The following is a 72,089-nucleotide window of genomic DNA, read 5'->3' on the forward strand; positions in this document are numbered from 1 at the left end:
AGCCTTTAAATTCACCCTAGCAGGCCTCAAAATATTTAACCCTTAGGCACTTAAAAGCAGCAGTATCTGCACCAGCGCTCCGATGTCCCTCTTTAACATGGCAGCATTTGTTGAGAAAGGAAGGGAGAGAGCGAGAAAGGAAGGAACAAGAAAGAGAGAAGAAAGAGAGGAAACAGAGAGAAGAAAGAGAAGCAATCCACATAGACAACTACCAATATTAAAGTGCCAGTACACATGAGCATTTATGCTAAAAAAAAAAGCGTGTGGAAACAGAGCACAATATCAGAAGTGCAGTAATAACAAAACCAAAATGGAAAATGGTGGCCTCGCAAGCAGGGCATGTACATGTGTAAAGGAGGTGCATAAAAGATCTTGTCTGGGGTGGTGGTGTGAGGGTCTGAGGGCTGGGGAGGTTTTATCTGTGGTGGTGTCGGCGGTATAAGGGAGAATGTGTCATAACATGCGGACAGTGGGCTGTTGTGCACTGCACTGCAAATCCATGCTCTCCAGTCGCCTGCTTGGCTGTGGAGAGGCATGAGATATTGACCTTCAATTCAGCCAGCATTCAGACCTGATGAAAGGAGATAAGCAATCTCCAATCTGGTCTTCCGTCTCAGGCTCCCCTTTATTGACTAACTGACACATACTTATTTTAGTGCTGGGAAGCAGGCGCTGTGGCATTAGAAGCAGAGTGCGCCAAAGAAGAAACCTAATAGATGTTTACTTGAAAGGGGGCTAATATGAAAATTGCCAGCAAAGACGTACAAATCAATTTTCCAAGGCGAAAAACATAATTGGGATGTGGAGGGGTACTTTGGTAAATGTGTCGTGGCGCAGGTCTCTATGCCTAACAGAGAGGAACTATCATCGTCTTTTCTGTTTTTTTTATCCTCCCTTGCCTCATCCATCCTCTCGTTTGTAGCGCTAGGTATGACATGTCATTAAGACTCACTCTCTCTCTCTCTCTCTCTCTCTTTCTCACACCCTATATCTCTCAATTTCCTCTCTCCCCTTCCTCTCTCTCGCACACTCTTCATAGATTTACTGCTTTAGCTGCTTACCATCCACACGTACAGAACATTTAAATAGTCAATGAGGAGGTGCCACCTTGAAGTATGGGTCCCTGGATGAGGGTTGAATGGGTCATGTCCTCCTTCTGCTGTGCAAAGCAGCATAAACCAGTGTTTGGCAGCCAGGCATTTGGATTTAGGGATTTGGTAGCTTGATGAGGAGCTACAGAGAGATTCTGTGGGAGGATTCGGTGCTGAGCGAAACTGCGGCAACTACAGATAGACGTTTCTGGGTCTGCTGGTAAAATGGGATCCTGTACATGGCATGGCATAGACACACACGTGTTTGCATGCGTGTGGACACACTCACAGGCACACATACACCACACACACACACACACACACACTGAGCCATCCATATCAGAGGGCCATTCAGTCATTTTCATATTTATATTTACATGTATATGAGAGCCCACATCCACGGAAATACAGCTGAGAATATTTAAATTCTGACCGAATCCGTAAATACCCACCCAGTGAGGAGTGAGGAGCGGCTATATTTATTTGAGTGACATTGTCTAAATTGAAGTTTGACACTCTTCACCACTCTAACCTTTATGCAAATGCAAAACCATCTAAATGTGATGGACAGAATTCAATTAACTGAGATGACAGAAAATAATCTACTGAACTGAATACATCAGGCAGTTGAAAGGTAACATAATCATGCTGCTGTGGTGGTGCTGGGGGTGGGGGGGTGTTGTGGGTAGTGTAGACTGGCTGGTGGAGGGAAGAGCTGGCGAGTGCAGGGGAGGGGGAGGGAGGGAAGAGGAGTTGGGGCTGGAGATGGGGCCCATTTTCACCCGTCTCATCTAATGGCGCAAGCTCTATTTCTCCAAAGCGGAGTCTTCAGTCCGGTAAACTCTTGATCTCAAATGAGAGGCCTGGAACACTGTTGCTAAGCAATTAGGGGGCGGGGGGGGGGCTTTATTGAGCAGCTGATTCCCAGTACACAGTGTCCATCATTACCCCACCTAATAGACTTCCATACTGATGAACAGAATGGCAGCGAGCTGAAGAAAATGGCTATGTAGGAAGAAAGAGAGTGAAAGAAACGGCCCGCACCGGTCAGCGCCTTCCAGACCTAGGCTCCAACAGAGCCTGCCCAAAACAACTGTTGCACTCTGAAGGCGGTTTTCAGCACCTCCTGATCTTCAAGTGTGTGGCTGGGTGGGGGTTGCTGCAATGTGTGCATGAATGTGTGCTCCAAAAAAGGGAGCGTTTTGTTTTCTAGACCAAGGATTGTATGTGTGTGTGTGTGTGTGTGTGTTTGTGTGTGTGTGTGTGTGTGTGTGTGTGTGTGTGTATGTGTGTGTATGTGTGTGTGTGTGTGTGTGTGTGTGTGCGCATGTGTGTGTGTGTGTGCGTGCGCGTGTGTGTGTGTCCATCAGCCCATTAAATAACTGTAATGTAATACATATGCACTTAGATAACATGTTTCATTTTATATATTTTATATTGCTTTAATAATGTATATTTTGTCAGAATTCAATTCACTAGATATATTTTTAAATGGGAAGGGGCTTGGAATTACGCGGGCAAATACTGGCTTCAGGCTTTGAGAACACCTCTCTCTCTCTCTCCAGACCCTGCTACATGTCTACACTCTGGCCAGTAGGGGGCACTCTACATCAAGTTTTGAGGCAGGCTGCATCTGTATGCTTATGGATGTGGCTGAAGCGTCTGACAGAAATACAATAGTTTATCAACAGCTAAGAATTAACGTTGTGGGAGTAATCAACAGACCACAGAATCAGACATTAGCTTACAATCACATTACATTCATCACCAGTGGACGGCCTTGTCTGTTGAAATATATAATTCACAGTAGTTACCAGAACACCCCCCCCCCCCCCCCCCCATCTCTATATTTTTCAGTTGACATCATTTATTTGTGATGTCCTCCAATGCTCTTTTATCAGGAGCCCTGGGATGGGCATTGTCTCTGAATTAGTCCATCCCTGATCCTGTCACCATGGTGGATCTTCTGGGCCAGCGACTTATGGCAGCAAATTTGGTGTTGAAGAGTGAGAACAGGCACATAGTTTTGCAGATGCTTCAGATGAAGATGGTGCGCTGTTTGACTGGTGAGAGACCAGTGTAGGACTCATCAGCTTACTCACTCACATTCTGTCTGAGGTCTCTCGCTCTTGCTCTCTCTCTCTCTCTCTCTCTCTCTCTCGTGTGGTATCGACGCTAGGTGGCTCTGTTGAGATGTTTAAAGGATATCCACCCACCATGCCACAGTGTGTCTTTAGTGTACCTTCCTGTTCTTTCTATTATCCCAGGCAGGGTGCATCATGATCTAAAAACTAGTTGCTAGAAAATAACAAAACAACAAAATGCGATGTATTTGTAATTGCTTATTGATAGGAATGTCATTGTTAGCATTGGTTGCTGCAGTGGAGAAGAAATGTTCACTATGTTTACCAATGGAACTGGCAAAAAACCCTGCATGGATTTTTCAGGCCGACAGTATTTTGTGGGTGTGTTATAAACATTCTTTCATTAATTCTTTCACAGGTACTGTGTCTCTTTGTCACACACAAACACACACACACACACACACAAACACACACACACACACACACACACACACACACACACACACACACACACACACACACACACACACACACACACACACACACACACACACACTCACACACACACACACACACACACATTCACTCATGTAGGATTTTGTATCACATTTATTCATTCTTTTTGAAACCATGATAATTACATTAGCTCATAATTCAATCATGCTTTTTAACAGACTGTTTTAGATTTCTAATGAACCCACAAGAAAATTGCAGAAAGTGAAAATCTGTCCATTAGAAATAGTTAAGTGATTCCAGCTATATCTGTTACAGATAATACACCTTCCATTAGCCTCAAACTGGTCTACTACAGTATGCCATTTAATTAAATATAGCCTTTCAAAGAAACCTAGTGCAAGCAATTAAAAGAGCAGTGCATTTGAAGCTTGCGTGAGGTTACTAGTGCTTTTAACCACTGCTAAGAGTGCATAGGCTGTCAATTAACATATTTAGAATTAAGTAGATTTGCCATGCACTAATCAGTCTCTAATTCACCATAACTATACCCTTTCAAACACTGGACAGCAGTCACAACAGCATGGACCGAGATGTTACATAATCTCTAATTATCTTTCATATAGTGAATAAATAAAAGATCAGTTTGAGCTCATCAATACGGTTGGTTAATGGCCTTTGTGTTCCTCCATCATGGCTTTAGAGCCTGAGGGCTAACCAAGAGCAGCAATGGGTCTGTGAGGGCAGAGGGCTGGGACATGAAGACATGCAATAACTCACAACTATGCACAACTGCGCGCACACACACACACACACACACACACACACACACACACACACACACACACACACACACACACACACACACACACACACACACACACACACACACACACAAACACAGAGAGACTCAAACATGGGCCATTTCAGATAACATATATTATTCGCTTCCCACTGAAAACACACAAGATGTATGATGCATGATCCTTCCATTGTCATCTTCAGTTGAACAATTCCCATTGGAGGACCCCAGGTGCCAGAGAGACAGATACAATAGTGTCCAGAATATCATAATGACATGGGCTAATAGGTTATGGCTCCCAGACAGGATTTTTTAGCACAGTCTTGAAATTTAGTGAACAGTTTAAGACTCATTTTGAGTAAAGAAATAACAGTTATGGGTGGTGCTGCTAAATGGCATTCAAAAAGCATAACAAAAGGGGTTGAGAAAATCTGGTGGCAAGTACAGGCAACCAATGCTGCATGTTGGTGGCCACATTGTAGCATTTTGTGGCTAAGGGCAATTGGCCCATGGCTAACGTCCCACCCTGTGGAGAGTGGTTGCTTTCTCAGAGAGGACCAGCGAGGGAAAAAGAGAAAGACAGAGAGAGAGAGGGAGCAAGAGAGAATAAGTGGGTGAGAGAGAGGGGGAGGGGGGGTGAGGAGCGAGTGCATGAGTGAGTTAGAGAGAGACGCCTAATCCTGAGAATCCAGCTTGCGCGGACTCCAGGTGGCTCCCCTTGGACAAGTGTGGAATGGCCCTGTTCTTTTGGAGAGCGGAGGCCACCGTCTGCCCATTCATAGCCCATTGAGAGGGCCTCATCCTGGGCTTTCTTCTGCCCCTGCCCCTGCCTGCACAGATGGGAGCTCCAAGGACCCACACAGAGTGGCCTCGCTGACACCACTTTTATGTGGTCGCGCCACACACACAGACTCACACGCATGCCCACACACATGCACACAGTGATACCATACACTCTCTTGTGAAAGCATCTACGCACTCCAGGTTTTTTTGTCAAAGGCCAAACAGAAAAAAAGCCTTTTTGTTTGGGGGGTTTAATATTTTTGACTTGCTCTATGTAAACATATCAACATAACATATATGGTCGTATCATATTGATGTCCTGTCATATCATACCACCATCTGTTGCAATGGTTGAACAATATACATTTATTCATTGATATGAATTGATATGTTTTTGTATTTCTCAATGTCAAATAATGTTGAAAGGACTGTTGAAAGGTCTGAAACACACAGCACACACTCACCTTGACTATATGAACTCCTCACTTAAACCTCATCAAGTTAAAAATGATGGTTAATCATCCTTTTATTCAGTGAATATCTGATACAACAACCCCCAGAAATAGTGGGGATCCATTTCACGCTCTGTGGAAAGTGTCAGGGACACATGATGAATACAGAAAGCTCAGTGGGAGAGCTACTGATTGCTGACCACACAGACATCCCTATCTGCTCAGAGACAGGCCTTTGATGCCACCACCTCCTCCTCAACACACACACACACAAACACTCTCTCACACACACACACACACACACACACACACACACACACACACACACACAACCACACACACACACACACACACACACACACACACACACACACACGCACACACACACACACACAAACAACCACACACACACACACACACACACACACACACACCTTTGATTCTTACTCTAATTGGCCGAGATGAACTACACAGGCAAAGGCATTCGCCACATCAAGCGCTTGTGTGGAGTTCATAGACCAGTGTCACGCTCACAGTAATGATGAGATTGAAAACAACCACTGAAAAGAAATATCTCAGGCAGAATGCTTTCACTAACACACATTACTGTGAGTTTACCTGAACGGCTGAACACGGCACCCACCTTGTGCGTGCTTATGATAGGCAGACCCATCAAGATTTTTTACACATTTCTACAAATTTCATACGACACCTTGGTGTAAACATTTCAGGTGTGCTGCTGTCTCTTCTTCAAGTTTATTGTATCACACCAACGTTGTCAGGACACTGATAGCAGTTTAGCCTCTGTGCCATCATCAGCCTGCTCTTCTTCCTGCCCCGTGAGCTCTGAGGGCTCGTCTGTGTGTGTGTGTGTGTGTGTGTGTGTGAGCCTGGGTGGGAACCCCGGCCCAGTTGCGTCTGGTGCCGGTCACTGCGGGTTTGTTTTCGCACTCCTCCACTTCGCGGCACCTCCGCCCATCCGGGGCCGGTCGGTGCGGTGGAGAGCCTCCGGAGCACAAGTGGGACTTTGTTTGACTACCTCTCAGCTGCCGAGAGACACCAGCGGGGCCTGATAATGAGTCTGCAAACAGGACTCCCAAGGAAATGCCTGGGCTACTCACGGCTAATTGCAATGAGACACGCCAGGTGAGAGGGAGGGGGAAGCATGGGAGCAATGTCAGGTGACATCAGACCATTGGGGAAGGTCACAGAGGTCATAAGGATTTTTTATTTTATTTTGAGAAAGCCCTTTGTCATTTTTCACTATGTTGCAGGCACATAGCACACCCTGTACTTACATGTGATATGGCATTGGAGCATAGAGGCTAACAGCAGTAACCACAGTGTCACTCACTGAGCCACGCTAACTGGTACATGTGCCACGGCAGCAGTGGAACCGTTTAAGGGCACAATTGGCTGTCATGGTTTGTAAGCACAAAGGGCGGCTAACATGGTGAGGCAAAGTGACCAAATGGGGAAGACCCCATGATTTATTTCCCTGCTGAAGGGGAACAAATACAAACGCCTGATTTCCCCCCTATGCTTGTGTGGACATGTGGCAGAAACACACTGATTTTTGGGGAAATTACAGGCCCAGAATGAGCAGTCCAAAATCTCCCCACCCCAATCCTCAATGGAATGGAGACAGATATTGTTCTACCCGAGGACCATAAAAAAACAGTCTGGTGTATGTGTGTGGCTGCGCGCGCGCGCGTGTGTGTGTGTGTGTGTGTGTGTGTGTGTGTGTGTGTGTGTGTGTGTGTGTGTGTGTGTGTGGATGGAAGAAGGGGGGTGGGGTGAATTAGCCACACAGGAAGCTCTAAAGCCCCTGTTTTATTCATGAGCATGAAGACTATCTGAGCCGAAGAAAACCCCCGCGGTCTCCGCCACATCAAGGTTGCTCACGCACATCAATCACGGTGCACGGATGAGGTTGTGTCTTTGACACGCCACATTAAGAAGCGGCAAGGATTAGCGTGCCTCAGAGTCAATTTACAGATTGATAAACAGGTCGTTCACTGTTACGCGCTCGCCCAGCGACCCACCCTGTGTACACGGATCCCCTCCGACTCAGGGGCCTTTTGAGAAAAACACGGAGGAAGGTGAACTGTGCATTATGGTCATAGGTTTGGGTGAGGAGGCTGTAGGAGAGGGGAACTGTGGGACTGCTTGTGGGTTTGATGGGAAGGGGGTGCTGGCGTTGTTGGTAGTGATGTTGCTGGAGGGGCTAGGAGGTGGGGGGGGGAGTGGATGGTGAGGGAAAGTTTGCACATCTGCTGAAATGCATTGTTGTCGATAATCCCCAGGAAATTGAAAGAGGGAGAGCGAGATGCAGGCGCCTGATGGGAGGGTGCTGCGGTGGACACAGGCGGCTTACCGCCACCGGCTCCCGCGGCTAGCAAGCTGGTTTGATCATAGCCGCGGGGGGTCCCTGAGCAGAGGTCCGTGTGGGAATGAGGCTAAGAGGCCACAGCTCTGGAAATAGCTTCGGCATATTTGCCACAGAGTGAGTTTCAAAGTTCCACTACTCGTAGCGCCATGGTAGAGGAAAAATACATACATAGAGGAAAAATATATACATAGAGGAAAAGTACATTCATAGAAGAAAAATATATACATAGAGGAAAGTGAAACCACCATATGTGTAACTTGGCAACACAGGCACCAGTCAGTGAGAACAGGGCTGCTGTTTGATAATTGCATCAATTTGAGACATTAATTATGATCCTGAAATGTGTGCAATGTTACATAACAGGTGTAAACAATAAGCGTGGAAACATGCTGGCACCCTGAATAACAACCCCCTCTTTACCAAGGCCTGACATACACACACACACACACACACACACACACACACACACACACACACACACACACACACACACACACACACACACACACACACACAGACACACACAAATACACACACACAGATACACCCACACAAGCATACACACTCACATGAAGATGTTCAAGCAAGCCTGACACTTAATAAGCACAGAAACAAACACAAATGAGTCACTTTTCCAACGAGAGGAGAAATAATTGCTGTACTTCCCATTATGCTAATAAACAAGCAATAAAAACAAACAAAGTCGCACTACTGAAGAATTTCTCAGCAGGCGACCATTTTACTGCATCTTTTCTATAATTTTTTCCACCCTCCCATTCAAAGCAATTAGATGTATCTCACAATGTCAGACAATGGGGCAACATAAAGAATTTATGTGGGCATCAGGCTGCATTCGCGCTCGAGCCTCCATTTTGTTGAGGACGTTCTTCCCTAATTGCCCTCTCTGAATTTAGCATCCCGGGCTCCCTGTCATTACGGTGGCATTGAAGTCCTAATGAGTGGAATTGTCATCTAAAAAGACGGTCCCCTTTTCTCCCTGCTGCGACGCCACATTAGATCCAGACAGCTCATTTCCATTCCCCTGTCATCTCTCCGGCGGTGACGCGCAGTGCTTGAAACTGTTTATTTCCAAATTCAGACCTCCTCCGCGGCAGCCATCGGCTTCAATTACCAGTTTTCCTGAGCGCAGCCATCAGGCAGTCTGACACCGAGGTCCAACCTAATTCCCACCTTCTCCAAAGTCAAGAGCATAATGTGCAGATAAAAAAGGTGGAAAATAGCCCACGAGTCATTAGCATGCTGGGCCTGTCTGTTCATTTGCGCCGCTGCGAATGAAAGTTCTGACACTCGGGCGCCTTCCGCAATATGAGCCCGGTGCTCTTCAGACGGCGCTGTGTCCTCGTGCCGTGGGCGAGGTCGGCGGGGGAGGCACACGACGGTGACCCCGCTGCCCCGCTGGTAGTCACGCGGGCTGTGGAGGTGGCAGCGGTTGAGGGAGGGTGCGAGGGTATTGATTCTGGGGACCCTCTCATTACCTGCTGAATCAACATATTACCTCCATGTTGGGGACGGTGTGAACAGGCTGAATTGTTTACGAGTGTCTTTAGCGCAGGCCAAAAGCCAGCGCCGCTGGGGCCGCGACCGCACTCATCAGGCCGAGACCCTGCCGATTAGATGTTATCTGATACGGCGCTATCTGCAGCGGCGGCATGACCAGGGCACTGGCCTGCATTGGCCCAGGCCCATTATCGCCCTCTCTCTCTCCCTTCCTCCCACCCTTGCTCCCCCGCTCCCTTTCTCCTCCACCCTCTCTCTCTCTCTCTCCCTCTCTCAGCGTCTCTCTCTTCCCCCTCCTCCCCAGTCCCTATGAATGTATCCATTAGCCCGCCGATGTGTAAATTGTTTTCACCTGCACCGCGGGCAGATGGGAGGAAATGCAGCCGCTGCATGATTTTCTATGCATGAGCTTTCTAATCAGCCTCAGAGAAACATGAATCCTCTGTTCCTCATGGAAATAAAAACTAAGCATCAAGCCTCCCCCCTCTCTTTCTCTCTCAATCTCTCTTTCTCTCACTCCACCTCTCTCTCTCTCTCTCTTTCTACCTCTCACCAGCACACATACACACACCAGCGCACACAATTTGCAATCAATATGCATGCAAAGTTATAAGGATATTGGATCAGGGGTTGGCGGTGACAGAGTTCATCATATGAGCTTGCCTTATATAACTGTGTTGGCTTAATACAGATGGAAGCGGGACCTTGGACAGATCCCAGCTGTCGTAGATGGAGTTTGAATAGTGACAGGTGAATTGGAGGATAATTGACCTGGGAGACAAAGCTCCCATAAGCGCAATTTCCAGGGCTGGCATCAGCAGGGCCTGACCTTACGTGAGGGAGAATGTAAACGCGTCCCTTACACACACCGTGCAACACAAATAAGTATCTCCTGCTGCCGACCTGATGAGCTGCATGACCCGTGCCCTTTTAAAGGTGAGGTCATGAAGTCAAAAGGGCCATCCAGAAACAAACCATTTGACCTTCACAGAGACTGAGGTGGAGGGAGAAAACTGGCTGACAGTTTACTGGGTAAATGGATAGGTGCAAGAACATATAAGTGTTATTGTCAAATCAGGTTGTTTAAAGCACAGTTGAGATTGTCAGCATCTCAGTGATTGTATAGAAAATATCTAATGCCTGTCAACAAATCAACATAATAATACCTGGCAACATATCAACATACTTATACTTGGCAACATATCAACATATTAATAAATGGCAACATATCCACAGCACATGCATCTGAGTCGACAGCATCTGTGTTCTCCTCCCTTTCTCCTGACTGGCATGCAGGACCTAAAGGTTGATCTTCTCATTTGACAGCCACTATGTGACTGAACCCTGGGCTTTCCTGCCCTCATGCCCCAGGTCAGTAACACCACACCTCAATTTTCTCATGCTGACACCACTATCAGCTGTCACTCATTCAGGCACTATGTGTGTCTGTGTGTGTGTGTGTGTGTGTGTGTGTGTGTGTGTGTGTGTGTGTGTGTGTGTGTGTGTGTTAGTGTGTGTGTGTGTGTGTGTGTGTGTGTGTGTGTGTTAGTGTCCTAGTGTGTGTGTTTGTGTCTTAGTGTGTGTGTGTGTGTGTGTGTGTGTTTCTGCATCCGAGTGCACATGTATGTACAGTGTGTGTCTGCCTCTCCACAGAGGCCTAATCCCACTCCTGCTCTTGTATAAACAGATTGATCCAGAATGCAACCACTTGCTTTGGTGTGATGAATCACGAATCTGCCTCATGAGCCCAAGAAGCACCAAAACAAAAAGCCACTGTACACTTGTGCCTCTTTGTGCTGCAGATACACACTGCACACGATTGTCTGCCCAGACAGCACTCAAGACTGAACCGTGAGAGTGTGTGTCTGTGTGTGGGAGGGGGGAGAGAGAAGAGAGAGAGAGAGAGAGAGGGAGGGAGAGCGAGAGAGATGGAAAAAACACCAGCCCAAAAGAGAACATCGTCTGAATGCCGTGATTCAGCAATGCAAGCTCTAAAGGGGGAAGCACTACAGCGCCATGCTGATCACTTGTAGAGTGCAGTTGAGTTGAGCTTTTTGTTTGTGTTTAAAGGAGAAAAAGGTGCTAAAGTTCTGTGGATGATATCTGTAGTGCAGAACAGTGAACTACCATGGAACACTATGCAGAGTTTCTGTTGATGCTGGATCAGACTAGGTGTGTTAGGACTGAAGCAAACCTTTTGCTGGATCAATTTCAATGGTGCGGCCACTAACATAAAAGCCTGATATTAATGGACAGTTGTTTTGTAGTGTTGCTATCTAATTAATATTACAAGGTTGTTATCATGTTACAACATGGCAGTAAGTCCAATAAGCGGGGTAAGTATTAGTGTCACAATAGCACCTATTGGTACATTAGAAACTTTAGTATTTTGGTCCTGTTTTTCACTTACATCAATGAGTGAAATGTCCTCTATGCAACTAAAATGGGGTAAAGGAAAACTCTGAAAGCAAGCTAAGAGCTCTGTTATACCAGTGTCATGATGATGCGTAAAATTTCTCAATCATAGATTTTTTTTTATGCTAATAAATAGGGTATTTTCATTCATTTTTTCACAAAAACATTGCCATCCATTTTGTAAAGAGATAATAAAAGAGAGCCTATTCCGTCTATTCCGTCTATTTCAGGCTTGGATTAAAAATTCAACCAAGTATCTCTTATATTTAATTTTGTTTATAATGCACACATCACAACACTTGTTTTTCTTACAGTTTCTTTAGAGCTGAATTGTGTCATTGTGTATACTATGTACAGTATAACTGCCAACTGTGCTTAGGTAATGCCCAAAAATCTCAAATACATTTTTAGGGATTTATTTCAAATTTCAGGGATTTAAATGCAGTAAAAGTAAGTTAAACAAGTATACAATAAATGAAGGCAAGGTGTTCATTAATACATTCTTTGATGTTTTTTTAATAATTGTTAAAATGTCTACTGTACATTGTAGATTAACCTCAAAATATCAAATAGGATACCACATAACACCACCCCACACATACACCTATAGCGTGTTCTGTATGTGAAATATACTGTTACAGTGTTGACATTTAAATCACACTCAGGTTTGTTTTTCTTCCTTACATTTGTATTTCTTTACAAATAGGTACAATAGACAATGAGCAATATCCATTGGTTAGAGAGATAATGACTTATACACAGTAACCTGTAAATTGGACAAAAAGAGAATGGTTGTTTAATGTGTTGAGCTCTTCCTAAAACTTTCACCAAGATACAATGTTCTATTTGGGTTACAAAAACAGTGAAGAATGGCTAAGGCTATAAACTTAATTGATGCACTAATTGCTTGATTTATTCACCCCATTAAAAAATGAACTCCAAAGGTAAGCAAAATCACTGAATGAAAAGATTAAATCAATATCCTATTTAGGCACAACAATATCGTTTATTGTTTGGAAAAAATATCTTTTCTTTTCATCATTTTTCCCTTTCACTAATAATGGGCGGCTTTCACACCCTAGTGTTTGCAGACAGATTTCAAAAACAGGTTACCTGACTGTGACACCGCATGCTTTTAACAGAGTACTTTCAATTCAGATCAATTAAGTTCAATTAAACTGCTTTACATTCACTGGAGCATGCTGTCCAGAGGCATTAGGAATGATCTTTTATAATTACCTCCAATGAGATGGCCATCCTACAGGATGCCTTGTTTTGAAATGAGATGCCTGCCACACCAATTCAAAGTGTATGAGCGGCTCTCTACATAGCAGTCAACTTTGAATCGTCTTTATGAAGTAGAACAATTACTGTCACTGGCAGAGGTGACAGCGTCTTGACATTTGTTTCTGAGACAGGCTGTGTCCAATTCCCCCCTTAATCTTGGGCTCTGAAGAAAAGCTTTCAGAAACTCACACTCATCAAGCCCCACTCCATGTTACTTTATTAACTTTCCTTGCCTCAAATTTAAAAAAAGAGAGGATTGTGCACCTTTTTATCCACTTGACAGCACTTAACTAATTGCGTCCTCTGACACACACACACTATTTCACACATACTACTCAACCTCCATCCAAACACACCCACACACACACTCACTCACACACAGACACACACACACACACACACAGACACACACACACACACACACACACACACACACACACACACATTTAGTCTTAAGAGAAACTATGTAAGACTTCAATGAGTGCCCCTGGCTCCTGCCTCTCAGTCAGGTTCAAGGACTTCCTTTAAATCAAACTGAAATGTGAAAAACATGCAGCAACATCCAGTAAATTCTGCACATCATCCAGATTTTTTGGTTCATAATTGCAATTTATAAAATGTGTACATGCGTGCACGTGCCTGTTTGTGGAATGCTCTGTAAAACAAAATCTGCTGATATATATGACAATCATAACAGCTGACCACTACAGACCAATGCTGTAGTGTATCCTACCCTACACTCACAGAGCATGAGCATTCCTTTTTTAATTTCCATTTAGATTTCAATGAAAACAACTTCATTGCTTTATGAAGCAGTGTATTGTACAGGAAGAAAAGTAATATTAAAAACATTTAGCGTGCATTATGTCTCCTTTTACTCACAGTCAGCCCTCATATGATCATTTGAGCTGAATTATTTTTTTTATATACATGTGTGTGTCTTAATGAATCCTCAATGATGATAACTACAAGTAGCCATTTGTTGAAATGATGATAAAAGCTTGGTTAAATTCACGTTCCTGATGGCATAAGCCAATTATATGAACAAGTGACCGTTGAATTAACACAGGGAACTTGAAAGCTTTTATATGATGTAGAATAAATTCAGAGTAAAAATTAATTAATCTAATTTGCAATTTCAGTGGGACTCTCTTGAGCCCAGAGCAAACAATGTACTCAGACAGATATTCTTATTGACCATTGGAACATGATTCCTCCTGGATCCATTATTGAGGATGTCCCTTCATTTCCAATATTTATTGTGTATTAGACTGTCCTTGTATAGATTACAATATCTATGTGAATTATAAACTACAATACTGAATAGCCTCTATTGTGTATTTACCACAATGGGAGACCTAAAATATTTCTTTCTAGACTTGTTTTCAGGTCAACCAAGGTTTCGAATTAACCCAGAAATATTGCAGCTTTGTAAAATGTAAATGCTCACAAGGAGACCACATAAGTAAGAAGCAGCCATGAAACCAAGAACTAGCATTTACCAGCAAAAGAAAAAACAAGATAAAAAAACTGTTTTTGCCTTTACTACAAAGCCTCAGTATTTCAAGCTGTTCTAAGGAGTTTCCATGAGGATAATTTGGAGGCTATCTCTATAAGCTGTTTATAAATGATTGAAGACACAGATGTTTCTGACTGGATTCCAGCTGAACCGTAACCCTGGCAGGCACAGGAACAAATGTCTAAAGGAATCATTTGCGATGTGCCCAGAATATCAATTTAATTTACTGCTGTTAATTCATATGCAAATTATGACCTCTGTTAAGCCATATCAATTACCCTACAATATCTAAAGGACAAATGGCTGTCTGAAGGAAAAGAACATAACAAAATATGTACCGTATGAATTAATGCTCACACAAAAGCAGGGGAGTGGAGAAACCTTTCTATGCATATATAATGATATTTCAATACATTAACATTATGCTATTTTGAACTCCCTTCCAGATTTATGCTCTATTGCATGTTCAGTTTGTTTGTTGCATATATATCTTTTCTCTGTCGAGTAAAAAAATACACATTTTAAGTAGCATCCCAGATCAATCAATACTGAAAATAAAAATATGACATAAATGTGACAACTTATTGTGATGACTATGAAAATGATGTTGTTTTGTCCTTGTGAGAGAAACACTGTTTTGAAGCTATCCTACTCATTCCATACATTAGGTAGAATTATCATTGCCTTTTTTGTGTGAAATCAAACCAACAAATGTTTATAATTCAACATTCCATGACCCACTGTCTACATGTTCTGGGGATTGATCATTTTCTCTGTGTTCAGGTTGAACTGCATTTAGAGAACTCCACTGTGGCTATCGCTATCCTCATCGCCCCAGAAGCACTGCCTTCCAGCTCTCTGCAGAGCAAACAAAGACCCCTGCAACAATATCAATTATACATGCAGGAGGCAAACAAGGGGATTTATTCCCCAACAAACAGCCTCACAGAGGGACCCTGAATGGAGCAAATTAGCATGTGAAAAAGACAGCAAAACTCTGTGGTTCAACAGCTAAAGAGCAATTTGATGGGGCTGGAATTGGGGAAATTGCTTGATTAGGGTCTGAATTTGGAGGGTTGACAATTACAGCATCTCGGCTTGGAATACACACCACACAGCAGCACCAGTCAGAACACAACACAACGCAAAAAGCAAGGTGAAATGTATGCCCAAGGTTGCTATTACAAGATGTTAACAATACAAAATCAGTTGTCATGTCTGACTGATACAGTAGTATATCAGTACACCCCTGTGCAATATCACTTAAATGATTCAACATTGTATCACCTCTAAATAATTGCATTATTAGTAGAGTAGTTCCTCTTATGAACAATCTAAACGAATACTTTAGAAAGACAAATTGAAAATACAGGCCTCGATGTAGAAACTTACTTACTTTACTTATCCTCTTCGTCCCGGTTGGGGCATAAGGCTGCAATCATTCCCTGCCACTGAACCCTCTTTCTTTTTCCGACTGGGGTCCATCTGGGGGACATATCCAAGCTGCCTGTCTTCTTGTAAAGTTCCTCATTTGAGATTTTGTTTGGCCAAAAGATGTTGCAGATTTTACGTAGGCAGCTATTATGGAAGACGTCAACCTTTCTCATATCCTGTTTTGTTACCCTCCAGCACTCAGAGCCATACAGCAGGACAGCCTTGACATTGCTGTTGTAGAGCCTGATCTTAGTTTTAAGGCTATATTGTTTGGACTTCCAGATGTTTCGAAGTTGGCTGAAGGCACCTCTTGCTTTGTTGAGACGCGTCTTGATGTCTTTTTGCGTTCCACTTTCACTGCTTATAATGCTTCCAAGTAAAATCTTCAACACATTCCAACGTCTCTCCATCAATGGTGATTGGAGGTGCTGTTGGAGTATTGATGCACATCACCTGGGTCTTTTTCTGGTTGATACAGACCAGTTTGCTTTGCATAATTGCTTAGCCGGAGGTGGCTAAACTTGTATCTCCTGGCAGTGGATGACATGACTGCCAGGTCGTCTGCAAAGTCAAGGTCTTCCATAAAGGAGAACAGGGTCCATTGGATTCCACGGGGACGGTCTGATGTTGTTTGACGCATCACCCAGTCGATGGTAATTAGGAACAGGATAGGGGAGAGGATGCAGCCTTGTCTTACTCCAGATTTAACAGGAAATTACTTTGTCAGGGTGTTATCAAGGATGACACTGCATTCAAAGTGTTCATAGAATTTCCCAATGATGTTGACCATTTTGGGAGGTATTCCATATGCCCTTAGGATCTTCCATAGGCTCTCGCGGTGAACACTGTCAAATGCCTTCTTGAAATCAATGAAGTTGACATACAAGGGGGCATTCCACTCAATACACTGTTCGATGATGTTACGCAAGGTAAAGATCTGATCGATACAGCCTCGACCTTTGCGAAATCCTGCCTGTTCCTCTCTTAGCTTGACATCTATGGCACTAGTAAGTCTGTTGAGAAGAATTCTACAAAAGACTTTACTAGGGACGGACAAAAGTGTTATGCCTCGCCAATTGTCACAGTTTTTCAGGTCCCCTTTCTTTGGAAGCTTGCATATGAGGCCCTTGCTCCAGGGAGGGTCGATGTTAAGTTCAATGTCATCCGAAGGTTCTGGGTCTGCAGGCTCTTCTGGCTCTGATCCATTGAGCACTTCTTTGAAGTGTTGGGCCCATCTTTCAGCTTGTTCCCTTTCAGTTGTTATCAGTTTACCTTGTTTGTCCTTGACTCTTTTAGTGTAGTTGTTTTTCTGGCCACTTAGCTGTTTGGTGATCCTATACACCGTGCTGAGTTTTCCTCTAGCTGCAGCCATCTCTGCTTCACTTGCCAGGTTCTCCACAAAGGCTCTCTTGTCCCTTCGGGCACTCCTCTTGACCTCCAAGTCTTTCACCCTGTACTCTTTCTTTGCGCGTTCAGTGAGCCTGGGCGACTTTGTACTCATCAATTTGTCTTTGGCTTTCCTCTTCTCATCAATTTTTGTCCATGTCTGAGATGTTATCCATTGTTTGTCTCCTTTCTTTCTAAAGCCAATGACACTCTCTGCTGTTTCTTTGTACACTTTTGTGATGTTCCCCCATGTTTTCTCAACATTGCTCTTGTCTCCATTTCCTTCCCCATCTTCATCTTCCAGTGCACTGAAGCGGTTTCTAAGCTCGATGGTAAAATCTTTCTGGACTTTTAGGACAAGAAGCTTGTTGATGTCAAACACTTTGCGCCGCTGTCTGACGGTAGGTGTTGCTCTAAGTTTTAGCCTGATCTTAGCTATGACCAGGTGGTGGTCGCTGCCAACATCCGCCCCCCGCTGGACTTTGACATCCAGAAGAGATCGTTGCCACTTCTTGTTGATGATGATATGGTCAATCTGGTTGACAGTATGCCCATCTGGGGATCTCCAGCTTAGTTTGTGGATGTCCCGTTGGGGGAAGATGGTTCCACCTATTTTGCATCTGTTGTTAGTGCAGAAGTCAACAAGCCTCTCTCCATTGTCATTGATGATTCCGCAACCATGCCGCCCCATAGCATCTTCTCTCCCAATGTTGTCCTTTCCAACTTTGGCATTCAAATCTCCCATTATCAGTAACATGTCATGCTGTGGGACCTTGGAGACTGCACATTGTAGTTGTTCGTACCAGTTGTCCTTAGCCTCCTCCTCTGCCTCATTTGTAGGGGCGTAACACTGCAAGATGGTAATTTTGCAGTATAGAGAGTCAAATCTTGCTCTGAGCAGTCTATCACTGATGGGTTCCCACTCCATAAGAGATTTGAATGCTTTCTTACTTGCGATAAGTGCTACACCGCTGGAGTGTGCATCATCTTTTCCAGAGAAAAGGATAGTTGGGCCCTCTTTTGTCACCCTGCGTCCTGAACTAGTCCATCTGCACTCACTCATGCCAAGGATGTCCAGCTTGTATTTCTGCATTTCTCTGATGACTTGCGCTGTCTTTGATGTTTCAAACATGGTTCGGACATTCCATGCTCCAAGACGGATCATAGTTCGGGGTCTTAAGAGATTCATCTTCGGGCAGCCGATTTCCCAAGCTGGGCTTTCATCTGCTGCCGTCATAGTGCCAGTGTTTTGGCTAGAGCATCTTTTGGACCCCAGGTTTTGTGGTTTTCGTGTTGCAGTTTCTGTAACAGTTGTTGTTTTCCGGGATGGGGTTGTTAGCCCCCAACCTGGAGGACCAGTGCTGCTTTTTGTCAGACCCCTCGCCCGTGACCTGTTCGGCTTGGTTGAACCTGCCAGGGGCTTTAAGCCCCCGCCGATATAGCTCACAGGGTCCTTGAAGCACGCAAGCCGCCCCACCACGTCAAGGTAGCAGCCCGGGGCAGTCCAAGTAGAAACGCAATGCACCAAAAGTGAATACACTCATTGAGACCAAACTGTGTACACCTGTGATTTCCAATTGGCCAAATAGCATGAACATGGTTAGAAAATGACCTGCGAACACCAAACGTTCTCAGTTTTGGAAAACATGGGCTGTGTCTCTCTGCATTATGGGTCCACATAGAAAATAATTGCCAGAGTAACTGAAATATCTGACTGTGAGACTTTGAGAAAAATCGAAAGGGATACATGAAGATCGTTGACCCACTAAAAATCAGTCAAAACTCAGTTGTAGCAGTGATCAGGACATTTAGAATGAGCCATAGTACCGCCAATCAGAGCCACAGTGACCAACATCCTAAAATGAAACCACAGTGCACTTTTTGTCCAATCTAGCTCTGAAAAACACACAGGCAAGTGCTTCAGACTTGGCACAGGGGTTTTCAATGGAAATCTGTGTTTCTGAGATGGCTCAGACAGTACAGAGGACATTGCAAAACATCAACCTTTATAAACTGCAACCAAGAAAAAAAACCTTGCTTGCTCTTCTGTACAAGACTGAAAAAGTAACCTTTGCTAAATAATATGAAAAGATGCCTGATGAACATTGGGAATACATTATTTAGACAGATGAGACCATGATAAATGAGTTGGGCTCAGATGGGATCCAGCACATTTGATGTGCTTGTGACCAAGACTACCACAGTGACTTCCCAACAATGAAGCAAAGAAGTGGGAGTGTGATATGGGATGGCATGAGTGCTAAAGGTGTTGGGAAGATGACATTTATAGATGGAACCGTGAATGCCTGTGGATATACCAAAATATTGGCTGACAAGATGAATCCAAGATGGCTATTTATCAGGACAAAACTAAGATGAAGACAAAACTGCATAATGCTGTTGTGCAGTCTGTTAAGAAATTTTACAGAACAATTGAGACACTTTTCAAGTCAATCCATCTCTTCCTTAAAAAGGAAACACGCATTTTACATGCATTGTTTTTGACAGAATGTTAAGGTCATAATTGATAATGTGCTCAACCCAATGTAACACTAAACTAGACGGCATTAATATATCATGTTTCTTGCATGAATCTTTTATTATGAGGATATAGGATGGGTAAAATGTCCTCACAAAACCGCTTGTATAGAGCTGAAAATATAGGCAACACAATGGCAATTACTTTGCGGTTTGAAATTTTGTCCGGGCAATAGTATTTGTAGGTGTATGTCATGGAAGATTGGAAGGGTTAAATGGAAAGGGCAGAGAATCCATGGTTGTTGAAGAATGTCAGACAAGGAGCTTTGGAACAGTAAATGAGGTTCCACTTCTCTAAGTCGCTGTCCAGGCGTGAGAGGGAGAATGAAAATCGTGATCGCTGTAGTAGAGGAAACAAAATCTTGATTGGCAGCCAACAGTCTAACCCCCTGCATCCTTGACAAAGTGCTTCACTCACCTACTTTGCCTTGAGAGACACTTATCTAGGAATAAATGGCACCAAATCCCACCATGGTTTTTGCACTGACTTTAGGTATTAAAGGTAACATAGCTACAAAAACATGTTGAAAATGTCTGTTTTGCAGCACCAATGTAGGGAAGAAAACAATATTATTTTAGCCTATTGTATATCCTTTTAGTATCTTTGTGTACCAGTCACGTATGCCTTGACTATTATTTACTACAGAAATTACAAAATGTTAGGCCTATTATCTTCTGAATCACTAGCTGGTTTCAGCTCCCAACAAAATTAGTCCTTGCATCCACTACCACACAACAACATTATTTCTCTACCCTCTTTATGATAGACTGTAAACACAAACACCAGGTAATCAGGTGGATACAGGATAAGCATCAGTATTTGAAACTACTTGGAGTAATTAAAATGTATGAGTTCATTTAGTAATTGTCTGGCCAGGGAGGACCTTATTTTCATTAATTAATCCATTTGATGCAGTCAATTACACGTCATTTGCACAAAATGTTTTGAGACTAATTGAAAAGGATCAACTTTGAACTTCAGAGAGGGCATTTAATTTTGAGTGGATAATCTTTAAGAAAATAAAATGTACCAACATTGGTGCATAAAATCAGCATCCCAAATATTACTAACCTGTAGGCCAATATTGTCATGTTAACCATTCAGTTAAATGCCTGTTTTGTTTTTGGAGGAGAGCAATCTGTTTGATTCGTTCATCTTTAAGACAAGCCTAGGTTTGCATAAGCCTAAGCATAAGCATAATTTGCAGGGAAATACTTATTCGAGGAAGTGTGTATTTACCTGCACGGGGTTATTGGGGGGGAATTGCAGGTTAGAGGGTCGGTCCGCCCGTCAGTTATCTGCAACGTAGCTAGTTGACGGCCCAGACCAGACCACCTGCGTTTGTCATAGGTCTTGGCAAGTGATTCAGGGCAAATCCACATGGGGGAAATGTTTTCAAGAAGGGCATTGTGGGTAGCTGTGTGTATGGCAACCGCTGTAAACACGCCTAGACGTTAAGAGGGATGTATTGCTAGATGCTACGAAGAACCAATGGCTTTTTGCAACAATGAGTACTTTGAGAAAATTGGACACATTCAAAAGAACATGCACGAAATGTAAGTTGACAATATATTGTTATTTCAGTCAACAATTACACCGGAAAGCATGAGTGAAGTTGGCCCTGTTTGAGACCGAAGGCTGAAGTTTTTTACGAACGTTGTGGCTAGCTAGCTAACTCTTCTCAGTTTGTTGTGCTAGCAAATCAACACAGTGCCATTAGCTGGTAGCTAAGTAAGATATCATAGCATTATAATAGTTGGCGAGAAGCTAGGTAGCACGAAGAGACAACAAAGCAATGTTATAGGTTGTTACGTCTAATTTATAACTGGTTCCATCTCATAAGCAGCATTACTAAAACGGCCTAATAGTGAGACAACACTCGAATACACATTTGTTTCTTGGTATAAGTTAAAGTCAGTTTACTTATTGTGTATCTACAGACACACAGCTAGCCTCGTTAGCACATTATAACGTGATTTACCTTAGGTTGATTTTAACCTGATTTTAGTCAATGTCCTTGTAAAGTCCATTGTACGGTCGACAGTTAACCAGACAGAATCGCAGTTTATAGTATTGACATTTAGCTAAACATCGCTAACGTTAGCTAGTTTGGCTAAACAACTAGCTAGCCTGATAGTCATACTCAGAGGCTTGATATCAATTACTACTAATTATTACTTTCGTCAATAACTAGTGAAATAAGTATAGCGAGCTAGACTCGGCAGCCTGTCAGCTAAGGTTAGCAGCAGCTCATCTGACAATTTCAGCAAATAGAGAGAATAGGAGAATCGTCCTGACATGAGATGGTCTGTTGAGTTTGAGTAACTTTGAGCAAAACGGCCGGATGAACTGACGTTAGTGTACAGGCTGCCAAGTGAAGTTGCATTGTGTGCTCTCTATATTGTCCAGCAATTTTATTTTTAACTGTTTCGTGGCATTTGTATAACTTATGGTATGTTGAACTTGTAGGGAAAAGAAGAGGCTTGAACTAGAGAGAGAGTTGTTTTCCTACTGCAGGTCTGACCAACGAGTGTAAGTAGCCTATCAAAAATGTAAGGTTGGGGACAAAAGTCAAGTAATATCCACTCTTCTATACTAATATCGAATATCGCATAGACATCGCCTAGTTCTAACTGCCTTGCCATAACACATACCAAAGCGTTAAAAAAGAAGAGCAGTTAATCAGGAAAGCAGTTGGGCCATTGCTGTGCAATAACAACAGATCTGACACACATTTTATATAAACGCAGCGAATTTTGGGAAAAATACTACACTATGTGCAGTATGCACAGTTTGGATGGCCCTTTTTTCAGTCTGTGTAGTTCAAGGTAGTAGTCCTGTCATACCATTTAAATTGTGATTGCTTATTAGTAACTCTTTCTAATGTGGACAGGTGCAATTGCTTATGTGAAACAAATTCTTTGTCTCTGGCAGTGGACAGTTAAAATATGCCAAGCTGCAGCGTTATCTCAAGGAAATATCTAGGAAAGAGGAGCAAGCCAAAGCAAGAAACCTTGAGCTTTTAAACAGTGTGGAATCAGTGGAGTCACAAGTGGATAGCCTTTGGCCTGATCGCAGCTCACTGCATCAGATGAAGGTAACATCAAATGGAAAGGCTTTTGTGATTTAGCCAATAACTATGTTTATTGGTGAGAAGATTTGGTTGGAATATCGCGTGTTATTGTATAGTAATGTGATTAAAGTATTTGACTTTTTTTTAATGCAGCACAATTTGGTGAGACAGTGAGCATTGTATCACTTTTTCTGAAGCCCATGCTATTCACGTCTTAATTTGTTTTTAGAAATGAATGCCCATTTCCAACATGCAGCAATTGCTTGCACTCCAGTTCTTTCATTTTATCAACACACACAAATGAGAAAAGGAAAAACAATGAGCGTGTCAGATTATCACTTAAAACTGAACAGTGCTCAGCGGCTAAATATCAAATTAACAAAATTGGTTAATTACACCCCAACCAAATTAATTGGTCCAACATTGAGACACTGGAGTGAATTTTTTTTCTTCCTCCTCCCCTCGCCCCTATGGAGAGAGGCTTCTTGTAAATGATTTTATGTTTGGTGTTTGTATATGTTTGTGTTTTTTTATTTATTTATTATCTACGTTTGTTTTTATTATTATTCATTTTAATATCCTACTGATAATGTTGCTGTCTTTCTGAGATTGTACTTGCCTCATCAGGATTCACCCAAATGTTCTGAGACATTGAAAAGCTTTACCTCTGAGCATTGCTCCATACCAATGTTATTTTAATTTGACTCTGCATCAAACTTTCAGAGTTACACAATTCCATTTGAATAATTCATTTTAGCAATAACAATTTCCTTCAACATTTTGATTACATTTTGCCATGTTTTCTCTATATTTTCCCAGATCATCTCGATTTTTTTGTAACATTTTTTCAGGGGTATTTGCTGAAATGTTATGCTCTAGCACGTGCATTTTTCAATGTGTGTGAACACAGACACGTACACAGAATTAACTGTATCTGGAAACATATTTATCAGTTTAATTACGATCAGCTATTCTGGCACTTTTGGTTATCGGCAGCTCAAAAAAAATCAGTGCAAACAGATAACTATTGCAATTGGTCATTTGGATAAACTAAGCTCTTCCTCATGGACGACTACTATTATCTTGTAGGAATGGCCTGGGATGCTGGAGTTAATCCTAGTGCCCTCACCACCACCATTAGACTGTTTAATTGGAGTTAGGATTAAGGCAGTCAGTGTGGCTACTCAGATAATTGATTAAGAGTCTTTGGCAGGCTGTATGGAGAGCCCTCATAGGAGGATAGCAGTAGTGACCGACGCTCTTACGGCGCGAGTAAAACGACAAGCTTATTCTTTCATACTAATGTGTTTGCAAAGAGCCCAGAACTACTCACCTTAAGCCATTACAGACCATTTAGCTCTAACTAGAAATTGAACAGAAATGCATGCTTTTCCCCCCTTTCTTAGCTTTTGCATTTTTACACATCAATATTGTGAAGAAAATATAGATTTATTCACATCTGCAAATCATTTTTCAAAGTTCCAGGGAAGTTGAAAGACTGATCATGTTTATGTGGTTGGTTTACAGATAAGTAAGAGTGCTGTTTTTATTTTGGGAATGTTTCAGATGGAGTGCTGGAATCAAATCTCCAAAGTGAGGGAAAAGCAGGAGAAACAGAGAGCCATCTTAAGATATAAGGTATGCTAAAGCAATACAAATGTTTAATCCACTAGAAACTGCACCTTAGTGAAAAGATGTTTAGAGCTCAGTGAGCTTCCATTTTGTGTTGAATAAAAGAATGAGAGTGAGAAATGTCTGTGCATTTCTCTTTGTCCGCGGAGGGGAAGAGGTCGGCCTACATGATCGGCATACCTTCATGTATTATCAAAAGCTGTCCACAAATGTAATTGTTCTGCACAAATGGCCAGTTTGTTCTCTTTTGAAATGAAATGGTGCAATTTCACCATCACTTCTTATCTCTTAAGCGCTGAAGAAATACCCATCCATGTGGATGCTTCTAGAAACATGATCCATTTCCAATGGATATTTGCTACACATAAAGAGATTGGATAATGATGCAGGGCTAAACATTGAAGATGACAAGAACAACAGGAAATCTGCTTTCTCTCAGTCGGCCTGTTTTTTTTTCTTTCTTATTTCTTCTGTCTTTTCTGGCCTAAGCTAAAGTCCTGCTATTATGCAGAGCGCTCAGAAGGAGTGTACATTTTAGCAGCCAGCGTATCTGCGGCGGCACAGGTGTCTAATCCTGCTTCCTGCGCCTGCTCAGTCTGTGTAGTTCAAGCCCACGGCCCTCTCCTTTCACTTAAAGCAGTTCAAGCTCTTCCAGATGAAATGTGGAAGACAGCTCATAATAACTTGGAGCATGCTGTCTCGAGCAGTCACTTGTGACTGTGTGTGCTAAAACCCCCCACCCAGCCCCAGCGCCACAAACCCTCATCCCCTCCGCTCCGCTCCATCCCCCCTCCCCCTCTTTTTCTCCTTTTCTCCCTTTATCTCACAGTCTCTCTCCCTCTCCCTTTCTCTCTCTGTGACTCTGTAACTCGGTCTCTCTCTTTCTCCTCTCTCTCTTTCCATCTCCCTCCTAGCCTGCCGATATTGTAATGAGCAGAGGCGGTAACCGTCACTCCATTATGCATACGAGCCTCTGCTGGCAGTGTGCATGTCCCTCAGGCAGCAGCATTCATTAAGGGGAGCTTACCGGCCTGAAAGCTGGAAACTGATGATAACGGGATATGATTTTCATATTTAATACATTCCTTGGAAGAGCACGCGCGTGCCGCAGATTGATAGAAGAATCAATTGCTACTTTAGTGAAACACTTTCTACTTTGCCCCGCAGCTACCGATGGAATCACTCAGCCAAGAAATTAACTTTTCCTCTTTTTTTTTCTCCCCCCCTTTTTTTTACCTACATGCCGGATCTGTTGGCCAGGCTGCATGGTTTACAGTGAATGCTATTAAGCAGCTAACTGTTTGGTATTTAAGACCCTTATCAGAAAAGAAACAGAAGCTATGTGTTTTGTTATTATTGTGTGTGTGTGTGTGTGTGTGTGTGTGTGTGTGTGTGTGTGTGTGTGTGTGTGTGTTGGAGAGAGAGAGAGAGTGTGTGTGTGTGTGTGAGTGTGTGTGGTCCCACCCCCCGTAGTGCCACTGCAGACATGAATCAAAACTTAGAGTAAAAGGTGAGATTAAAAGTTAAGGCATTGATCATTTGGCATTCCTGTGAGGACAGTTAGAGGAGAAGTCTGCCCTTGACCCAGACGAAATGCCACAGACAAAGACATGCCATAATTGCAGACTTTTAAGTGAAATGTGCCAGGAAAAAAGCTGCTGCAGCTGGGATTGTGGGTTCCGAATTTGAGGAAACTATGAGAGAATATAAGTCACACTGGCTGCTAAAAGCCCATGAGTGGAGGAGGCACTGCGCTGTTAAGTAAGCTATTCAGAAAGAATTGTGCTGAAGTGTGCCATTGCCCGCCTAACTTCATCTCTGCAGTCTCATGTGTTTAATCACTAATCCATTGAATCAATGGAGAAATCCAATTTCTGAAGGTTAGCCTTGGTACTTTAACCTTTCATATGTTCATTGAATCATGGCTTGTGTTGTCAACAGAGTTAGGGTATTTCAATATGCTATGTATCAGGTGTATGGTTGAATATAACGTCTCTGTTCAGGAGTATGTGTTTATTGTTGTTATTTCAAAACCAGGACTTGCCATCATCATCATCTGCACAAACTCTTCCACTGCAGCAGCCCTCAGTCATCTTCATGGGTCGACAGAGCATCAGAGATCCCTGCGTTGATCCCGGCACGAGTGTACTCTCACCGCAGCTGTCACACTCGCCGCCTAATCACCGCCTGCAACCTTTGCTTCCGAGTGGCCTTTTGAAGGACGCCTGCGTTTCAAAGGCCAATGCCGGGCCGTTCTTATCAGATGACATTCTAGACTCCATCCAGGTTCCTGATGGCGGTGCGCCGAGTGAGAGACATGAAAGGAGGACGCCCCGACTGCCATCTGATTGTGGCGCCCCTGTGAGGGCCGTGGAGGCACATGCTGAGTCCTCACCTCCAGTCACCTTGAGAGGACCCAAGTTGATCTTGCCCAGTCCGGCTCCACAGAGGCGTGAGAGGAGCTCCCCGCCACTGTCTAGCTTGCACCAAAATATCTCCCATGATGCTCCTGCGGCCCCATCCTCCCCTCAGCGTGACTCTGGAGACAATCCCCTGAGCACTTTGCACCAGTTTGTGGAGGATTTGGAAAAAGTTCCAGGTGTGCATAATCACCCATTCAAGTACAAACTAAAAAACTAAACAGCCTTGATAGTTATTTTTAGAGATATTTTTTTGAGTTAGCTTGGAGATAGTTTGTGTGTTTTTGAGTTATTTTTTGGTCTACATTTTATATTTCAATAAGATGTATGTGCTTGTGTCTGTAGCTATTGTTTCTGCAGGTCAAGAGATGAAATCCAGGAGCCCCAGCCTATCCAGTTCCAGTGCTGAGATTTCGTCTGAGTCTTCCGTGAAGATTGACAGTGACCTCTCATTCTCCATCAGTGATTGTGATCTGCAGAGGTCCGTCAAGACAAGGGTCTCCAGTCTGAGACACTCAGAAAAGACCAGTGCCTTACCAAAGGTCAAAACACCAGCTGAAGTACCACAGACAACTGTCCAACATGGTTCTGACGGCTTGTCTCACAGGTCGGCAACAGAGAGGTAAGCTAATATTAAAGGGTAGCATGCTTCTAACAATAGGCCCATATACATGTGTCAATTTAACCCACCCAATTTATCGAATCGTCTTCACGAGTAGGTGTGAAGTTTTTAAAGGAAAAGGGCTGTTGTCGTTACGTGTATACATGGAGCGAAATTTGAACCGGTTACCTTGCCTTGGGCATGCGCAAAGATGACGGAGATGTGCTCCCACCTGGTTTGTTTACTAACAACATCAACGTGGATCCGCGTCGTGCACAGGCAGTGTAGTGGCTAAAAGTTCCCTTCTTTCTATCAGCATATAGTTCTTAATATTTTCTTTAAATAACCACTCTCAGACGGAAATAAAACGAGTCTACGAGTGGATGTGTTTCAACAACGGTAGAAAACTGTGTTTGCTCCGTCTTTTACTGAACTCATAATTGTATGACTGGTATTAGTACAGTTGAGACATGGGTGCAGTTGATACACCCGAAATAACTTGCATGCGCAGCAATCCTGAGACGTGATTTTTAGTTTGCACATGAATACTAATAATAATAATAATAATAATAATACCTTTATTTTATAGTGCGCTTTTCAAGTACCCAAAGTCGCAAATTACAAAGTCATGGGGGGGGGGGGGGGTGTATTACAGTCAGGGGGGACAGTACAAGCAGGACACGTTTACATTTACAGGCAAAGAAGGGGGGGGGGGGTATTTACAGACAGGGGGGACAACACAAGCATACACAGCACAGGCAGAAAAAACAGAGTTATTGAGATGTAACAGGGGGTAGAAGTGTAGGCAGTTGGGTAATGGTGGCTAGGGATAGGGAAGATCATAGGCTTGGGTGAAGAGGTATGTTTTGAGGCGGGACTTGAATGTTGTGAGTGAGGGAGAGAGGCGAACAGATTGGGGAAGGGAATTCCAGAGTCGGGGTGCTGTGCGTGAGAATGCTCTGTCGCCAAAAGTTTTTAGTCGGGATGTTGGTGTAGTCAGGGTGAGAGTGAAGGAAGAACGGGTGGCTCGGGAGGGGCGGTGGGGGAGGAGGAGGTCAGACAGGTAGGGGGGGCTAGGTGGTGAAGAGCTTTGAAGGTGAGGAGGAGTATTTTGAAGTTGATGCGCTGCTTGATGGGGAGCCAATGGAGAGAGTGGAGAACGGGAGTGATGTGTTCACGGGACCGAGTGTGGGTGAGGAGGCGGGCAGCAGAGTTTTGGACCATTTGGAGTCTATGGAGGGAATGGGAGGAGATGCCAGTAAGGAGGGAGTTGCAGTAGTCTAGGCGAGAGGAGATGAAGGCATGGATGAGGGATTCAGCAGCGGGGGGGGGGAGGCAGTGTCTGATTTTGGCGATGCGGCGGAGGTGGAAATATGAGGTCTTGACGATGTGGCTGACATGGGGAGTGAAGGTAAGGGTGGGGTCCATGATGACACCGAGATTGCGTACCAGGGTGGAGGGGGTGATGGTTGAGGAGTCAATGGTGAGTGAAATGGGACCAGTTTTATTGAGAGTGGATTTGGTGCCAATGAGGAGGAGCTCAGTTTTGTCACTGTTCAGTTTGAGGAAGTTGTGAGTTAGCCAAGTTTTTATTGTGGAGATGCAAGTTTCGATGTGGGTGAGGGGAGGATTTTGGGGGGATTTGGTGGTGACGTATATCTGGGTGTCATCGGCGTAGCAGTGGAAGTCCAGGGTGAGTTGGCGGAGGATGTGACCAAGGGGGAAGAGGAAGCAGATGAAGAGGAGGGGGCCGAGGACTGATCCCTGGGGGACCCCCTGCGTAACTGGGGAGAGGGTGGATGAGTGACCGGAGAGGGAGATGAACTGTTGCCTGTTTGTGAGGTATGATGTGAGCCAGTCAAGTGCAGAGCCCTCAACACCCAGTTGGCGCAGCCTTTGTAGAAGGATGGAATGGTTTATAGTGTCAAAGGCTTCTTTGATCCCAGGAAATTTGAGCACATAACCCAACTCCCTTAGGGAGATATTGGCGAAAGTTGTTTTACCTACTTCATTGCAAACGTCTAGTTTTGCAAACGTGTCTAGTTTTTGTGCAGTAGTGAATAGTCTCAGTCTACTACACCATACATAGCATATCATGTTTGTAGAAAATGATTAAGGTGCAACAAATGCCAATAAGCATATTTCAATTAAATGATTCACATTGCAAGTAAAATGGTGCGGCTGGAGCACATACAGGGAGGGACAACGGTGACGCATAGTTTGGATGTAGCGACAAACATTTATGTGCTGTAACAAACAGTGTTAACCAGTATGTGAGTAACGTGGGTTTTATTAAAGCATAGTGTGTGTAATGTGTAGCTATTTCATTCCCTTTGTTAACCTTTCCGGCTGTCTGTATAACCAGCAGCAGACGTAAAGAAAAGGGAATTAACCCCGAAGTTAAAAACATGTAATCTACTTCGGCAGTGGAGCATTTTACTCCCCTGCAATCTCTCTACAAACTTCCATATAGACGCGGGATCAGCAGAGGAAAATCTACTTTCCTTTTGGGAGAAACAAGGTCAGTCGTTCCCACGACTACAGCACCTTGCAAAACGAATTCTATGCGTTACAGCAACAAGTGCTGTGAGTGAGCGCTCCTTCAGTGCAGCAGGGCGCGTTATAGAAGCCAGGCGCTCTCGCCTGAATCCTGACACTGTAGATGCTATTTTATTCCTGCATAGTGCTTAGAAAAATTCTAAATAGAACAAAGGTTAGGCATATCAGCAGAGGTATATTTTGGTTACATTAGGATGGTTTATAGCTTGCGTTTTGGGCGCACCACAATGCCAAGAAGTTTGTCGCGACTGTAATGGCATATTTCATTGTGGGGGTGATTGATAGCTTAAGGCTTACGAGACACAATAGCCTATGTGCCTGTTTTTTTTTTTTTTTTTAACTGTTTGCAGCTCAAGGCTAGGCCTAATGCATTAGGATATTTATTTCTTTGTTTAACATTTTTTTCTGCCTGTTTCTTTTGACTCATAAAATAGGCATTGTCTGATAGGGGCTATCAATAAAGGTTCATCTGTCGCGGAATTGGTGTTTTCGGATGTTTCACTGAGTCCTCTCTGTCTCTATCACACACACACACACACACACTAGAGATGCGTGGATGGGCTATTATTTCATCCGCAACCGCATCACAAAACGCATGATCCGTCCGCTATCCATCCGCACTAATTTTTTTTACCAATTTTCAAAACCGCACCCGTCCGCCATCCTCCTGTTGTTTTTAGGTATAGGCGCTGCTGACGCGAGGCTAGAAAGTTCTTGCCTGTTCTTGAAAGGAGACTGATCCAATGCCGCAAAGATATTTAAAGGATAAAGTCCCTAGTATGAAAGCATATTGGCTATGTTGTAGCTTATCCCCAGAATATTATCAGTGAAGTGACGTCTGTCTCCGATCGATGCACAGGGAGAAACTTTAAAATAGCCAAGCACATCGGCAAACCTGACCTTACCATAGGCTAGTAGGCCTACACTTTTTTTTTATCATTGTAATAAAACGCATTTTATAAAACAATTGGGTTCTAGCGCGTAATTTAGCTGTTTCTGATTGGACGAGAGACGTTCCATGCTATAGGTTATTCGTCAACATACCTACAGTTACGGGACTTTTCACAGCTAAAAATAAATCACTCCGCGATGAAACATTCGCATTGATGATAACCGTTAATTCAAAAAATTAAAAATTCCAAACCAAGACGTTGACAATGGAACTATTTTTTGTTGCGGAGAAACAATGGCGAAATAAACCATTTTTAATCAATAACTTCGTGTTGAAATGTCAATTTGTTGACGGTAGAATTGTTTTATAAAAGCAATATAGCACTCATGGGAGTGGGGTAGGTAAGGGATAATCCCACGGGTGTTGTTGCCTACGCCACTCGGCCTGCGGCCTCGATGGCTACGGCCGAACACCACCCCTGGGATTATCCCTTACCTACCCCACTCCCACTCGTGCTATATTGCTTAATTGGTACACCATTTTATGGTAATATAGCCTACTGTTTTTTGCAAAGTGAAAGAAAGCCTATTAAGGAAACGCAGACACGAGTCTATTAATTCCGAAATTTCACCGCATTGTAGGCTTTATACTGTAACAACCCCAACACTTGCCTGCTTGCCTTGCAAATCAAAGTTTTCCGACTATTTTTCTTACCTTCTTTCTAAGCTGGTGATGTTACTGAGCTAGAAGTTTAACTTGTTCTGAACATCTCGCGCTGCCAATGCCCAATGTCACTTCTGAGTCAAATCACTCTATCATCTCTGTGAAATTCCTTATTCCACGAGTGGTAGGCTATTATGGCTGTTTTAAAATATAACTAATAGCCTAACGAAACAAAATAACCCAGGCAGTTTCATCTACGACACGTTAAGGCTTCTTCCAATACTGACAGCTGACTCATAGCTTGCAGGTTGGCGGCGCTGCAAGGAGACTCGACATGAGAGGGATCGTCACTTAATTTAAAATAGTTTTGCTTCCTTTGCTTGCTTTGTATGCATACACGGAACTAGGCCAATTTACTGCCTGATAAAAATTGGATTATTTCAAAATGTGCTTGGATGTAGGTAACGACATTTAACAATGTGTAGACATTTTGAATTTCGTTGGGTAAACCGCCACCCGCCCGAATTTAATTAAAATATATTTTTTTGTCATGTCATCCGCCCGATCCGCGGTTTAACCGCGGAGTCCACGGGTGCGATCGGCAACCGCGCATCTCTAACACACACACAACATTAACGGAAGCAAAAAAGTTTAAATTAAGTGACGATCCATCCCATGTCGCGTCTCCTTGCAGTGCCGCAAACCTGCAAGCTATGAGTCAGCTGTCAGTATTGGAAGAAGCCTTAACGTCTCGTAGATGAAACTGCCTGGGTTATTTTGTTTCGTTAGGCTATTAGTTATATTTTAAAACAGCCAGTCATTGTAGCCTACCACTCGTGGAATAAGGAATTTCAAAGAGATGATGGAGTGATTTGACTCAGAAGTGACATTGGGCATTGGCAGCGCGAGATAAACTAAGTTAAACTTCTAGCTCAGTAACATCAACAGCTAAGAAAGAAGGTAAGAAAAATAGTCGGAAAACTTTGATTTGCAAGGGAAGCAGGCAAGTGTTGGGGTTGTAACAGTATAACCTACAATGTGGTGAAATGTCGGAATTAATAGGCTCGAGTCGGCGTTTCCTTAAAAGGCTTTCTTTCATTTTGCAAAAAACAGTAGGCTATATTACCATATTAAAATGGTGTACCAAATTGCGTTTTATTAGAATGATTAAAAATTGTAGGCCTACTAGCCTATGGTAAGGTCAGGTTTGCCGATGTGCTTGGCTATTTATTGATTTTTTCTCCCTGTGCATCGATCGGAGACAGACGTCACTTCACTGATAATATTCTGGGGATAGGCTACAACATAGTCCATAGGCTATCATACTAGGGACTTTATCCTTCAAATATCTTTGCGGCATTGGATCAGTCTCCTTTCAAGAACAGGCAAGAACTTTCTAGCTCTAACTTTCTAGCCTCCTGTCACCGCCATCCCCATGTCACATCGGCCTTATTTGACCCGCCCTTTTTTGAGCTGACCGATCGGGGTAGACCACCTCTCTCGAAAGGCTCAGACATCGTCGGAAATCGACCGGGTCATATTTATGTGTGTGCTACATGAGGCAATTATAAGAGAATTATGAGCTTTTACCGGATTAAACGCGATTTCACCGGGTTAAATTGACACATATATAAGGGCCTGATGGGCCTATTGGCTGTCTCACTGGGTGATATTCACATGGTGTCTGTAGATTCTGGACAGTGCTGAGAAAACGCAAATAAACATAATTCGGTTTGGCCCATAGTCAGGTAAGAACTATTATTCAATGAGAGGAGGAGCGCACGATGCGAGTCGACTCACTTGGTGAATGAGACGCGCATTGCATGCGATCTGAGGCGTAGCGCACGAAGAGAGTCGCTCGAGGCGCATTGCGTGCGCACATTGCCTAATAAACGTGGTTGACTCTTATTAAAGCTCGAAAGAAAAATAAAATTCACAATGCAATTTATTTCAATGTGATTTATTTCTTTAAAAAGACTTTACAAGATCAACATCACAATGACTAATGGTGCAACAGTGTCTTCAAGAACTGTCCGTCGAAAACTGGGAGAAGAAGGTTTTTTTGGCAGAATAGCAGCAAAGAAACATTACTGAAAGAGAACAATTGAGTGTAACGCCTGAATTTTGCAAAAGAACACAAGAAATGGACAAAGAAAGATTGGTTTAAGTGTTGTGTACTGATGAGTCTAGGTTTGAATAGTTTGGCAACAAGCAAAGCGTGGATGTTCCACGAAGTGAGGGGGAGAGATATAAAAATTAGTGTCTCTTGCCAACAGTTTACAAGGAGGGGGTAGTATTATAGTGTGAGGTGCAATTTAAGCCTCAGGAACAGGTGACTTTGGCTAAATTGATGGCATCATGGATACAAAAGTATACCACAACATTCTGGTGAGGCACAGAGTTCCTTCTTGGAGACATCTTATTGAGCCTGGATTTATTTTCCAAGAGGACAATGACCCTAAACATTATTTTAACTATTGCCGGATCTACTGGCGACAAGGAATCTGCTGGAACATTGAAAATGATGGACCGGCCCTCTCAAAGTCTGGACTTCAAACCCATCAAGCAAATTTGGGGCAAGTTGAAAAATAAACTCGACAGATCTATTGGAAATTCCAAGGAAAGTCTTTGGCTTGAGTTGCAGAAGGCATGGGATAACATTTGTGTTGAAGTTCTCAAGAAATATATTGACTCTATGCCAGAGAGATGTGCTGCTGTAATTGCTGCAAAAGGTGGGCGTACCACATATTAAATAATAAAAGTGGATAAAAACAGTAGGACTCACTTCATCTGATATTTGTTGTGCTCAGAACAGCCATCTGCATGTTTCATGAACATTATGAAATTAAATCATGTTTTGGAGGCAAAAAAAAGGTAATCATTCTCAGATCTGTCAGGTGTTCTAATAATTTTGGCCACCACTGTATATCTTATCATGCCTCTTACCTCATTCATAACTTCTATTGCTACCTTCACATGTACTTACCCCTGCATCAGCCCTTTGCATCTACCTATATCATATCTGCACTAATGACCAACTATTGCTGCCAATGTTACTACTGCTCATACCCCATATATCTTGTACTGTCATATCTGTTCTGTATAGGTACATCCCATCTATTTATTTTATATTACCACTATAGAATATAGAATAGCCTACTCTGAACTCTTGCTATCTGTACTTCTGGTAAGAACCCGTTGTCTCAGTACTTGCACTCTGTGCAATGACAATAAAGTTGAATCTAATCTAATTAATCTAATCTAATCTAATTTTTTGACCTCTTGATTTTTGGGGAAGTTCATGTGTAAAGCTGACCACAACCCCCTGTGTGCATAGACATGTATAGGTAGACACCGCCTCCACTGCTTCTCGGTGAAACGCGTCGCCGCCATTTTGGGAAAGGAGCTCTCTGCCGTCAGAGGTCTGTCAGACGTGTCAAACTAGCGCAAGTTGCCAGGAGCTGCGGTTTATCTGGATAAAAATCACGATAACCTTTTACATTTCGCAACCAATTTCATGGAGTATTCAAGGGTTTATGCTCTACGTGAAGTGTGTGAAAAGATTTGCCTCTACGTTACTTTGAATCTCGCTAGTTTAATCGCCAGTCATACATGTGCATGGGTCTATAATAAACGCTCGTGCATTTTGAAAATACTGAGAAGCTCTATAAACTATCGAAATAGTGCTTCTTTAGTTACTACGTATTGACCATCATTAAGAGAAAGAGCATACATCAAATAGTGAGAAACTGGCAGTCAGTGTGTTTTTCATAGTTTAATAGTTCCTTTTCAAGTATGTGCATTAAGAAACCTTGAACAGTGCAATTGGCAATACACAGTTATTTCACAAATCAACATTAGGCTGCAAAAAAAATCTATATATTTCTATAGCAGTAAAAATATACACATCTCAATATATACATAGCCTACACATCTCAATAGTTGAACTGTAATATAAATAACATAGCATATAATACAATATAATATAATGACTCAGTATAATGTGCAATGGAATAACATATGATATATATAATATGTGATACAATATAATGTATTTTAAGTATAAGTATATATGCATATTATAATATATATATATATATATATATATATATATATATATATATATATATATACGTATATATATACGTATATATGTACATTTGTACAATTTGACATAATATACAATCATGCTCTTAACATTTTCAGATCTATGCAGTGCAATTGACACAATTATATAATTGTGAAATAACTGTGTATTGCCAATTGCACTGTTCAAGGTTTCTTAATGCACATACTTGAAAAGGAATTAATTAAACTATGAAAAACACACTGACTGCCAGTTTCTCACTATTTGATGTATGCTCTTTCTCTTAATGATGGTCAATACTAGTAACTAAAGAAGCACTATTTCGATAGTTTATAGATCTTCTCAGTATTTTCAAAATGCACGAGTTTTGAAAGTAAAGTGAGCGTTTATCATAGACCCATGCACATGTATGACTGGCGATTTGACTAGCGAGATTCAAAGTAAAGTAGAGGCAAATCTTTTTCACACACTTCACGTAGAGCATAAACCTTTGAATACTCCATGAAATTGGTTGCGAAATGTAAAAGGTTATCGTGATTTTTATCCAGAAAAACCGCAGCTCCTGGCAACTTGCGCTTGTTTGACACGTCTGACAGACCTCTGACGGCAGAGAGCTCCTTTCCCAAAATGGCGGCGACGCGTTTCGCCGAGGCAACGGGCTGAAGCAGTGGAGGCAGTGTCTATCTATACATGTCTATGCCTGTGTGCGCCAGTGTTCTCAATCACATGTGCGCGCGCAACATTTGCGTCATGTTATCATTGTCAACTTGTGGGAGTTGTATTGTTTAACGGTGAGTTCTTTGGTAGATTAAATTGTAAACTTTAAATACAAATGCTAGTACAACTTATATACATTATCTGTAAGGTTGTCAGTGTGCAGTTGTAATGTAAGTTGGATTAGTTTTCGTTTTTTCCGTGGAAATAAATGACAATGCTTGACCATATAGCTATTTGATTTGTCTCTTTAAAGAAATAAATGACAATGCTTGACCGTGTAGCTATTTGTTTTGTCTCTTTAAAAAAATAAATTACATTGCTTGACCGTGTAGCTATTTGTTTTGTCTGTGAGAAAGAGTAAGAGCTTTAATAAGAGTCTCAACCACGTTTATAGTAGCCTAGGCTATGTGCGCCGTGTCAACCACGTTTATTAGGCAATGCGCAATGCGCCTCGATCGGCCCGCTTCGTGCACTACGCCTCAGATCGCATGCAATGCACGTCTCATTCACCAGGTGAGGCGACTCGCATCGTGCGCTCCTCCTCTTAAAGAAATAAATGACATTGCTTGACCGTGTAGCTATTTGTTTTGTCTCTTTAAAAAATAAATGACATTGCTTGAGCGTGTAGCTATTTGTTTTGTCTGTGAGAAAGAGTAAGAGCTTTAATAAGAGTCTCAACCACGTTTATAGTAGGCTATGTGCGCCGTGTCAACCACGTTTATTAGGCAATGCGCAATGCGCCTCGAGCGGCCCGCTTCGTGCGCTACGCCTCAGATCGCATGCAATGCGCGTCTCATTCACCAGATGAGGCGTAGCGCATCGTGCGCTCCTCCTCTTATTGAATACCGGAACTTAGCTCCCATAGTTGGAGAATATTAACACAACCTGGCTCTGGTGTCCCTTAACTGAAGTCAGTCTGACGGTAGTTGTAAAATTGAAATGCTGTTTAGTTTTCAGTTTTGACTTGAATCACTCCTCAGGAATGTAAATGGGGATTTACTCACTTTCACACAGCAGCCCTTTACCCTTTAGAGTCGACCTTTTGTATGATTTCAGTCATTTAAATTTCAGCCATTTTTATTTTTACGGTGAAGCAGCAATACCTCCGGCTTAAATAAATGCCAAGTAGTCCAAGGGACAGTCAAGGTGTCAGCTCAGCAAAGCCCAAGCAGCCAACTCTTCCACCACGGCTGGCTGATAAGTACACCAGGGACTATGACAGAGGCACAAGCAAGGCTGAGCACAACATCTAGCCTGGAAGGATTTGGGGAATGTGTGTGTGTGTGTGTGTGTGTTTGTGTGTGCGCGCATGTGAAACAGAGAGTGAGGGGCATGGGGAAGGGTGATGTGATGAGGTGTGTCACGCTCCAGAGGCCGTCTCTCTCTCTGTCTCTCTCTGCGGCTCAGTGGCGGGTGCAACACACCTTGCTGGAAGGGCTCAGGCCTCCCTATCTGACGTTATTGCCTTAATCCCAGATAATGCTGTAACCGAGCAATTTTCCGCTCGAGAGATTTTCGGAAGTCCCGGCGGAGGTGACAATTTGCAGACTCCCTAGAGTGTTCTGAAGAACGGGCGTGTGGACAGCACTTTTAAGCAAGTGGTTGCTGAGGTGCCGTCCCATTTAAAGACATCAGGAGACGCAGCAGACTCCTCGTCCCTGTGAAGTCCAGACCTGCTGATCTGACCTCTCTGCTCTGATCCGTGTCTAGCCCCACCATACCCTCTCATTACACCACGTCTTTTGGCCACGGCTTACTCTCTGACCCCCCCAAATCACAGTCCCAGAGCGTCTTTGTACATTATGGGCTCTGTTTCCACCAAAATGAGCTGAACAACTTTTAGCACGCAGGGTGTCATACAAGTGAACACTCATACCAGGCTTGCCATTTGAAGTTGGGAAAAGAAAGTTAACAAGCCCCGCTAAGCGTTCCTCTTTACTGTTCCTTTCCCTTTACATTTGACTGAGGAACCAAATCAAAAAGTCAACTGTGTGAATTCTGCCCTTTGATTTATTTGGGTGCTATTCCCTCCACCCCTCCTGTGCAGCCGCTGGTGGTTGGGCCGGCTGGCCGACAGGGTCTGATATCACTCCTCATTGCTGAGTCCCACTGTAAGCTCAAGTTCTGTGTGAGTGTATAGGGTTAGTGCTGGACGTCTAAATGGGATGTCTGTTGCTTTTTGAGTAGTGTATCAAGAGTTCTGCACACAGATGTGGTCCCTGTTTCATTGCCGGTCTTGGTTTTGTTCTGATTCATGATGTTCAAAGGTTCTATGAAATAGTTTGGCTAAGAAAAGACTTGACAGTTTTGAAGAAGATGGTGTTGTACTTTATATGACCATGGGTGAAACCATGGATTTGTTGTTCAAGCACTCTTTATTCAGCTAACCTTGCAAAAGTTGCCGTGCTGTTTGACTTTGGAATTTGAAAGTGTCATGGCAAGGTAGTTGAAGGTCCCCAAGAGTTGTTGATTTGAAAAAGCTGCATTCAGCATCCTTTGTGTCAGCAACCTACTGTGGCTCATCCTACCACCAGTAGTTCAGAAATATCTAGTGAGGGAAGAAAGATATTCACAAAGGCACACAAATATTTTAATCCATTTGGCATACTGAGCAAAATGATGCACCACAGAGTTTTTATTTCCAAGGGTGGTATGTTGTCACCAAATAGGTCCCTGAGCTCAACATGCTGAGGATGATCACTTGTTAAAGGAATGACCTTATCTCAGTGGATCTACCTTGAAATGGCCTCTCTTTGATACATCTCTCTTTCTTTTTCCTCTTCTCCCCGCCCCCCACAAGTGTTGATTGACTCTGCCTATTGCTAAAAGAGGGTGATTGGCTGTGGTAGCCATGAACCTGCCACCCTACCAAGGCCTGGTGCTCATACGAAATTCGCTTCATTGGCTCCCCTTTTGAGGAGCCCAGACGAATAAAGCCGAGGGAAGGATGATGACTGTTTCAAGGCCCAGACTGAAGGGGGTGGTGAGGGAAAAGGCAGAGCTTTGGCCACGCTACTTCAGCCGCATTGAAGAGGACTTAGCACAGATGGATTGTGCACTACAGAATGACATAGATATAATTCGCACCGGCAGCTTAATCAGGATGTTACCAGGAAACAACCTGCCAAAGAGAGGGAGCGATTGTTTGGTGACCTCCAACCCCGAAGCCCATTATAGATTGTCATAAATTCTTTTTGCCCCTATTATGTGGCCAGGGCTCAGGATTTGGGCTCGGGTTTTGCAGAGGCCTTTCAAACAGGGCCACCCAGAGCTTAATACTCGAGAGGAAGGGGAGAGAGGGAGAGAAATGGATTCACTAAATCCACAGGCATTAGGCATATATTTCTCATTTTGCCATTGCACATGACCAGATTAGAGTCAGTTATCTCATCCACTATCTTTCCCTTTAAATAAGAGGGGATGAAATCACCACGGCTCTTCTGTTATGGGTTTACCATTATCTGACCATTCAATTGCTGCCAAACATAAAATTCTGCGCATCTGATAGTTCTACTTTTCTGCTGGGCTGAGAGTAAAGTTTGGACGCCAAGGTAACTTTTAGCTTTACGATACTCTGGTAATTATTCCACTGTCATTTCTCGTGTTCATTTACATATGCATTTGTAACCAGATGGTTCATGTGCACATGCCACTCTTTATCTTCATGTGCACATCAAAAGAGATTGAATACAATGATAATTCAGTTTTGTTGTCTTCCACTATTCCTTCAGGCTGTCATTCGATGGGCTATCCTATTTGCTTGACCATATAGAAGGACATCTGCACGGCAGCAACAAAGGACTGTACCGTGACCTCGTGGTCAGCCAGCAAAAACAGAGCGATGTGATCAGGTGAGATTTTTCTGCTTCATTTGCCTTCTCATTTCCATGTGGTGTTCACGGGTGCGCTGTGAGATGCGTTATCCAGCCTTCAAGGGCTCTTACTTTAAATGAAGTGTCATTGGTTGGCAGCAGCAGCAATGTCCTCGCTGTAAATCTTGTTTTCCAAGGGTTTTCATATTGCAGCACATTGTCATAGTAACGTTCCTGTGCAGCGAAAGAGGAGGATGAATAATTAGGTGTGTTTATCCAAAGTCCTGCAGCATTGCTAACCTAACATTGACAGGGAATCTAATCAATAACATTATATACCATGCTAACACACCAATGCAATTTATACCCATTATACATCATTTTGAGGTGTATGTCAAATTGTATTGTGCAATTTATATATGAAGACATGAAGTAATATTACACACTAAGAGTATGTAGCAAAGCAATAAATGCGGGACCAAAAGTACAAAATTAAATGACATCCATAGCAACCCGCTATAGTTTTGCTTATCACTCTGAAATTCCCATAATCTCTTAAATCAGAAAAAAATTATATTTACACATTAATGCATGTCCCTTTCCCGTACCAAAAAAAGGTGGCCCGACCATGGCCTGGGGTGTCAAGAACCTTCCCCTGTCTCTGATGTATATGTCCGTGTGGGGGTGTTGGCGTGTATGCAATAGTGTGTGCATGTTTGTGTGTGTGCATGCGTACATGTCCGCTCGAAACCCTGACCGGTCGTCTCCAGCCCCCCGGCTCCATGGCGATGGCTCACGACACTCTATATATTCTGCAGCCTTTGTCAGGGGAAGGCTGCCCTGAATGAAGAGGCGCTGCAAGTATGTGGAGCGGTGGCCGTGCACCAGCTGCAGAGGTTGTCATGGAGCACGTCAAAAGGATGCTTATTACCCTGGGAGCTGCTCAGGGCAAACTGGGATTGTGCCGAGCGGACCAGAATAAGGTACTGCGCTGACAGCTACACCTGCTTATACCTGTGTGTGAGTACTGGCACTTTTTTTTTCTTTTTTGATGAGATTTAAGACAGCTTCAAGGTAATGGGATTGACAGCCGGCTACATTTTGTAGTTTATTGTATAAAATGAAGTGAAAAAGGTTAATGGCTTAGGTAACATTTCTAACTTGTGAAGAGATCTGGAAAGTGATAGTTGGCTTGCACATAAGTGTGTTGTTGGGAACCTTAGTGACCAGTTAATGCAGTGAGTTACCTACAGCTGACTTTTGTGGTGCAAAGTGTATGACCTTCTCGGATTCCATTTGTGTATGACTTTTACTGGACTGGCCACTGTAACTCGCTGGAGTTTGATCTCATTAGTAAGAGAGGTGACCTTTCTGGAACACCTTACAGCTGCTGACTATCGGGACTCCCACACATTCAAAACTCCCTGGATACCATTTATTCCTTATTTTTGGGTACCATGTACTCTGCCATGTTTTGTGCGTTTGGTACCTTTGTGCACTATGACAAATAAATGATGAGTGCTCTTGTGTGTCATGCATACTGTTTTAATAATATGTGCTCATGTTAAATGAGGTTACTGCAGGTCAAGTTTTTTTTTTCCTCTTTTATGTATAGGCCTAATATAGTATAGTGTAATTGTAATAGTATAGGGTAATTGCATTTGTCCACATTTATTATGCATTATTTTAAACATTCATTCATCTGTAGAGTTCTAATTAAGCCTGAATACATGACCAGTAACTTCTGAAGTTTTTTTAATAATTTTTTTTAAGCATTTTAGCAAATACTTACTTAAAAAAAAAAAAGCATACTTTTTTATATGTCATTTTCAAGCGTGTTGGATAGCTAATTGGACTGGTCTGTCATTTTGACAAGTTCTTGTGGGCTTTGGTATGGCGCAAAATACTATTCTGATGCTTCCTTCCCCCTGATGTGTCTCTGTCATGTTGACCTTCCTCCCAGGTCATGCCTGCCTGCTGACAGTGTCCCCCTGTGGGACCGCTGGCTCCGTCATGCCCTGCTTCTGAGAGAGCAAGACTTCCTGTCCTGTGAGGAGCTCCTGCAGGTCTTCACCCCTGCCCTGGTGGAGCGCAGTGCCTCATACACAGACAAGGTAGAACTTTTGAAGCTTCAGAAATAGATGGTAGTCTTACAGGTCTTTGGAAATAAGTTTACAGCCATCCTCGGGTGAGGTGAGTCTGTTTTTTTTTTTTTTTTTTTTTTGGTTATATGTGTTTCACAATTTTGTGTTTGTGATGTGATTTTTTTTGCTGAAAACTCATGATAGGACATGATGCCTTTGACCAAAGCTGAACTTATGGCGTGTTAATAGATAATTGCAAGCTATGATCTACTGACTTCTGATTACTGTATTTCATTTGTTGAAAACTGTTCTCCATGTATATATATATATATATATATATATATATATATATATATATATATATATATATATATATATATATATATATATATATATATATATATAAAATATCCTATACAATATGCAACTAATACAATGATCCTAAAAATATGTACAGTACCAGTCAAAAGTTGGGACACATCTTCTAATCTTTTTAGAAGTTTTTTCTTTACTTCTTTAATACTGAAGACATTTAACCTACGAAAGAACACATATGGAATTATGTTCTAAACATACTTTTGATTGGTACTGTACATATATAACAATATGAGGGTACATTTTCAAAATGTCTTTGTTCTTTGGTCCAAGTCTGAAAAAACACCCTTTCATTTCCTCTGCAACTGAACTGGTTGAGTCTTTCAACCTAGCAAATATCCTGAGCTCCATCAAGGGGTTTGAAGTGAGCCTGTCCTGATGGAGAAATGCTGAGGAGTCCATTGCTAACATGAGAGAGTGAGTGAGAGAGAGAGAGAGGGACAGGGAGAGAGAGGGACAGGGAGAGGGCGGGAGAGAGAGAGAGACAGAGAGAGAGAGGGAGGGAGAGACAGAGACAGAGACAGAGAGAGAGAGAGAGAGAGAGAGAGAGAGAGAGAGAAGCTCTTGAGAATATGAAGCGCCAAAAGAGATGGGTATTGCACACACCAGATCGCTCTGTGCTGGAGTATGGTAAGAAAAGATGGAGAGTGAAAAGACCATTTTTCTAAACAGCTAATTTTCTTAATTTCCCTCTCTCTCTAACACGCACACACACACACACACACACACACACACACACACACACACACACACACACACACACATTGCACACAAGGTTTGATCACAGGTTAAGGGCCTATACAGAACTGGGGTGGCAGTATAATAAAAACAACACGTATATTCTAGGTGCACCAAAAGTCTAATAAATACTTAAATGTGTATTGTGTTCCTCTTTCAAACCTGTCTGAAATGTGTGATCTAAGAGCTCACAGCAAATTGGCCCATTTAAGATACAAATATATCCACCCACAAAACAAAGGACAATGGCTGCTGAATTCTTTATTATTTTTCTCTAAATGCCTGAAACAGGTCTACTTTGCAACTTGTAGATAACAAAACACCCTTTCCAATGTTCAATTGAAGTGTCTCTGTGGTGAAATCATGGCGATCTTCATGTGCCCACTGCATTAGTGCTCATTAAATAGTTGTGAGCTGCAGCCTTAAGACGAGAGCCGGCCTTTGAAGACGAGAGGGCCTGTATCTCAGATTGTGGCGACTGGGCCCATTGATATGCTTAAATAAAAAAGGTATCACTGTCCTCAATCTCAGCCACTCATTATTTCTAACATCTCTGCCTAATTGTGTGGCGTCCATCTGCAAAGAAGTGAGGAGTGGACGTGAACACGAAAGGAGACGTTCCTCTCCTCGCTCACCCACTCCTCCACATCTAAAGTCTCCCTTAACACGCTTGGAGACTTTTACAACTCTTCATTTTTTACAATCCACCTGATATGAGAGAACTTGGAAAGTACAACCTTGTTGCTTTGTCTGTTACACATATCCTAAAAGCATTGCCACTGCGTGGTTGACAGGGCTTCTCACATGCAATTGGACTGACTGTAGACAGTGAGAATGCTCCTGATCCTGCCTCTTGTGAATAGTGTGACTGATCCTTCCTCTTGTGAATGGTGTGACTGACTGTAGACAGTGAGAATGCTCCTGATCCTGCCTCTTGTGAATAGTGTGACTGATCCTTCCTCTTGTGAATGGTGTGACTGACTGTAGACAGTGAGAATGCTCCTGATCCTGCCTCTTGTGAATAGTGTGACTGATCCTTCCTCTTGTGAATGGTGTGACTGACTGTAGACAGTGAGAATGCTCCTGATCCTGCCTCTTGTGAATAGTGTGACTGATCCTTCCTCTTGTGAATGGTGTGACTGACTGTAGACAGTGAGAATGCTCCTGATCCTGCCTCTTGTGAATAGTGTGACTGATCCTTCCTCTTGTGAATGGTGTGACTGACTGTAGACAGTGAGAATGCTCCTGATCCTGCCTCTTGTGAATGGTGTGACTGACTGCAGACAGTGTGAATGCTGTGACTTATCCTTCCTCTTGTGAATGGTGTGCTCTTTCAGGCACAGGTGCTTCTGAGGGCGCTCTTGAACCACTCCCCTCTGGCTTCCACTCCATCAGACCATGAGGACTCGTCATCAGCCGGCTTGCCCTCCATTCTAGGCGACAGCAGTGTCATCCAGCCCGCCAGGCTGGCCATCCAGAGGCCTCTCAGTTTAACCATGCAAGGTTAGGACATCAGTGTGCTATTTTTGATTTGCAAAGCCGGTCAGTGATTATTATGTCAATACCTGACATTATGATCTCTGTTCTCCACACGGGCTAGCCATGTATTGGAGTAAGAACTATAGATTGTTTAACAGAACCAACAGAAAACAAATATGTATATGGTGATTAATCATTAAAAACACAAGATACTGATACTGGATATACTTTTTCATTCATTTTCACATGGAATCAGATAAAGGCTTTATAAAATGCTGGTAACAGGAAGCACACGTCCTCTACACATAAACATTCCCTCTGGTTTACCAGAGAGGAAACAGAAGCAGTAGAGACGCCCACTCATCCACTGCCCTAAAGTCAGTGTGGGGAGATAAGAGGACAGTTCAGCTGAAAGATGAAAAGCAGAGAGCCATGCCAGGTGTACCAGTTGGCGTATTCAGCCATGACCAATGATTTGCATTTGGTGTACTTGTAGGTTTGAAGTAAGCGGTTGGAGGTAATTGGTTGTAGTAAATTGGGTTTTGCTATACAGAAACACAAAACAATAACAGTTTCTTGAGGGAAAAACAGATGAAAAACTCAGGCAAGAGCACTCCTTGAGCCTGTAGAGTGTAAACACATAGCTCCTCAATGTTTTGATTTTTTATGTTTTTATTTTTATTTTCCTTTTTTGGCCGAAACTAGTGTTTTTTGTACAATGATCTAAGGCTGTTTTCACCCGTCTGTGCTGAACAAAAATCTGAAGGTTCTCTCTCTCTCTCTCTCTCTCTCTCTCTCTCTCTCTCTCTCTCTCTCTCCTTTCTTCCCCAACACCTCTGAGCTCTCCTTCTTTTGCACCCTTTCTTCTAGGAGGACAAAGTGGTGAAGAGGACAGTGCTGACCAGGGCTCGGTGGAAAGTATTCCTATTAGAGGTAAAAAGGCAGAGCGGGAGCCCGCCCTTCTGGGAGTTCTTATCATCCGGCCATGTGCTCTACCTCCTGCACCGGCTAATGGGGGGTCCTTTTAGAGGGGGTGGGGTGGGAATAGCAGAGGAGAGATGATCAAGGTGAATCCGAGGTCAAAGTCCCACCTAAAGAGCTGAGCAGTTCCTCTAATTATCGCCAAGACAACCGCTGCATCTCTATCGCTGTCTTTTTATTTCGTCCCCCTCTCCTTCTCCTGCTCCTTCCCCTTCCTCCATCTGAGCTGCTGAACGGGGAAAATTCTGCCCCTGGAATAATGTGTCCGTTTAATTGTCCGAGAGCCAAGCAGGGGGTGGCCACAAGAGATCTGGCATTGGTTCTCATTATCTTCAAAACAACGGCGAGCCCAAGCAGACTTGAAAAGACTGGATGTTAAGGCATCCCTGAAAGAGACCCCGGGTACCGAGTCCCCTGTATGCTTAGAAATGTAAAAAGCCTCCATTATTCCTTGTGGCTATCTGATTTCATACTGAGCTTTTGATGTCGCAAGGCCTACTCCCAAGGTGCAAGACAAACAAAACGAGGAGTCTGGCTTCAAATTGTTACTAATCAAAAGCAATAATAATGGGAGAAAAGAGTAGAGGAGAATTCCACCTGCCTTCTATTTTTATGTAATATTTAAAAGAGCGCTGACTACTGCTCAGCCACACATGCCCATTTCTAGCCCAGTGCACTAGCAGCCAGATAATGAGAAAATAGTGAATATACATTTGGGCACTATTAGGATCACTGCAAATCTATGATGTCATTGAGACTTGGAAGTAGCTCGACTTGGTGTAGAGTGACTAATTGCAGTTTTCATGCATTTTGCATGCTGTTGTAATTGGTGTGATAGGACTGCTTAAGCTGACCTGTTGAGTCAGCCTCTGGCCACCAGACTCGAGGGATTTGAAGCGTTTGCCTATCCAGACGGTGCTGACACAAACAAGTGCCACTGTCTGTGTGCACATCAGCTAAAACCAGCAGCTTAGCATTCAGCTTGCTCGGCCCTCACTTCACTGAGAGTCTCCAGGAGTCAGTCACCAGAACATGTTGGTTCACCAAACACTGAGGCCTTAGACAGACACCGGTTCAAAGGGAGGGGGAGGGGGCTCTTGTGTCTATATGTCAGTGTAACATGTCTTGTTTGTTTTCTGTCTTTTTTTTAAACAGAGACAAAGGCCTATCAGCTGCTTAAACAGTCTGCCTCGCAGGACAAGCACTGGAGCAGAAAGGCAGGAAAAGAAGAAGAGGAGGAGGAGGAGGAGGAGGAGGGTGAAGGCTCTGGTCTGGAGCCACCAGGTCAGGCAAAAAAAAAAAAAAAGGCACCCTCTAAAACCAAACCAAGCCGAATGTATCAATATTATAGGAATACGTATACGCACATTTGTGTACAGAGGATTTTTGTTTTGTCAGTTAGACACAAAGTTTTTTCCCAGCAAGAATCTTTTTAAAGAGTTTTATGTATGGAATGTTTAAGTTTTAGTGCTTGTTTACTGTTGATGCATGTGCTTTCATTTTGACTTGCTTACCTTAAACTTCCATCTGGAACAGTTATACTGTAAAAGTGATAATGAATGTTTCTTTCTTTTTGTTTTCTGTGTTTACACTAAAAGGATCATTAACCAAAGCACAATATGGCAGATTGGAAGGGGGGAAGTCCACTGGCGCTCAAGACTCATCATTTCGGTAAGGTCATTGTTCACTGATGAACCACACCAGTAGGATGAGATTCAGTAAGGTATCTGATAAATCACACCAGTAGGATGAGATTCTGTAAGATCATTGTTAACTGATAAAACACACCAGTAGGATGAGATTCTGTAAGATCATTGTTAACTGATGAACCACACCAGTAGGATGAGATTCGGTAAGGTATCTGATAAATCACACCAGTAGGATGAGATTTTGTAAGATCATTGTTAACTGATAAAACACACCAGTAGGATGAGATTCAGTAAGGTATCTGATAACTGATGAACCACACCAGTAGGATGAGATTCTGTAAGGTATCTGATAACTGATGAACCACACGAATAGGATGAGATTCGGTAAGGTATCTGATAACTGATAAATCACACCAGTAGGAAGAGATTCGGTAAGGTAACTGTTCACTGATAAATCACACCATTAGGAAGAGATTCAATGCAGACTTTTCAGTCGCCTCTTAAGGCCAGGAAAGGCAAACCAAGCAGCATGCACACAGGGTGGACCTGAAAGTCCAGACGGGCCAGTGAGTTATTGTGGTCTGATGAAGCGCCACAGCTTTTCAGCAAAAGACTGATAACGAGCAAAACAAAGTTTAAGTGTCATCTAGTCACCGGTGAGTGAGTTGTTTAAAGAGTATACACCGTAAACACCAGGCCACCCATGTCTGAAGTATTTATTTGAGGTCAAACAGACACACTTGACTCTCACCCTAGGGTTATGAATGCCCTGGCTACTTGAAACCAGTTGCGGTTTCTAGAGCATACTTGTTCCTCAGGAAATACTTTATTTTATTCTTTCTAATCGATTAAGGGATTCAGTTAGTATGGATACATTACATACTGTACATATGCTGTATATATCATAAACATATATATTATTCTAACTGAATAAGCAATCTGTTAGAATTGGACATGTACTGGAGCGTCACAGTATACGTATCTACTGGTATACTGTAGCATCTCACAACCAGTATACAGTATAAGTCTGTGTGTATCCAGCTAGGTAGAAATGATATGCATCTTGTTAGCTGAAGCCATTCATTTTTATGCACTCCAAATTATTCACATACTGAAGTGTTGCTGTAGTGACCATCTGAAAAACCCATACACACACAGACACACACAGACACACACACACACACACACACTTCGTAAATACGGAGGCTGGCAACGAGAGATTTGCGTAAACACGGAGGCAGCAGATTGTGGTGAACCGACTGTAGTACATACCTCACGCCTGTGGGTGGCGCTTTAGCGCTTTATTTGACAACTGAAAAAACATGAAAAACCTAGAAGAAGGGACTTCACAGCACGAGGATAAACACATTACACAAGACATTCAAGCTCCAATTAACAACATTACATTATGATAGTTAATATCAGTGGTCAGACTAAAGGATATGCGAAAATGAATTCTTTTTTCTATTGATAATAAAGAGTTTGGAACTGTAACATGACATGTCTGTCATCCCATTTCCCATGATGCATTGCTCCGAGCATTTTACATACATTTATGAATAAAAAAGCAAATTAAATCGCTGGCCAATTTATATTTGTGGTCATGAAAGTTATGTTACGTCTGAATAAGAAGAATTAGATCAAGATAGGGGGCTAATCAAAAATCAGAAGACTGGGTTAATGTTAGTGAATTCGAGGCCCACCACGAGTGAGATTTTGAGGGAGAACAAGTTATATATATAGTGGTTGGAGATGGCGGAAAGATCACGAGGGGCAGTGACGTCATCAGGTTGCGTGAAACCGTGCAGACGAACACCAGCCCCCGTACCGATTCAAATCTACTCACTTTCTACCCCGGACTGCGATCGTTGCGGAAACAAGGTGCAGATAGAGAGTGTTCGTATGTATGATAGGGCTATCGGTATTATGAACAGATCGGATGCAAACAAACTAGACTTTGTGTGCACGACGCCTAAGAGAAAGGCTGTTGCAGTCATTGTCATTGCAAATGTCATTGCAATGTGTAGGAGCACACCAAAGCACACCAGATCTCTCTGGAACATCAGCCTTGCTGCACAGCAAAGGGACCAGGCGAAAAACAGCCAGCACATCAAACACAGTGTTTCCTATAGAAAAGGAACTTTGATGTATGAAATAAAGAGCCAGACACCATTTTGATACCACATGTGGTTGCCAGAAAGTTAAAAGGAAAGGTTATTGATTGTTGCATCCACACATTCTGTATGTAATTACTGTGGATGTGTGCGAAAAAGAAAACATAAAAAATAAATGTTTAGTACAGAGAAATATTTTTGTTATTGTTAAATAAAAAAGAAAATAGGGCAGTAAATGAATATGAATCAGTAAGAAAGTAAGGTAACATTCCCCACCAATATACTATTTTTATGGTTTTATTAGTATTCATAGTCTGTCCATGTCCTTAGGTTTATTTTTTTCCCTGTGCTACTTTGAAGTGTTTGTCACGGCTTGGTTTAAATAGGTTGAAAATGTAGCATTAATGTGGGTGGCTCGATTAAGCAACTTCATGCAATCAGGTAAGATATTTAGTGATGCCGCTCTCTGTTCTCTTCTCAGCTCTTCAGTGGGAATATATTGTGCCTGGTAATGAGCGGGTAAACGTTATGAAGAATAATCTCCTTTGATTTCATGTGATTATCAGTCTCAGCACCGACACTCTCCCTGTCCCTCCTCCCTGTCCTTTGTCTCCTGGCCAGAAGACACTATTAGAACAAGAAAAGGGTATAATGACCACACTTTTATCAACTCTGTGTGTGTGTGTGAGTGTGTGTGTGTGTCTACACCACAGCCTGCCCCCATGGATGGCCGTTTTAATAAACATAAAGTGATTTTAGCTGAAGATGTTTTCATATTACACTTTCACTATTTTCAGATTGATGGGTTGATGGTTCACAAACAAAACTAGAGATGCATTTCCAGAAGAAAATGTGAATGTAGTCAGCCGTAACATACCGTAAGCTATGTGAATGTAGTCAGCTGTTACATACCGTAAGCTATGTGAATGTAGTCAGCTGTTACATACCGTAAGCTATGTGAATGTAGTCAGCTGTTACATACCTTAAGCTATGCAGTTAGCATCCACCTAATGAAGTCAGCCGTTTCATACCGTAAGCTATGCAGTTAGCATCCACCTTATGTAGTCAGCCGTTACATACCGTAAGCTATGCAGTTAGGTGGATGTGAATGTAGTCAGCCGTTACATACAGTAAGCTATGCAGTTAGGTGGATGATAACACTTGGCCATATGAAAGAATGTCTGACTCTCCCACCACCTGTTGGATTATAGGCACAGGGCAGCACCAATGCCCTACTGACATCCTGGCAGACAACTCTGTTATTTATATATTCATCAGTCAGCGTTCAAAATGAGTTGATGGTCTCTTCATTGTGTGCAATGCACATTATAGAGATCTCGAATTTGTCCACTTTGTTCCTCTGAAGAACGTCTGTTGTCTTTGCCTTGTCTCCACAGCAAGGGATGGCAATCCAGACTCTTTTTATTAGTGGTACCTTGGTGGTGATATGACATACCTTGTGTTGTCCAATCAAGTGACAGCTGGTATATTCAAAAAGTGTCACAAAGTGTTTTAAGACTCGCCTTTTTAAGAACTCATCTGTCATGCTCTGGTCGTTGTTCATATTGTTTGTTTTTTTTGTTGTAGATCACTTTGGACAAGAAGTATCTTCTATTTTCATCTTTTGTTGAGACCAGCTGATATTAGTTAAATAATACATATATTTTTAAAAAGACTGGATGGCTATCTGTTGGTGTATTCTTGTAGATTAAACTTTTTTTTAACTTGCAGCTTTCTGTAGATAAATGAAAATAACTGAAATATTATTACAGGGAAACCATACATTGGATAGGTAGGCTATCACATTAATAACATATCACATAATTGTGCAATCTCTGCATCCAAAAACCACATGAACCTTTTCACATCGCCTTCATCTGTAGCAAACTAATTATATTGACCACCCGTTTACTAGTTTTATACCAATAGTTGTTGGTGTTTAGTCAAACACTGTTTTCTCAAGCATGCTGTTTACATATTCGCAATGACAGAAACTCAAGGCCTTCCAAATGCAAATCTGCAGCATCCCACTAGAGATATATACCTGACCTGTTCAAGACCATTGAATCAAACTGAATGCAGATCCTCAGTATACCACTATATGTCATGTATTTAACAGTACTTTTGTTAAAAGCAATTTGCAATGGCGTCCAGGCAGGGAATCGTACCCAGCATCCCACTTGAGATATATACCTGACCTGTTCAAGACCATTGAATCAAACTAAATGCAGATCCTCAGTATAGCACTATAGGTCATGTATTTAACAGTACTTTTGTTAAAAGCCATTTTTAATGGCGTCCAGGCAGGGAATCGTACCCGGGTTAACTGCTCAGAGGGCATCATGGCTAACTACTGTATGACCAGCACATATTACTTTCCCCAGTCATTTCCAATAGGAAAATAACCATTTAAAAATAGCATTTAAAACAACTGTGCAGTGACATTTAAAAAAGCAGTTAAACATATCAAAACAAAGCAAAACAAAACAAACTGTGTGACACAGCCACCATTAACTACGGTAAAGTACCAGTTTAATGAGAAACTAAAAATGGTGGGGTTTGTGTTTATCAGATGAGATGGTTGTTCTCTGCTAGGGTAATCATTTGTGGATTGAGAACTGGCAGACATTGCAGTGAAGGCTTCTTTTTTCTCTTTCAGATGCTAATGTTTAAGCATTCCTCTTACCACAGTCACTTCTTGCGCTTTATTGCTTCCACAAGTGGTCTGGAAACCCTGCACTTCAGCAGAAGCACAACAATGCTCTATGCCCCCCTTCGTTTTATGCTCTCCCTCCCTCTCTCTCTCTCCCTCTCACTCTCTCACACACACACACACACACACACACACACAGAAACACTACACACTTTCTCTCTCACTCTCTCTCCCTTACGCATTCACTCGATTTTTCTTTCCTTCACCTTTTTGTCTCTTGGTTTCCCTCGTTTGCACCTCTGCACTCCTTATCCATTTGCATCCTCCTTCAAGCTCTCCATCTCTCTTTCTCTCTCTCTCATGCATACACACCCCCTCCCTCCATCTCACTCTTTTTCTATCTGTGTCTCCCTCTTATTGGCATTATTTTGTTACTGAGCTGATGAGCTACATCAAAAGAAGACATGCTAGCCCAGAGTCGAAATGATGTTTAGGGGGGAAAATGTGTGCCTCTCTGTTGTCTTAGATGTAATTATGATGTGCCAGTTAAGCCCGGGACTACAGCTGAGGGATTGGAGTTTAAAGCGGGGGCTTTGGTGCAAAAAATGCATTTATGGGCCTTTGTGTGGCTGCTCATTATGTGTGGGGCCGATTCATTAAGTAATTGGTTTGCAGTTGTTTACATGAGTATTAAGGCCCTCTATTCAGAGGCCTTTGAGAGATACATTGTGCAAATGTTGCATGTTATGAATGCCCAATGAGAGGCGAGGGGCCAGGCCTATTGGCCAAACAGAGCGCCTGCCTGAAAGGAGGAGAGAAAAGCACTGGGCGCTGCTTTGCATAGCAATGACTCGCTCTTAATAAGCTTTCCAGATTAAATACATGCAGTCTATACAAGATGCAAAGAGATACTCTTAACACATTTATATGTGCTCATTTCACCATTATGGCATGGGAGAGAATCGGGGTCTTTCACATTTTGTGTTCTCTGTCTGTCTCTCTCGCTCTCTTTCTCTCCCTCTCTCCCTCTTCGTATCCTCTTCTCTACCACATAGTGTTTTTCAGCGAGCCACTTTTCACAGACCACAGCATTTTATTGTGTTTATAAATCATGGGGGAAGTAGACAGATCGGCAACAGTTTATTAAGGATGAGCCCATTATAAATCTCTTACGCAGCCATTGTGGCGCACCGGGTAAAATCACTTTGTGGTTGAGTGGGAGTGAAAGGCACGATGCACGAAGGAGTGAGTCTCTATGAGCAGCTGCACTCCATGTAAAGACCACTTGTTCTGGGCTTTGTCTCAGGGTGCATGCCTCCGCTTCCTCCTCTCTCTCCCAGATGTATTAAGCCCCCCTATTTACTGTAGACACTTTCAGTGGGGCTTCCGATTCTTCATTGGGCCTTGTTATAGTATTTTAGGGAGATGGAGAAAAAGTGTGTGTGTGTGTGTGTGTGTGTGTGTGCATGAGCGTGGGGGAGAGAGAGGGAGGAGTAAGGAGGAGAAACAGGCTGGGGTAGTCTCTGTTGGGTAGAGGTAGCACTGAGAGCTTGTTGCCAGTGGAGGTCACTCTATTTCTTCATCCTCCCCCTTCTGTCACTAACAATCCCAATAATGTCCTACCCAAACAGTATCCCAACCTTTATTTTAATCATCCATATTGTTCTCTTTTCAGGGTCAAAAACCAACATTTTCAAAATAAATGAAGCACATCCAGATAAACGAATAGTACAATAGCTCTGGTCTTTGTTATAAGTTGCTTCAAGTTGCATACATATTATGAGTTATAAGTTGCATACATATTATGCTAATCCTCTGACTCAGTCGTCATTCATTTTTGTAAACTGTGACTAGCACATTGTGTTGTATTTGTGTTATTCTGCTCAAGTCCAGCAGCAGGAGTAGGGAGCTGCATGAGCAGCCAGTACAATAAGGGAAATGAGGGGGTGGGACCTGGTGTGATGCTTCAGTTCCCTCCAAACACCAGTAGAGGGCACTCATACTCAGGGTAGTAGGAGGCGGCGAGGCCACTGCACAATAGTTTCCCAGCTTTCACAGGAGCCAGGATGTGCACAGCCCTAAATCACCTGGTCAGCTTTGGAACTCTGTGTAAAAGAGAGGGGGGGGGGGGGGGGGGGCATATCTGTGTTGGAAACATATTGGCTACATTTGGTATTGCAAAGACACATGTAAAATATCACAACATATTGTGTCAAAGAACACAAGCTTTCTCAGAATGAATGCACATACACGTTCCTTAACACTCACCTTGTAGTCAGATGGTTTTGTAGCATCCATTGTTGGCTCTATACCGGAGCACATGTTAACTCAATGTCGAGGGTCATTGTCATAGCTGTGACCATAGCTATGCTCCATATTTTCCCCAAGGACATCATACAGAAAAGATGACTTCCTGCCCTTTCATCATCCATATTAACCAATCCTCTGTTGTTGTTGGGTACTGCTTTAAAGGGAGCTTTAACTTGGCCTGCAATAATGGCATCGCTGTGGGATTTATCAACAGTGAAATAATTATGGTGTCTATTGTCATTATTTTTTCTATCTCTACACTACTGTAAAAATCACCTCATGAAATCTACATTTCAGCATTGCTGTTGTTTGCTGTGAAAGATTAGTGGGAGTACCTCATATCAGTCAGAGCACAACATCACAAAATGTACTAAACAGTCTGCAACAGAGAACACGACAGAGGGACAGAGGGAGGGGGTGAAAAACGATGTGTTTTTGTCAAAGCCGTAATTTGCATCATTTTACACATTACATTCACCTCTGTGTATGAGACGCAGCTTAACAGTCGCCGGCCCCAGTCTTACATATTCAGATCATTGCCTCAATTAAGTGAACCTCAGCACAAGATGAACTGGCATAAATGTTTATGGAAATGGAATATTAGATTGAAGGGGTCAATGCCATCCACAGCTCTCTATGGTAATGGCACAGTCTTGAAATCAGCCTCATCCCATTCTGAAGTGGAACAGCTGATAGATTGTTCCCATGGCGTGGAAGTTATATAAAAGAAAGAATAGCCCAATTTGCCCCACAGAAACATGTATTTATTATTGTCATTATTCTGGAGGCAGAAGAACTCCAAATGTTGTTGTAAATGTAAGCTGTTAAAGGCAGAATGGGATGAGCCCCGGCCTCCATGGGCTTGTAAATGGATTAGTTTGCTGCAGTGTTTTTCTACCCGCTCAGTTATTCTGCGGTCCACTTTTTTATTATTTTCCTGCTGGCTGTTTATATCAGGGTTTGGCGGTGTGCACTCCGTTTAAATTTGCATTCTTGAACACTCATAACCTCTCTTATGGGCTGTGCCCCTTTGAAGATTAGTCGCAGATGAGGGAAGGATTTGTGGTGGCCACATTTATGAAGGCTGAAAATGCATGCTTATTGTAAAAATGACCAATATAGGCGTTATATGGACACCTAAACAACTGTCATATTACTGGTTGATGTGTGTGCTCCTCATCTGCCTCCATGGACTATGTGTAGAGCTCACACTATACCTCTAGTAGTATGTTGGCCATGGACAATACACACTTTACTCTTCTTCAAATTCACATTATTTGAAAGCACAGGTGTAAAAGCTAGGAATGCCAACAATTCCCCTTTAACTTAATCAGCTAAACTTGCCATGACTTCCATCCACCTTGGTGCCTTGAAATTGCCCATTCAACATTTAAATACAATACAATAAAGACAAAAGTAGCTCCCTGAAAGATCTCCTTTTATTACATCTAGATTGAACAGTAGGTCCACCCAAGGACACAGTCAGAGCGGGAGTAGAAAGAAGCCCTTGTTGATAACAACGTCACTTGACACACATTTAAAAAGCATTCGATAAAAAAGAAGTCTATGGCAGGAAGAGAAGTGATGTGATATGGGCACAGTAGAGCTGCACAAGCACCTCTTAGACGCTGACCTGAACATCCTGTGAATGGGCTGAACATGGTGCTTGTTTGTGTTGCCACAAGCTAGCTGAACTGCTGTGCGTAATCCTATATCATTAATAACAGGATGAGTATGCACAATATGCTGCTCACAAGATGCCTTTTAGTTCTACAAGCAAATAGATGTGTTAAATAATAAAATAATATATAAATACTGATGCAGCGCATGTATACACCGCCATTTTCCAACTGAAGAACTATTTGGTCTGCCTGTCTTGCTTTCCTCCTTTGACTGGTTATTTATGCCTTTACATTCATGTCTTTATTTATTTATTTCATTTGAGGCGGTTTTGGCCTCCACTCCCACTTCATTATCCAGAGTTTGAGAGCATCCTCCTCTCCAAGCCACACTACACAATTAGCAGCTAATAACTCTTCAATAATCTTCATTAAGCAAGGCTGTTGCCTCAAATTAATCTGGGAAGTGATGTATGTGGTCAGCTTGGAAAGGGTTTGTTCAGTTTCACCTAAAGGTTAAGTCTAAAGAGATAAGTAGGGGATGTCGGAGCTGTTAAAACATAAAATGTATGGAGAAACAGTAATTAGTGGTTAATCACATACACTAAGCTCTTAGCCCTGAGGCCTCTTAGCTCTGATATTTCCCCCCTTGGATTTTGATATGCAATACGTGGGACAGTTGGTCAAAGGGGTAAGGAATGCACCCCACCCCACACCTGAACAAAGATTCAAAAACATTGGTGATGACTGAACATGCCTTTGGAGGAGTCTTATTTCTTGGATTCCATATGACTTGATGACTATGTATGAATCGGATAAACAAGAGAGCATGGCCGCTATTGGCGCTTGTCTTTGTGCAAAGAAGAAAAGGTCTTAGTCTGTTTTTGTGCTTTTCTGTTTACTGTGACTCATGTGTTCGATCTTATAGATTCAGTGCTTTTCTGTAAACTATGACTCATGTGTCTGATCCTATAGATTCAGTGCATCATTGTGCTCAATGAGTTGTGTAAACTTGTGTTTACGCCTCTTGCTCGGAGATGGGATGTTCTGTACCCATTCAGACTATGTTTTTCAGTGTACCATTCAGGTGGACTTCTCTTTGACCTCCCTCCTTTCAAGCAGTACCTCAAATCTGCTGCTTCCTATGTGAATGAGCTCTTGTATACTCATTGGAGTTACTAGTCTGATATGTGTCCAGTATGTGTAGTGCACAGACATTTGAATGGAAAAGTCTATTGAAGGTTAGTCTCTGCAAGTCAGGCCATAGACTAACCTTTTTAAATCATAAATTGGTCTAATTCTCTGTGATCGTGGAGGTGTTACAGAACAAAGTAAGTGAGAATAGAGTAGCTTTGAGTAGGATCATGGCCAATGTCAATTGGGTTCATATACCTACTTTATAGCTCCAATGGGCAGTGCCAAGGCTGAGCTGAGAGCGGGGGAGGAGGTGGGGGACAGCGAGTGAGTGAGGGTGGTTAGGAGAGGACTTTCAAACAGAGCCTAGTCAGAGCTCCATGCCTGCACCTCAATGTATAGCCCTCTCTGTAGCCTTGTGTGTATTCATCATCAATGCAAAATCCAAGAGAGTCCTTCAGCACGATTAGAGATGGAGTCAAGGAAGTCTGCCCCCGTCTCTGAATGGAAGAGAAGATGGGAAAGAATCCCTGTACATCATCGCCATGGAGATGCAGATGTATTTTACAAAGATGTTTTCATTTGTGCTTGTTTAAGAGGCTATTGCCAAACAAGCATTATGAGTGATTTTTAATGAACACAGGAGATATTGGATCTGAGTAGGATGGGAGCACATGATGAAGGTTCAGTTTGATTTATGTTTTGTTGTCAAATTATGTCTTTGTTTCCTAGAAAAGAGAAAACCAAGGCAGAGGCCATTTCAGCCGTCCAATCAAAAGGTGAGCATCTTCTACAGGAGCATGTCAATTTAAGTTGAAATTACTGCCGTGTAGCCATACCCCTATAAATGATCCTTCATGTCGCACTGTGAACGATATTCCTGTTCAAATCCATTTGCTTTGATTTAGTGCGGGAAGGCAATGAGTGAAGCACTATATTCTTCAGGGTCTCAGTAGTGATAGATGAATTTGTCCTTTTCTGCAGCTTTTTGGGGAGAATCAGATGACAGCAATTCAGACATTGAGATTGCCTTGCGTCCTCAGTCCTGGAGGTCCGGTGATGACACTGATGATTTCTATGACTGATTGCGACCTCAGGAAAGGACGGTTCATGGTGGCGGAGCGAAGTGGAGCACTTGTTCAGAGGTTACGCTCATATGCTCTTGTTTGCTCTTGCAGCATTCACAACTGTGCATTCCATTAGAATAAATAAAAGGGTGGCACTTAGTCGCAGGCGAAAGAATGTGGAGGATTTTTCAAACCCGCCAGTGCTAACCCTGCTTGAATCTCTCCATCTGAACAGCCCTTGTGACTGGTTGAAATAGATTAAACTTTGCTTTTAAAGCCATTCCTTTGCACTGTGGTGCATATTATGAATTTTAGATTTTGCAGGCGCCTCCAAATGTTTCACCATGGGAAGGCTTAAGTGGGCTGCTTTGAGTCAACACTGGTGAAAGCCAGCCAGTTATGGCCACTCTCCCCGTGTGAGAACACCTTTGAACTCACTGAAGTACCAGCACTAACAGAACAAAGTGTGTCATAGTTGGCTAAAAATGGAAGCAAACTGTTTTTTCCCCTCTTTGTAACGACTCTTCTAAACTAATGCTTGCACCGGAAAATATGAGTCTTGTAGCTGTGAATACCTGTCTAATGAGTGTGTAATCAAACAGTTAGATAGTAAATGCTGTTCAGTCATGAAAAGACATGGTAGTAGCTAAAGAGCTCCACTCAAAAGCTGCTTAGAAATGATGTGACATACGTTAATGGGCACAATTATTATTATTTATGTATCCCCCCCCTCTTCGGAGGACAACTTTATTTTTAATAAAGCATAATTTTTTTCCCAATGCAGTACAATATAATCAGGATTTACATTCACTTCATATTAACATGTTGTCCTACCGTGGGCACAATTTTACATACTGTGTATTTGGAAACTGATTTAATCTGTCCCAAATGCTTTTAACAACTATTATTACACGGCTCTTCTTAATGCTGTAGAATGCTCCATTCACTTGAATGGGGCTTCCCAACGTTCTGCGGTCAACTATTTTCCGATAACTGACCGTTGCTATGCAGTTAATGACCGCTGTCAAGGAAAGTGGCCTTTTTGCCTCTGATTCACATCTTTCGTAGCACTCCGCAAGTAGTACGGTAACTTATCAAGGGAGTTTCAGCGGACGGTTGAGCAGCTGTGTTCTACAGAATGTTCAACTGTCTTTGAAGTTCAACGTCTTTGGCGAACTATTTCTCTGCTTTTTAACCTCACTACGTAGGCTATAGTAACAAAAACAAATACATTGTAAAAGACACACTGTGTAAAGTAATTTTTTTAGTTTTAGCCGTATAATAAGCGGGATAATGTATAGAACGCCGGTCATTGTCGGGAAAATAAGCCCCTTCACGGTGAATCAACACCCCTTCGCTTCGCGTCGGGGTGCTGTTCGCCCTGTCGGGGCTTATTTTCCCGACAATGACCTGCGTTCTATACATTATCCCTTACATAAAGCATCAACACCAACTTAAATACATGTAAGCTTTTTTATTTTTTTATTAACACAAAGCTGGAACATACATACACTGTTACTGTCACTGTTTTTAAATGCATTGTATACAAAATGCTATAATTTGCTTTGTTTGCGCACATCTTTTAATGGGAGCAGAAATGATTACAGAATCAGATTGTAAAATGCACGGGCATGTTCACCCTGATTAATCACAGGCACATACGACCTCTCAGTGACGAGTCCCATGTGCCATACATATCAATCTGTTTATGGCTGGAAGTTCATTTGTTTTCCTCATTCCAAAGGTATATTTAACATTCACGGAGCCTATGCTCTTCCATAATAATGCAAAACGCTGGCATTCAGTCCATCAGTGGGATTCCATTAGTCAGCTTTTAGGTGACTTTATGAGCCTGAACCATCTAAAGTAGGACTCCACACTCATTATCTGTAATGGCTGCGGCCAGCCTTGACCCTCATGTGGTGAACAAAATGAAACGTGTGTGAATAATTCTGAGTTTTTTTTGCTTAAAAGGCTCCCCTCATATAATATCCATGTTAAGGATCATGTCAACAGTCACTTGTGTGCCTGGAGATAGTGTGCTGAGAGCAGTTAGATTGCGCTGATATATAAAAACACAATAAACTGTTTTTTAAAAGAACTTTTCTTCTGATTAATTCAGCCCGTCAGAGAAAGACATTCACTGCGAGTGCTTGTTCCTCTTAATGTCAGGCTTAAAAGTACGCTATATAAAGAAGTCTGATTCTTTTCAATGGATCATGGGCTTGATGCAGAGTTCATATGTTAGACATGAGTTGTGTTGCGTTATTTTCCTTTAAACAAATGAATCATTGGTCATGTTATCATAGTGGGATCAACTACCTCTGGGTGTAAACATTCTAATATTTGATTGACATGTTGGATGTGGATTTCGTAGATCATCTGCCTGTGCGTCTTCTACTCTATTTGTTGCAGTGACTTGCTCCCTGTTGTATGCTCTGTCCTAGCCTTGGGCAGTACAAGGCCCTGGTATGCAGTGGCATCCTGTCCAAGCACCTTATACAGTGCCCTCCACAATTATTGGCACCCTTAGTGAATGTGACCAAAACAGGCTATGAAAAAATATATCTTTGCTGTTTATCATCTTGGTCTTTCCCTCAAAATATTTACAAAAATCTTACCTTTTCATCGAGGTAAAGTTCTTAAAAGAATTTATTTTTTTGACATTACATAAAATATTTTTCTCCAAAACATGGGTGCCACAATTATTGGCACCCCTAGAAAATCCTATAATTAAAATCTAACTGAAGTATATTACCAGTCATGTTTTATATTTTTGAGTTCACCTGTTTGATTAGGAACTCTTAAGTGGTCAACCATGGCTTCCTGCTTCACAGAGGTATAAATATGAGGTGACTCAGGCCAAATACCCTTAGTCATTCATCGAGATGGGAAAGACAAAAGAACTCAGTGTCAAAGTGCGACAAAAAGTTGTTGAGCTGCTGAAATCCGGATTTAGGGAAATAAGAAAATATCTAAACAGTTGGAAATACCCACTTCCACAATCAGGGCAATAGTTAAGAAGTTAAAAGCGACAGGAGATGTAAGGAATCAGCCTGGAAGAGGACCTATCTGTAAATTGACCCCACGCACCTTGAGGAGGATGGTTCAACTGGTAAAATAATCTCCAAGGATCACAGCTGGATAATTTCAGAGGTTAGTTAAATCCTGGGGTCAGAAAGTCTCCAGAACTACAACCAGACTGCACCTTCATCACCACAAGTTGTTTTTGAGGGTTATCAGAAAAAAGCCTCTGCTGTCAATCAACAACAAACTAAAGTGCATACAGTTTGCCAAATGTAAGTCAGACTTTTACATTAGAGTTATATGGTAAGATGAGACCAAAATAAGGCTTCTTGGCAACAAACATCAAAGATTGGTTTGGCGTAGACAGAAAGATAGCCATACAGAAGAGCACCCCATACCCACTTTGAAGTATGGTGGCGGATCTCTGATGTTGTGGGTCTGTTTTTCTTCTGAAGGCCCTGGACATCTTGTTAGGATACATGGTATCATGGACTCCATCAAATACCAGCAGATATTAAAAAAAAACCTAACAGCCACCCTCTAGGAAGCTTAAAATGGGCCGTGGTCGGACCTCCCAGCAGGACAATGATCCGAAGCACACCTCAAAATCAACACAAAAATGGTTCACCGACAGCAGAATAAAGGTTTTGCCATGGCCATCACAGTCCCCAGACCTAAACCCCATAGAAAATCTGTGGGAAGAGCTGAAGCCGAATCTGCAAATGTGTTGACCTCAGAATCTACAGAGATACTGTATGGAGGAATGGTCTCAGGTTCCCATGTGTTCACCAACCTCATCACGCATAGGAGAAGACTTGGAGCTGTTATCTTGGCAAAGGGAGGCTGCTCAAAACATTAAATTAAGGGGTGCCAATAATTGTGGCACACCTGTTTAGGAGAATAGTATTTATTTAATGAAAAAAAAAAAATGTTTTCTTTCAATAATTTAATTTTAATGAAAAGGTAAGATTTTTGTGAATATTTTGAGTGAAAGACCAAGAGGATAAACAGCAAACAAATATTTTTTCATAGCCTGTTTTGGTCACATTCACTAAGGGTGCCAATAATTGCGGAGGGCACTGTAAGTCTTTGTGAATCAATGGAAATAGGATTCTTGTCTTTTTATGTTTCTGTAAGGCCAGTGTATATCCTCTTGAAGAGACTTTTCTTAGAATACCACCTGAGGCTCAATCTAGAGATGGCCTCCAACACACAGAATGGCACCCAGAAACATATTAAAAGCAAAAGTGTGTAGTATTCACATTTTGCTGGTGTGTACCAGCAACACAATAGAATACAATCGACCCAAATATGTATTTCCATCATTGGTGAATGTCGTGTCAAGGCCTTCTGTGTCTATCTTGAATTGAATCACACATTAGAGCCCTACAGTACAACCTCAATAAAATACAAAGACCTATAGCATATGGAAAGCCACTATTAACCCACAGTACGTGACTGTGTGGGTAGACAAAGTGAGAGAAACTTCAAAAGGTCAGTTTAAGATGAGCACTGGCACAGCTTCCACCATATGGAGTTAGAATGCTTTCAAATTCACAAATAAATAACACGCTATTCACATATGCATTTTGTGATTCACAAATGTAAACGCTGTTACATTTATCTACAGACTAATGAACTTGCATTTACAGACCGCTCCCCGTTTGTAAAGATCCCTGCATTTATTTGTGGATTTTCAGATGTCATATCGCAATTTCAGCCAATCACATGAACGTGATTTCAAAGGTAAAACGGACTACAACTACAATGCCATAACAGACATACTGTATGCATACAACCAATTACACAAAGTAGAGAGATGGGGTGAGGTCCAGACGTCTGACACCTCACAGCCGCTGGGCGTTTTATTATTTGAGCTATGTAACAAGTTAAAAAAAAGTTCTTCTTCCATCCATCCTGCATTAACTTTTTATAATCCAGCACAGATATGCCCTTTGTGAAATAATTGAATGATGATTGATACTATTGATTGCAGTTTGCTGGCTAATTGTGTTGATGGCTAACTTTAGCTAATGTTTAATAATGCTTGGCTAGCAGAGCTAACATTAAACTAGTTTGTCAAAGGGTAACCGTGTCAACGTTTTTTTAGGGTACGCTCAAAAGACAGCAGGTAGACAAAAACTCTGTGGTTGGAAATGTATGTCCTTCAACAGGTGCATAATCCAATAATGTGGGAAAAAAATAAACAAAAAGACTAAAAATATATATTGAAACAAAAGATATTTTCAAACAGCTGTATGTACAGCCAACAGTACAGTTTAGTACAAATGTCCCAAATTGCAGACAGCACAAAGATATCCGCCTCACAGTCAAGAAGAGCATAGATATAGCTCACCAAAAAAGCTCTCAGCACAGAAGCTGCCCAACTACTACCACACCAACCCTTTTATCAGTTTGCTGAACTCTCCCTAATTGGCCCATACCACCACAGGCCCACAGCACAAGGGAGAAATCATGTGTCAAAGAAATACACATTACACAAAGTTAAAATGGTACCAATAATAATTAGAAGTTAGGCCTTCAAAATAATGATAACAACAGTTATCAGTCACATTCACCATTGAAAACCCTATAACTCAATTGATTGATTTTGCGAGGGCGAAACTATGTTCATTGAGCACCTGCCCAATCCATAAAGTAGTCTCAGGACGGGAGCGCACTTCGTAAGAAAACAAGGAAGGTGGCAGTAATGGCAGCAAGGTATTCAACATTGTCTGTTGAACAAACATGGCATGAGTATTGTGTCATTTTTATACACATGCTATATGCAAAGGCAACTTAACAGTAATTTGACAACATATGGGCAATAGATTTTGACCAACGGTAAATGAAAGTGAAATTTTTGCTGTGGTGTTATAAGTGTGCCCTCCTATGCTTCCACACGGCAGCCAATGTAAACCAGTTCAGTGAGTTATGTCGGTATAATAAGGTACAATAAGGACTGTAGAAGTTTCCATTGACTTTTAAAAGTATAACAAAAGTTCCGCCATTAGGACGTCGTGAGGACGCGCCTAGGAAACGCGGCATCACACAGTTAAACCTCATTTAGGGCCTCATTTACTAACAGGATTGCGCCCATATCAGGCATAAAATAGCGGGTGTAAACATAAAACCATATTTACAAAGAAGGCGCATTTGAGTAGAAGCGCGGATTACCGCTGCTGGGAGGGTATATGGAAAAGTGGGTGTGTGCCGCAAAGAGATGGGAGGAGAGGCGTTAAGTGCGCCTAATGATGTAATCCGTGGTATTTACTAAAACTGCCTGGCAATAGTGCGTCTCTAATTTGCGGGATAATTATCCGCCTCATAAAAGCACGTCTTTACCAGGAAGCGCTATTTTGATTGAGTCTGAAAACTTTGTTAATGGCAGCAGTTATTAGATCAAGGCGAAGACACAGACAAAGACAACGCGCAGAAAGATTTTTTTTTCAACACAAATAACACTTTTCCAGCGAACCAGAAATCATTAGACGGTACAGGTTAACCAGCCATGCAATACTACAATTACTGAACCAGATCAGAGACGACATCGAACCCTCCACCCGGCGATCACATTCCATTCCATCAGTTGTTAAACTCCTGGCAACATTGCAAAAATTGGCATCCGGATCATTTCAAACAGTTATAGCATCAGCAGTTGGTATATCTCAGCCTTCACTTAGCCAAATATTCACCCAGGTACTCGGCGCATTGCTACGGCGCACTGGTCAATATATACATTTCCCCACTACCATACATTTCCCCACTACCATAGCTGAAATTAGGGACATCAAACAGGACTTTTTTCAAATTGCAAACTTTCCTAATGTAATTGGAGCCATTGATTGCACCCACATCCAAACAGTCCCACCTTCAATCCACGAACACATTAACCGAAACAGAAAGCACACATATTCAATGAATGTCCAGGTCATATGTGATGCCAACATGACCATTACTAATGTGGTAGCCAACAGGGATGTGCGGGCAGGGGAGGCAGAGCCTTACCTGTCATTTTGAAATGCGTGCGCAAGCGTAGAACCTTTGAGTTGAACTCAAAATGCATTGAAAAATAATGTTAGTGAGGCAGACAGCACCTCTGCCTCAATGAAAGGGGCGAGCGAGAGCGCACTTGTCGGGTATATGCTTGTTCTGATGTTGGACTTATTCTACACTTCTATACACTTTTACACAGTAAATTCACCAGTGTCAAATATGCAGTGTAAAAGTACATTTACACTTTCCGAGCAATTACAACAACAGATAGAGTAAACTGCTCTACAGTGTCAGTGAAAAATCACATCGTTGAAAGACGTGGAGTCAGAAGAGCTCTGGAGAGCTCCGCCTACTTTCCCCCTCATTTTTCAAACGTACAGAACTTTTCCTTCGCCATCTTTTCTCCTCCGAGGATTTCGGTAAGTCACACATTATCACACATTAAACCAATATATGAAATGTGAATAAAATAGAATGACTTTACATTCTTGTTAATCTTATGCTCCGACTGGTCTTTGGTCTTAAAATACCAGATTTTAAAGTGATAACTTGAGTGCTAACCAGTGTTGGGACTAACGCGTTACTAAGTAACGCGTTACTGTAATTCCACTACTTTTAGCGGTAACGAGCATGTAACTAAGTATTTGTTTAAATCGAGTAACGCAGTTACAGTTACTGAAATCTAAATGAGTTCGTTACCCGCGTTACTATCTTTTGTGGAAGATAGACCTACTTTAGCTTCTTCTGATCTGACGTCGCAGGACCAATGCGACCGCACATGAAAGACACTCTGCTACCCAGATCCACGACCGCTTACACACACAAACACACACACATTGCACCTGCATACAATCACGCACGCACACACACACAAAGACACGCACAAGGCTGTACATACGCAACTGTTTCTCCCATTTTCCAGGACTGCTAACACACACACACACACACACACACACACATTGCACTTGCATACAATCACGCACGCACTCACACACGGATATACAACCGCAATTATTTCTCCCATTCTCCACGGGCGCTAACACACATTCATTGCACTTGTATACAATCGCGCATATGGAAAGAAGGCTAGGACACCTATCGTGGTTTCCAACATTTATTGTTTAACCAGAAAACGCGTGGAATCTATTACCAACTGGTTCGTGTCCTCAGTCATCTTGGCTGTCGGGGCAACGGCGAAAGAAGCGCCACCGGGACCGGTGGGAACTTATAAACAGTTCCTACCTTGATCAGGGTGGGGATTGCCAGCGATTAGGATGTATTAGAAAGATATTATTCTAATTATATATTTAGCATATTGTGAATACTGTGTGGGTGTTTCAGGGTATTTTGTGAACTGAACCACTAATTGATTATTTTGTATCCCCCTACTCTTTATATGGTGTTAATACTGTAAGCCAATCACTTTAACTACATTGGGCCTAATGAAGTAAAAAAAAAAAAAAAAAAAACACTGTTAAATGACTGAGACAGTTATTTTGTGTTAAGTTAAGTGTTAAAAGGGACATTTGTACTACTGCTTGATTTGAAGGCATGTTGCCCTGTTGTTTAAAATAATTAGGTAAAACATATATATGTTTATTGTGTTTGACTGTTCAGTACTGTTCATATTCATTATATTAAACGCAGATATAAAAGTAACTTAAAAGTTACTTTCCCTAGTAACTAATTACTTTTGATATACAGTAACTGGGAAGTAATTCAATTACCTTTAAAAGAAGTAACTAGTAACTGTAACTAAGTACTAATTTTCAGTAACTTGCCCAACACTGGTGCTAACACTTGTTGAACGGTGCAAGCAACAGTCAACGGTTAGCCTAAGTTATCTGGTGCTAATGTGTGTTAATTTACATTACATGTAGCGAAACATTAATGCCGTCTAATTTAATAGTCATTCGATGACTCCCCATGTTGAAATGGTTTTTTTTTAGGCAAGCTAGTTGCTAAAGTTTAACTAGACAATATCAGTATGAGAGATAACGTGTAGAGGGGTGATCGGGTCTTATTTGTTAATGTCCATAGTTAACGTTATAGCAAAGGTGCACATGAAGGGAGTACGTTAACATAGCAAACGTTAGCTTTATGCTATGCCTAAAGCCTGGGCAGTCACATGTAGTAGTTTGAAATAGCTAACAACGTCAAGCTATTCGACTAACTAGTCAGATTAGACCAGGCCAGTCGAGGTAATCATAACCTTGTTGTAACATTATGGAGGGGTGATAATGTATTTTGTTTTTGTATTTTCTTCAATGTTCATAACCAGGAAAATATTAATGCCTGTACATGGGTTGGGAGCCGGAAATTGCTAATGCAATGTTAGCGTGACTAGCGACACGTGTACAGGCATCTAGCACGACATGTTCGGCATGTTGATCTTTTTTTCTTTTTTTTTTTTCATTTTTGTAATGTTAAGACAGCGTTACACGTTGGTAGCATAGAATTCAAGTCAATTTAGCAAAAATGTCTGATCTTTTTTTATATGTACTTTGAATTGATTCATCACATACAAATTGGCTTTGCAGCAGAGCTATTTTGTGCATGCATGACCACATCGTTTTAACATTGTTTGTTTCAATAATTCATGTGGACTAACCATAATAGTCCATGGGCCAGAGGCCAAAATTTCACTTGTCGGTACCACTCAAGGGGGCAAAGGTTACTTATCATTTTTGAAAACATCCATGTCTGTTGATGATATTTTAGTATGATAACTCTTATTTAGCTACCACCCAGGAAGGGTTATCAGCTGTTGAAGTTAACGCCCCCCTGGGAAAAAATGCATTTTAGACTCTGGTACATATCTTGGTTTAGACTCAAGTTCAGGATATTTGTCAGTGCTTAAAAACATAGTGTATCATTTTAAAGGGGACACTCTAAGCTTTCATTCAAGCCCTTGTATGATTATGTATGACAAGTACAGTGGTCACTGGAGCTCTTCAAACTTTTAATCACACACATTTTTCCACAATTTCCGCCTAAATCATATTGTTTCTTTTAGTCTTGTGACATCAAGGAACAATGGAGACACAAATCACTAGCACTAGAATACTCACATGACTCCAAGGATTCAGGAAATATACAATATACCCATACTGCTTCATTCTGAGGGGTGATTTTCCAGCCTTATATCAAAAGTGCCGTTTTACTCTGAAAGTTACTAAACAAAAGTCAGTTAGGTCACAAACTTGTCTTTACTTCAAAAATGGTAAAGGATACAGGAAAATGTACAATACATCCATACTGCAAGTAATATAATCAAAATGATTACACTGTACACACACTGGTATTCACCAAACTGGTCATCGCTCTCATCATCTGACCCCATCAGTTCAAATTCTGGTTCTGTATCATCTGATCATTTTTGGTTGCTACAGATCTGTTACCTGCACATGTCTGTGCAGGTCAGCCCATTTGACAGACATGTGCAATTTGGCAGCTTGCATGACCGCACACACTTGCATGAAAGGAGCTCCAAGACCACATCTGGTGCAGGTGGGGAACGCAACCAGTGAATGTCCAACTTGCCATCTTTGTCTGTCCATCCATATTGAGTAGGGCTTGGCACTGCTGGAGTAGCTTGCAGACAGCATTTCCAGACTGCTGCCTGATAGTTAGCTCGTTGAACATGCATGTACAGACAATCTCTACATAGAGGCCCTTGTACTACCTCCGCTTCCAAATCTTTGGAAAAAGTCATGCAGCGGAGGAGGGGCAAGATTGTGCAGCACTTTGTAAACCAAACAAGCATACTTGAAATGTTTGAAATTATCAAAGCTTAAAAATGTGTGTCTCTCTAAGATATCGCAATGGTGATATGACAATGCCTTTTTATCAAAGGTTTTTATGGCTTTCTTAAATAGGGACTCGATGCTTTTAAGGGTGGTCATACTAGTTAATGACCAGTTTATGAAACAGTACTCAATATGAGAAAAGATCATAGTATATAAAAACAGCTTGGAAGCTTTGGTGTCAAGAAATGGCCTAACTTGTTTAACATTTAGCAAATTGAATTTAACTTTATTTGCCACTTTTTTTACATGACTTTTGAATGTTAAGGTGGAGTCATATGTGACTCCTAGATACTTGAATTCATTAACAAAATCAAGCTTCTGTCCCCTCAGGAACACATTAGGTTACTATTAGGTTACTGCTAATGCTTAGACCAAAAATCCATTGAAACACATAGTAGCTAGCTAGCCTCGCTGCTAATACGTATAACGTGAGCATGCATATCTCACAGATATTGACAGCGCATTCATTTTGAAAGAGGAACAGAGAAACGCGATCAAGGCATTTGTCGATCGAAAATATGTTTTTGCCGTCCTTCCTACGGGATCCGGTAAAAGTTTAATGTATCAGATGGTCACACTACGTTGCCCTGATTGGTTCTAGGTATCCAATTGAGCGAAGAGGCATTTTCCCCCCTGGTTCGTTGAAACACGCCCCATAATCACAGCTCAATGGAGCAGTATCAGACTCATATTCTGACTAGAATTATTTTCTTAAAGTAAACATTTGATACTTTTTGAGGTATGGTTTTATAGACAACTAATTTTGGTACCATCTTCAAATTCATTTTAACAGATATGATTATGTGAAGGACAGATACCTGTGTCTTCCCCACTAGCTATCCAAGACACCTTGCACAAATTGAAGATAAGCTTTCACACACATGACGCTGGTTCTACTGCCAAAAGACACCAGTTAGTGTGTTGGCAAGCTTTTATCAGTGTTAGGTGGGCTGTTGGTGGTGTTTGCAATGTTTTTGCATGCCTTTTAGGTAGTTAGCCAATTCGTTTTGGAACAGAACTCCATATTGCTGCTTTAAGTTTCTATTAAATATCTTCATACCAATCTCAGAATAGATCTCCGCTGGATATATAAACAACCTGGAAATGTATTCTTAATTGAACGCGCTTTCTCATGCACCTGAGCTTGCATACAGAAACAGAGCGCCAGCTCCTTATAAGGGCATGCTATTACAACGTGTGCACACTCCACAGGCAACGCGAAAGCAATTTCAGAGACTGATCAAAATCATTTCAAAGCAAGCACCAGTAAACCCAGACCTAATTTCACCAGGGCAGAGGTGGAGGTACTGTTGTAGAATGTAGATGTGTCCATTCTATTCCACTATGGCTATATCCACGCGATTGAGTTAAGTGCTTATTTATTTATTCACTGCCATTTACAGTGTTCATATAGTGTTTTATTTATGTTAGGTCATCACGATGGCTCGGTCTCGGAGACTATAAATGTTAAACATAATTGTTAATGATACAAATATTCTCCTATTTATTATTATTATTGTTCTGGCTCTGCCAGCAGCTAATTAGTTTTAAAGGATGCAGAGACTTTTATTTTGTTACACATTGTAGCTACAGGAAGTCGGCAGAAAGAGAAGAAAGTTCGTTAGTTAGCAATGTAGCTGCCAAATTTGAGGACCCTGCCTGATGTGAGTCCGCCAATAGGATGTCTAGAGTCCGCCGCTGCCTGATGTGAGTCCGCATGCGCAAACACAAACGGTTTACGGCAGAAGGCTCAGGAGCAAACTATCCAAGACGTGCATTCTCATACATGGTTTAATATCAACGTATCTGGCTTCTCTTAACGCATAATGTAGGTTTATTTAACGTAGTGTTTTATAATTTTGTCAACGGTTTACAGCATAAGGCTCAGTGTCAACATATGGGGCTATGTTGTATTACTGTTACTAGTAGGCTAATGAATGCACTGCTTAACTAATAATTCAATAAACATGAAGCTTAACATCATAAACCTTGGTGGATTTCAAACGTAAACAAATGCGCTTGTCATTCCACTTCATGCTGTAGCCTACACCACCAGCATTACCTGGCTCGTTGTACTACAATAGTGTCGCAAAGTTTGCGCATGCGGCCTCACATCAGGCAGGTCCTCACATTTGGCAGCTACAAGCAACACTAAAGCAACATGGAAGTTCGGTGTTATGCTCCTCCTGTGTAGCTGTTCTGAGGCATTCTCTGTAAGTGAAGATGAAGATAGATTAGTAGATATAATATTAAGTTGTTATGTTTGTGCCTTAAACAAATTAGATAAATTAGAATGTTTATGATTACAGCTAAAGTTATAGCTACCAGTTTAGTAACGTGATAGCTATTGATAGCGTGAGCTCAACCGTGTATCTGCAACGTTCGTGTTGCCATGTATTTACTGGTGTATGTATGTGTTTTCCAGTTTCACAATTTTCCACAT

The 72,089-nt window shown here is 42.1% G+C and overlaps 1 protein-coding gene across 1 annotated transcript; it reads left to right on the forward strand.

Annotated features, from left to right (window-relative positions):
• Positions 1 to 21,646: 21,646 nt before the first annotated feature.
• On the forward strand, positions 21,647 to 58,841 carry kiz (kizuna centrosomal protein; the record flags this gene model as incomplete). The annotated part of the gene is made up of 16 exons (XM_080850060.1): positions 21,647 to 21,711; positions 22,625 to 22,687; positions 23,090 to 23,252; positions 23,382 to 23,390; positions 24,795 to 24,866; positions 26,898 to 27,459; positions 27,626 to 27,902; positions 40,531 to 40,650; positions 41,430 to 41,594; positions 42,575 to 42,725; positions 45,146 to 45,311; positions 46,158 to 46,220; positions 47,424 to 47,552; positions 47,867 to 47,939; positions 58,480 to 58,526; positions 58,732 to 58,841. The coding sequence occupies 16 exons, from the start codon at positions 21,647 to 21,649 to the stop codon at positions 58,830 to 58,832; spliced, it is 2,226 nt and encodes a 741-aa protein (XP_080706186.1). The 3' UTR covers positions 58,833 to 58,841.
• Between the last annotated feature and the right edge of the window lie 13,248 nt (positions 58,842 to 72,089).

This window comes from Sprattus sprattus (assembly GCF_963457725.1).
Source record: "Sprattus sprattus genome assembly, chromosome: 13".
Taxonomy (NCBI): Eukaryota; Metazoa; Chordata; class Actinopteri; order Clupeiformes; family Clupeidae; genus Sprattus; species Sprattus sprattus.